Raw genomic sequence first — 71477 nt, 5'->3', positions numbered from 1 at the left:
ATGTTAGACTGGGGTCCTAAGAATTACATTGGGTCATCAGAAAGAGGGCACTGAAAATCACTCACGTTAATGTTCACATGAAAAAAAAGTTAAAGGGGGGTGCACGGGGAGTGCAGTGGTTAGAATGTCGGCCTTCCATGCGGGAGACCCGGGTCTGATTCCCGGACCATGCACCCCCCCAAAAAAATAATATATATATATATATGTTAAAGGGGAACTATGAGGTCAAGTTCAGAGAGGAGACCCCAGGAGACCCCAGGCGACCCCTGGGCAGACCTGCCTGAGAAAAGAAGCCTTAAGTTCCGCAAGGACCTGGAGGCGTAGAGTAGCTCCTCGGGGGGTCCGGGTTGTAGGTGGGCGCCCCGACTGGGTGACATCATTCCGCGAAGTTAAATCAGAGAAAATTGGTTTCGCAACCTCAGAGAGGTGGGCTTGGGGTGGCTTCCCCTGAATAAAAGTCAAACTACTTACCAAAAAAGTCACATCACTCAAACTTGTGAGCCAAAAGAAGAAGACAGAATTTCCTCCAATCGCGAGGAGCCAAGGAAAATATTACATTTCCTGGCTGCCCACTCGCTTTACCACACTCCCCTCCCCCAGCTCCCCTTTAGCAACAGAAAAAGAAATCACAGTAGTGAATTAATAACACCGTGAGACAGACTTTCCTTCCCTTCCCCCGGGGGTGATTCAGCCTGGCAGCCGGAGGAGGGGGAGGTAACGAGTTCTTAAACTTCTGAGCCCTCCGGACTGGCTTTCAATATTAGACATCGGAGTTTTTGAAAATTAACACTGGAACAAAAGTGACTATCACACTTCGTGTCCCCTTCACCCGCCCTCGGTCCAAACTTTATTTTAGGTTTCTTGGGGGCCACTACTTTAAAAAAAGGGGGGAAAAAAAAGCGAATAGTTCTCACCCTCCAGAAATTTCGAGATCAAAGCTACACCGAAGCTTGTTGCCGTGACCCGGCCTGTGATGGCATTTACTACAAACTGAGGAAAAATGTTTTACCATAAAACACCGCTGTGTAAAGTCTGTTATCAGCCCCCTCCCTGACTTTCCAGCCTATCTAGTAAAGCAAGCATGAGCGCAGCAGGGTGATGTAATAGTTTCAGTGTGACAGCCTCATCTAGGCTTAGAATGAGAAACCGGGGTGAGTGGTTTGCTATGGACCCTGATGGCATCCCCGCGGGTATAGGATCAGTGGTGAGATTTTCCACTGTGGCATGTAGGGGCATCAGAGGCCTCTGACCCACCCCCCGGGAAGTGCCCCCTCAACAGTCCACAGACCAGACGGGAACTCCCAGGGCACGAGGCTGACTTCCCTGCCTGCGCATTCCTGAGACAAGGGCCTGATAATAAATTCAATTTCCAGCTTCCTCTTCTGCCTGATGGGTTTTCAAAATGTGCAAGACTCAGCAGAATAACCAGCATGCCCAGGGGGAAGGCTGTGCCCCCTCATTGATGGCGGCTCAGCGGAGCCTGGGAAACTTCACTTGCCACCCCCACACCGGCACCCCACTTTTGTCCAGGCTAGGGTGTGGGCTTCACACCCCCAGGCAAGGCGAGCTCCCCCAGACCATGCCAAGTAACCTCATGGGCTCCCTCAGTCAGCAAGGGCCAACTGTGCTTCCCAACCGTATCTACACAGCCTGGGATTCTGGTCTACCCTCACAGAGAAGGCGTAGATCCTCCGAGCTCTCGAAATCATGCTATTCTCCAAAATGTGAACAGAACATTGTAGAAAGTTCCAGAAGGAGGCTCACTGAGAAAAGAATAATGAACTCTAGATAGCAGGGGGTGCTGACAGGTGTGCGGCCAGGCAGCTGCCCAGCTCCCATGAAGAGAGCTTCCAGCTTAGTGCCGGGAGCATGGGGGCCCGTCCCTCACTCTCACCCAACTTCCTACCTTCTTTGGGAAACTCTGGATCATATTTCGATATTATAAATTGATACATCCTATCCATTAAAGGTGCTTCCTAGAAGCACTGTGTGAAATACTTGAATACCCTCTGCTTTCCAGTCACCGTTCCCATTGTTAAAAAATGGAAATTGGCCCCCAACTTTTCTTAACAATGTTTCTTCAAGAAGAAAACTAGGAAGTTTAATCCTGTGCATTTGATTCTCTCACACAGCCCTCCCAGGAATTGGGGTAAATGGATAAATAACTCACAGGGTTTAATACTGTGTTTGGAAATAAATACTCTACTGGATTTTTTTGTTGTTGTTTATAACGTCATCTCCATCATCTTTTAAGGAGGGTGTGTGTTGATAACAGAAGATACTTTTAGTTTGCTGGACAACATGTTGGGGTCTGGGTTGGGGGTTCAGAGGTAAGAGCTGAAGCCCAGTGGAATTGCTCTCCAGCTCAGAGGGCAGGAAACGTAAAGGTGAGGTGGGAGACAGCCAGAAGGAGAAGGGGAGTTACTATGAATAAGAGGAGCCAGACAAATTAGCAATGTTTTAGTTGCTCCACCTTTCCCAGAAACTTTGATAAGAGCATCAGAAAGGGTCAGAACTGGAAGGACCTGCCAGGTGATTTTAACCAACTCTCTTCACTTCACAGATAAGGAAACAGGTTCAGAGAGATTTGCCAACTAGCTCAAGGTCATGCTACTAATTAATAAGAGGTGAGGTGGGAACAAGAGTCCAGGAATGCTAATGCCCGGTCCATTGCTTTGCCCGGAGTGCTTTGCCCGGAGATTCTGATAATCTGTAAAGTCCCTCGATTCATCTGCTAACCCCCATGGCTTCCAGATATTTCTAATTCAGGCCTCAAGAACATTTTATTCCCTGAAAGAATACGAGGTAGAGAAGAAAATAACTCTTAGCTTAGCTTTCAATCTACTCAATTTATTTTAACTTTTGTTCCCCCTATTATTTGTTTATTTTTATCCACATTTTTTACTCTTCTGTCCATACCGTAGATAAGAGGAGCATCAGGCACAAGATTTTCACAATCACACAGTTACATTGCAAAAGCTCTATCATTATATAAGCATCTTTAAGAAACACAGCTACTGGAACATAGCTCTACAGTTTCAGGTGCTTCTCTCCAGTCACTCTAATGAACCATAAACTATATAACGTGTAAGCATAACCTTGAGGATAACCTCTCAATTCTATTGAAATCTCTCAGCCACCTCCTGATCAAAATTTTTATAGATAAATAACAAGGAAGCAATATCTTAAATGTGGGATTTAGTATGTAGGTTATTCTGTTCCTCTTCTTCTTTTACTGAATTTATTTGTTAATTTATGAATTAAGTATTGTAAAAAATCTCATGAACCCAGCATCCAAAGCAAGCACCAAATATTACCATCCACCCATATATGCCTCCCCATCCCTTTCCCTTCCTCCAGAGGAAACCACTATTCTGAAATTGATGCTTATAGTCCCCTTTGTTTGTATGTGTGTGTTCATATGCATTCATATGTGCTTATATTCAAAGGCATCTACATATGCACATACATAGTTTCATATTGTATCTACCTATCTCTATCTACCTTTTTAGTCATACATAGGTTATGACTAAAGAGTATATATTTATTTTGTTTGGTTTTTAACTTAAAACGAGAGTACCATACTATATGTAGCATTTTGAGACTTATTTTATTCACCCAACATTTCATTTATAAGGTGTATCCATGTAATTGGGTGTAGCGCATTTATTTTAAATACTGTATAGTATTCCATTTTATAAATATGCTTCATTTATCTACTCTTTCTTTGAAGAGTATTTGGTTGTTCCAGTTTGGAGCTATTTTGGGCAGTGATAATAGGAACATTGTTACACGTATCTCCATGTGGATATACATAGGAGTCATTTTTGTGTATGTACCAAGAAATGAAATTCCTGGATTATGAATGAAAATTTTCCATTTTAAAAGTTAATTCTAAAGTGTTCTACAGAGTGGCTGTTTGGAGTTACACCCTCACCAGTAACCTATCCATATGAAATCCACATCCTCTATAATACATAGTCTTGCCAATTAAGTTTTGACAATTTAGTGGGTGTGAAATGGTATCTCAATAGTCCTGATTTTTATTTCTTTGATTAACAATGGACTGAATGGTGCTTAATGTTTATGGATTATTCATATCTCCTGTCCCCTGAAATGTTCTCAGTTTTACCTTTTTTTTTTTTTTTATTTTTTAGTGTGTGTCTTTTTTTTACTTAATGATTAGTAGGTGTTCTTTATACATTGTAGATTCTAATCCTTTTACAGTTTTTATGTCTATATGTTTTGCTACTTTATGGCTTGATTTTCACTTTTTTTAAAGATATAGTGTGTTGAACAGAACTGCCCAATGCTTTTTTTTTTTGGCGTTTAAAAAGGGAATTTATTAAGTTACAAGTTTACAGTTCTAAGGCCATAGCAATGTCCAGCAAAGGCATCTAGAGAAAGATACCTTGACTCAAGAAAGGCTGATCTGGGAAGGTATGTAGCTGGTGTCTGCTGGTCCTTTGGCTTCTGGTTTCAAGATAGCTTCCCTGGGCACATTTTCTTTCTGCATCTCCAAAGGTCTGTGTGTTAGTTCTGAGCTTTTTTTCTAAAATGGTTCCCTCTTTTTAAGAAAAAAAAAATTTATAGAGATATCTTCAAACCTCACACAGTTCATCCAAAGTAAACAATCAATATCTCACAATATCATCACATAATTATGTATACATCACCATGATCATATTTAGAACACTTGCTTCACTCCAGAAAAATACATTCCATACCCCTTACTCCTCCTTCTCATTGACCACTCGTATTGTGATCTACCCAATTTTTTTACCCCTTATCCCTCCCCCTCATTATTTATTTATTTTTGTCCTTATTTTTTTACTCATCTGTCCATAGCCTGGATAAAGGGAGTATCAGCCATAAGTTTTTCACAATCACACAGTCACATTGTAAAAGCTATACAGTCATACAATCTCTTCAAGAATCAAGTTATACAGTCCTCTTCAAGAGCTGTTGAACACAGCTCAGCAGTTTCAGGTACTTCCATCTAGTCGCTCCAATACACAGAAACTAAAAAAGGTATATCATATAATGCATAAGAATAACCTCCAGGATAATCTCTTCACTCTGTTTGAATTCTCTCAGCCACTGACAGAACCTCCCAGTTTTAAAATGGTCAAATTTTTCTTCTAGGATAGCGTATTTCATCTGCTTTAAGAAATTAATTTTTATTTTCATTTCATGACAAAACATTCCCCTATATTTCTTTCTCAAAGATTTAAAGTTTTACTTTTAACATAAAAATTCTTCCTCTATCTAGAAATGACTTGCAGTATGATGTGAGACAGGACTCTAGCTTCATTTTTGTCCATACTTAAAATCAGTTCTCCAAGTCCATTTGTTAGAATCTTCCCTTTCCCTTACAAATTTCAGGTACGTATCAGTCATTTTAGGCCTCTCTATATTGTTCCATGGTAAATTTTCCTGTGCCTGTGCCGAAATCAGACTGTAAATTGCTCTTCTAGGATAAATCCAGCTCAGTCAAGGTGTATCATCTTTCCATTAAGAGTAGATTTAGTTTTCTAATAGTTTGCTTCATATTTATGTACCTATATCAATGTCTGAATTGAGCTTACAATTTTTTGTTTTCATTCTATTCTTGTCTAATTTTTGGTAACAAGACCATACTGACTCAATAGAATGAGCTGCTGAATATTTTTTTTGTTTATGTATTGTAAGGCTAATAAGAGAATAACTTTTAAGAAAAAGTTAGATTCCATTGTTAGGTAGCTATTTAAAGGACATGAAAGCAAGAACACAAATGGACATTTGCACACCAATGTTTATAGCAGGATTATTTACAATTGTCAAGAGATGGAAACAGCCCAAATGTCCATCAACAGACAAATGGCTAAACAGGCTGTGGTATATACATACGATGGAATATTACGCAGCCGTAAGACAGAATAAAGTCATGAAGCCTGCAACAACATGGATGGACCTTGAGGACATTATGCTGAGTGAGGTTAGCCAGAAACAAAAGGAAAAATACTGTATGGTCTCACTGATACGAACTAACATTAATGAAAGAACTTGGAGAATTTTGGTTAAGAACAGAGGTCACCAGGAGATAGAAATAGGGTGTATATTGGCTCATTGTAGCTAAAGGGATACAGATTGTACAACAGGACTGATTGTAAAAATTCAGAAATGGATAGCGTAACACTACGCAATTGTAGCACAATAATGGAAAGGTAGCACCCTTCATCTCTGGGAGACGACATGTGTGGACACGAAGCCTTGACTTCCTGCAACCACCTTCTACCATTCTGAGGCTGAAGTCAACAGCCAAGATGGCAGATCACAGAGAGACTGGAAACAACCAGGGTTCTTGACATCGTGAGCTGCTGCTAAACCGACCATACCTGATGCTTGCCCATCACTGGACTTCGTTTTAAATTATTACATTACCTGCAATATTTCCTTCTTCTTTAAACTAGTTTGAATTGAGGCTTCTATTACTCATAGTTAAAAGCATTCTTACTAATAAAAAGGTGAATTCTCAAAATGAAAAAAAGGAGAGAATGTTTCTTTAAAGGATTATAAAAGTAATATATGTCCATTACCAAAAATTGGAAAAATACAAAAATTTATAAAGAAAAAATCATTTGTTTAGAAAGATTTATTTATTCAGAAAGAAACACTGGTAAGTATTTTCTTCTGTAACTATTTTTCAGTTTCTACAGGATATATCCAATGGTCTCTGCATCTACCTGTTTATCAATCCCTACACATCCACACAAAGTCCCCTGCTTATAACAGCGTAGACTATTCTAGCCGTTCCACTTAACACACTGTCGTTAATATCTCCCCCTGCCATTAAAGAGCCTTCAAAAACAGGATCTTTAGTAGCTGTATATTAAGCTGATTATTGAAATGAATCTATATTAATCTTCCTCTGGGCCCCATATCAAAGTTTTTGTTTGTTTTTAGGTGAACAGTTAATGCTTCAGTGCTCAGTACAATAATATATTAATGCATTTTGTCCCTCCTGACTAAGTTTCAGCACCTGCCACCTTCATTCTTAGCTCCATTCTAGTGACCCAGCTGGTCTGACCTGAAGTGGAGGTACATCAGGAGCCCCCAGCCCTGCCTTTCGGGGGTTCTTTTTTTTTTAAAAAAATATATTTTTATTGAGAAATAGTCACACACATACAGTCCAACAACATTATACAATCAATGACTCACAATATCATCATATAGTTGTGTACTCTTCACCAGGATCATTTTTAGAACATTTGCATCACTCCAAAAAATGAAAAAAAAAGTGTTCATACATCCCATACCCCTTACCTGTCCCTCTCATTTTTTTTTTATTTTTGCATGGGCAGGCACTGGGAATTGCAACCGGGTCTCTGGCATGGCAGGTGAGAACTCTGCCACTGAGCTGCCATTGCCTGCTCAGTCCCTCTCTTTTTAATCTACCCATTTTTTACCCTTTCCCTCCTCCTATTGTTCATTTGTTATTTATTTATTTTTTTATTATCCTTATGTATATTTTTTATTCATCTGTCCATACCATGGATAAAGGAGCATCAGACACAAGTCTGATCACATAGTCAAATTGTAAATTTTCACAATCACATAGTCAAATTGTAAAAGCTATATAGTTATACAATCATCTTCAAGAATCAAGGCTACTGGAGCACAGTTCAACAGTTTCAGGAACTTCCCTCTAGCCATGCCAATGCACCATAAACTAAAAAGGGATAGCTACGTAATGCTTAAGAATAACCTCTGGGATAATCTTCTAACTCTGTTTGAAATCTCTCAGCCACTAAGACTTTATTTCGTCTCATTTCTCTCTTGCCCCTTTTGGTCAGGAAGTCTTTCTCATTCCTATAATGCTGGATCCTGGCTCATTCCTGGGCGTCAGGTCCCACGTTGCCAGGGAGATTTACACGCTGGGGAGTCATGTCCCACATAGTTCATCTGCCAAGTTGTCTTAGACAGAGGGGCCACATCTGAGCAACAAAAGAGGCTCTCTGGGGGTTACTCTTAGGCGTAATTATGAACAGGCTTAGCGTCGCCTTTGCAGGAATTGAGGACTCAGCCTATTGAATTGGTTGTCCCCACTGTTTGTGAGAATATCAGGAATTCCCCAGATGAGGAAGTTTAATATCTCCTCTGTCTTCCCAAGTCCCCCAAGGGGACTTTGCAAATACTTTTTTATTCTCAGCCCAAATTACTCTGAGGTATACTGGGGAATCACACTAATCTGTACAAACCAACAAGATCTCATGCCTTATCCAAGATTCCATGTAATTATGCTGTTAAGTAAACTGACCATGCAAGTTAAATTAGATAATATGCTACCCCCAAAATATATTTTGCACCAAATAAACATCTCTTTGGGGTTCTTGAATTTGTAATAGCACCAAAATCATTAAGCCTGGGGTGGGATCCAACATCTTCAAGCCTGCTGAACCACACTCTTCCTCCTCCTTCTGGCTTTCACTGAGCTTGCTCAGTCCACGTCACTGGGCAATATGTTCTGATTAACCCTTGTAAAGCCACCTATGGATCTGGAACCAGGTACAGACTGCACTCAGCTTTTGTCCACCTTCACAATATGTTTTGTTCTTATTTATCCAGTTAGTTAGTCAGTTGGTCAAGTTCAATTAAAATCATTATATTGATGCCTAACTACTGCGTGGGGAATGCTACTGCTGGTACCTTGATCATCACCTGTTGAGAGATTGTTCCAAAATAGGCCCCAACCAAATAACTGAGTCTCCACTGCCTGGAGAATCCCATTATATTATTCTCCTTGTCTCGTCCCAAATGGGACCTTTTGGACATTGATACCAACACAAGTTTCTATATCTCTTTGGCCACCATAACTTGGAAATCTAGCTACTTACCTTTGAACCCACTTCTATGGTGGGGTCAGGCCCCCCATTAATTCTCCCTTTCTCTCCTATGTTCAGGTCCCCTTTGCCAACAGCCTAGTCAACTTCAGGGAAGCCTTTTTGAGTTCTGACCTTTATAACACATAGAGTTTACAAAATATTTTCAGATGTATTTTCCCATTCTGTTTTTGAATCTTAAAATAAATCTGTGAAATAGGAGGGTAGGCTTTATAAACTTGTTTCACTGAAGAGGTCATTGACTTCAAAAGGAAATTGGTTTTGAGAGGGCAAAAGACCTTTTTATGTTTGTGTAGTTAATGAATGGCAGCTTTCGAACTTGAACCCAGACCTTTCATCTATAGTTTCACTGCTCTTTCCAGCTGACGGAACTTAGATGACAAACATCCACTTTGAATGGACCTTGTGACTCATCTGAGGAGGCGGCCCACTTTCAGGTGCAGGGGATTAATATGTTAGGTCCCCCAGGACAACACCTTAACCCCAAATAATTACTTAGAACATAAATGTCAGATACTGCATAGCTAGAAGGGTACAAATCTGTGGGCCCATCATCTGAAGAACCTTTGAACAACATCCCTTAAATTTCTCGCGTACATTGGTCAAGTCCCTCATGTGAGAATATGGTTCTTAGCTAGGCACAAAGCTATCAGGGGAAAAATCTCTGCACAGCATTTCCGAGGACCCAAGTTGACATGGTTCTTTCAGAGTAGAGAAGTTATTTCAATATGTGTTGTGAGTGGGCTGTGTTAGTTGCTGCCACCTTGGTGAGCGCTAACCTCTCTGAAGGGCTAGAAGCCTGGAAACTACATTTAGAATTCCTTTATAAGAAGAACTCACCAGAAGTTTGAAAGGCAAACAAGAAGGAGAAGCCATAAACCTCTGGCAGCAGTGGCTCTAAGAGTGAAAGAAAAAGAAATTCCTGGATCTTCAGAACTTTAGAAAGTCAGAAGCAGCAGTGTGTCCTAACCTTCTCCTGGCAATATTAACAGTTTGGGTAGAATCACATTTCCTACACTGAATCCCACCCTGCTTAAAATTCCTAGATGGCTGGTTTTTCTCCTGACCTGACTGGTTATAGCACTCTCCCCATGATATTGCAGGTTCCATATTCTCGCTTGTTTCTTTATGGAAAAGGAATTCAATATAGACTGTTAAAAATGTGTAAGTAAAGAATAAATGTAGGAGGCGGGCGTGGGGGTGAGATATTTTGGAGCAAGCCATGAAGCAGACATCCTGCATAAGGGAAAAGGGAAATCTTCAGTGCTGCTCTTGAACTCCTGTGTGTGGACCTGCAAGTTGATTCACCTTCATTAAGAAATCCTATAAAAATAAGCCTCTTAAAAAAATAAGCCTCTTTGTAACAAAGTTGGACCTCTTAGATCACAAAAATATGTGTCCACCATGCAAATTAGCACTGACATGCTTTGTTAAGGTTCAGTTCAATAGGGACATTTCTCTTAATTAAGGCCTATTACTGGTGATCACAACAAGAAAAACTACACAGGTGTTTTTCATTTTTCAGCTCACATTTGGAAACAGGGAAGGCTGATCCTGGACAAGACAAAATTGTGATTTCACTTTCTCAGCCTCTCTCTTGTAGCTTTTATGCTCAATTGCACCCCTCTCCAAGGTGGTCAGAAAGGATTCTGTGGTAAACTCTAGCTCCACCAGACCATAAATTCTAAGAGAGTAGAGACCATGTTAGTTTTCATTTACTCTTATATTCCAGGAACTTAGCACCGTATTTTTATATACTTGGAATTCTCATAATTTGTGGCAGTTATGGTCTATAAAGTTTCTGCAAACACGAAGACTTAGTTAATCCTGAACCATTGCTCCTTGGGAAAATGTAGGTCACAATATTTTCATCAATAGATAACCTTGTTTTACGTGTGTTGCTCTTTAAAGACATCTTACTTAATATATATCGTTGACTCATTAGCAGTGAATTCAAAACCAACAGAACTGTAACTCATTTCTGATTGAAACATATCTAACACGTATGTTCTCCATAAAGCTCATCGCGGCCTTCTGGCACTTAGGGACACCAAATGGCACTTCAGTCCTCTACTGGGGGACCACTTTAAACAGTGGAATCACTAACCAAAAGCACAAAAATGCAAAAAGCATGGTAAAGGACGCTTAGTTCATGAAAAACTCCAAGAAGGCAGTGCATTGCCTTGCTCAGCCTCAGCACATGGACGCTGGGTGACTCAAGTTTGTCACCGATGTGTATGTCTGAGAATGACCACAAAAGCACCAAAAGTGCTGATTCTGGAGTGACAAATAACATCAGGTAGGAGAATTTGCAAATATGGAATCCATGAAGAGTGAGGATGAGCTGGATTGGCCTTTCAAAAATAGTTTTGGATTGAACAAAATAATTGATTACCTGACATTAATCACTTATATTGATTGACTGATTGGTTGCCTACACTTGAGTGAATTTTAGTCAATTAGTTACTTCAACCAGGCATTGCCATTGAAACATTTCTATCTCTTACAATAAAGTATTGACTTCTTCAATAGCATTTTAAACACTCAGAGCAGAGGAGTGTTTTGGTTTGAGGGCTGGGTGAGGCAATGAGTTGGAGTCCAGTATTTGGGAGAGTGCAACCAACGTTCCAAACCAGAGCTTTCTTGCAGCTAAGAACTCTACGAATAATAACTCCAGAGTTCACAGGTGTGTACAAATAGCGACGATCAGAAGGCACCACCCATCCATCTTGAAAAATGACCAAGACCAAGCGAGAGTAGACCCCAGAGGAAGGAGGGTTAGGGTTCAGGCCTGAGGGAATAATGCATCATCTGTGTGACCCCGGGATTTTGTTTCACCTCCCTGAGCCTCGATTTTCTTTTGTTTCAAATGAGAATACTGAATGGACTGACTCTTTCTATTCTTGATTTCCATAAATCTACAGGGTACTTAGCACAAACATATGGGATTATCTGACATCATATTAGGATCCTCATGAGTCAAGTTTGTTCTGAAGTCAAATCAGATAGAGGTTGGTTATGAATTGAATTGTGCCCCCGAATAGATATGTACAAACTCTAAGTCCTGAATGTAATTCTGTTTGGAAGTAGGAGCTTTGAAAATTTGATTATTTAGGATAATAATCCTAAATTATCTTGGCCAAACTGGATGAGGGTGAGCCCTAATCTAACATGACTTGTGTCCTTATAAGACCAGGAGGACAGACAGAGAGAGGAAGGTCATACGAAGATGGAAGCAGGGGGTGAAATAAAGCTCGAAGGAACACCAAGGATTGTGGTGACCACCGGGAGCCAGGAGAGGCAAGGACTCTCCTCTCCTCTAAAGGTTTCAAAGAGAGCCTGGCCCTGCCAGCACACACTTTAATTTCAGACTTCCAGCCACCAGGACTCTGAGATGATACATTTCTGTTGTTTTAAGCCACCTGGTTTGTGGTACTTTGGAACCGCAGCTCCAGGAATCCAGGGAAATGTTCTTTGGGGGTGTTTTGTAGGGGAAATGAGAAGGAACAATTCTTCCTCTTTTCCCTTCTAAACTGAGGCCACTCCTCAGATAGTGGCTGCTCCTATGTCCTCAGCCTTTTCAGATGCAGGAGCCCACATGTCTCAGTCAGGCCCTTGTACTTTGTACAATTACCTCATGATTTTTCCACTTGAGTGTAGTTTAGGCAACAATGCAACCAATATTTGTTAAATATCTGCTAAGGTAGAGATGAAGGCGCGTGACTCAAATTCCCCTCCAAGGAGGGACTTGTCACCCCCTGTAGGAGTGCAGCAGACATCCTGCACTCACCACCTCCTTCAGGGGTGACCTTCGGCTTCAGAGACCCTTTTGCCTGAATGTTTATTCTTCCTGGGGGCAGCCTGCCTCTGAGGACCCAGCTAGACAGGGGAATAAAAAGCCAGGTATTTTGGCTCGAGGTGGAATGGAGCTCCTCGCTAGATTGGCCAAGGTGTTGTTGGGTCTGCCTTGCAGTCCGATGTCTGCTTCTGCCCGATCCCACTTTTCCCTCTTTCCTCCATGAGTGTGATCCGTAGGAACATCTGCCTCCCACACCTGTCTCGGCCTTTGCTTACAGAGAAATGTGCCTGTCGCAGTAGGTGCCACACATGGAGTTGTCTGAGAAAGCAGCTGATGAGACTGGGCTGAGAACCAGCCCCGCACTGCCCGCCTGGTGGTGAGGCACCCCTGCTGGAAAAGCTGAGAACAATAGGCCCTGGCACAACAGGGCAGCTCTGTTCTTTAAGTTTTCACTAGTGGGGACTTGAGAAGGTGGCTGGTGGGAGGGAATGACCTGGGGGTGAACTGCAGGGTTGGGGGAGGAAATGGTGGACATAAGGCCAACGGGACTGGATAGCGATTGGCAGGTACCACTGATGATAATGGGCAACCAGGAGTGAACAATGAAAGACTGTGAACCCCAGAGGGCCCCTCTGGCTGCATCCAAAGAAGCTAGCATATCCTGCAACAACAGGGCAGAAAAAAATCACATGCCAAGTCCAGGACCCAATGGCCTTGTAGATGAATTTAAAGGTTCAGTGTCCCACTGGCAAGTGTGTTACAGGAAGGTCAGAGTTTCCCGAGACCTGGAGTAGATACAGCCGAGCAGATAATCCTGAAGACTGTGGCTACTCAGCCTCCTTCGAATGTTCTGAGCCTGAAGAGGTGGCCCGTTTCTCCCTTGTAAGAGTTCTCATAATGCCAAGGACAAGGGGAATCCTCTGAGCCTCCCCTTACCCCACTGCCCCTGCCTCAGATTGTTAAATCAAAAGCAAATCCCATTAAAAAACAAAGCAATATCCCATCAAGGGAGCATGCGGTGATCAGCACCAGCCTGAAGGGTCTAGAGGGTGACCCTAATATCTCCATTTAACCACCTGTCTGGCGCCAGACCCCCAGAAACCACCTCTGTAGTCTAGAGCGCCTCACTCAGCTCACAGCTGTGGCTGCAGAGGGCCCTGTGCACGCAGGTGGAGGAGAAGGGGGAGTCCCAAGCTTGGGTAACAAATAGGTCAGTTCCATGTAGATGTAGCTGAAATGATGGCAAGTTCCCCACTCAGGGGTGTTCTTGAAAGACAGTGGTGACAGAGAATCCCACTGTGGACAGAGGTCCAGCTGGGGCACACACGTGGTCAGGAGATAGGCAGGCCTGGGGATAGTAGACAAGGCCTGGCCAAGTGATGACCAGAAGACCAGACACTGGGAAGTCTGGGGGCGACGCAGGTGGATGGAGACAGGGTAGCTGGCAGACAAGGTGACCGTCTGTTTCCCAATTAACGCCCACCAGAAAGTACCCACCAAGGGAGGAAGCATTCATCACTCAACAAGGAGAAAGGGCTCGGCCAGCAGCATTCAGCTACCCCAGCTCTGGCATGGAGCACCCAGAAGGTGGCAGAGGTAGAGGCCATGCCTGGGTGCACAGTGTGGCCTCCCATTTAACCATGTCTGATCTGGCCCTGGCCACGTATGTCCGGCCTACTGGCACAAGAGGCCGTGCTTGAGCCCCTGACATAGCCTCAGTCCTTGCTGAAAGCCCCAACCGCCCATACAGGGTTGGTCCTTTCTGAAAAGCCCTGGTGTGCTCCAGGAGGAAGAGCTGAGCCTTCCGCAGCTTCTACCCGCAGGGCGTCGGCCAGCACCAGCCTCCTGGGCTCACATAGGGTTGGGTCCCGAGCATGGGGTCCTCGTGGCATGGGCCTGTGTGGTGGGAGTTGAGGGCCACAGGCACAGCTGAGGCCACAGCGGCCGGCTTGGGGATGAGTGAATGGCCCTGATGGTGTCAGCCTGGGCACCGTCCCCTGGGTGCCATCCCCTGGGCGCCGTCCCCTGAGACCTTCCTATGGGAAGGACATGCGGGTCTGAGAGAAAGGCGCCAAGCAGGACAGCTTCCTCCACTGCCCTCCTGCAGGGACCCCCCACCCCCAGGGGACTTCTGCTCTCTGTCCCCAACTCTGCAGGGTTGAAGGCCTTGGTCGTCCTCAGAGGGACACATGCCCATCCCCCTCATGCTGGGGATGGCAGGAGAAAGCACCATTGTAGAGGGGACTCTAGGCTGGAGTCCCTCTTCCACAATTCCCTCTGGAAGGAAGGGCTCTCCCGAGCCCTGGGTGAGGCGTCCCTGGATGTATTTGGAGATGGGGGTCTGAGAGGTGCAAGGCGGTGAGCGACCTCCTCAAGGAGGGATTGCTGAGTGCTGTGAGAAGGGTCTGCACCAAGCCTTCGCCCGCTCACAGCCTCCCTAAGCTGCCTGCACCTCTGTCTATGCACGGAGGGTCCAGGTGCCCACGTGCCGCCCAGCGAGGGCCACTGACCGCTGAGGGCATCTCGCTGCGGGGCTGCCCCTGTCTCGCCTCCTTTCCTCCCCAGGTCGCTCCCTCCCCAGGACGCCCTCCATAATAAACAGCTTATGACTCAAATATGGTCTGGACATCGGTTTCCAGAGAAACCAAACCACAACCCCTAACTCTGAGTCAGACACTGGGCTAAGCATCTGGGATATAGGAAAATGCAGTTTCTCTATTTTAATAAGCAGGTTGAGCAACAATTATAGAGTGGAGGCAGCGTGTGCTCGAGTCGGAATGTGCGCAGTGACCAACCGGAGTGCCTGGGCCAGGTGTTGGCGATGAGGGACCCTGGAGGCAAGTTCGTAGGGTGGGCGTCGGTGGGCGTGAGTGGACGAGGGAAGAGGGAGCAGGGCTGGGGGAGGGGGTGGGAGGAGCAGGGGCGCGCGCCTGCGCTCTGGAGGTGTGCACGCAAAGGGCCTGGGGCCACACGCAGCGGCCTGGACTAAGAGGGTTAGAGGAGCATTTAAAAAGATGCCTCGGGCTGCCCTGTAGAGAATGGCTGGGAGGGGCGAGGCCTGAAAGCCGGAGGAAACATCCTGGACTAAGAGACAGGAAAGAAGAAAAGCTGGAGGTTGAGCCTGGATCCCAGGAAAGCTGACAGATTCTAACCCTCCTCTTCTTTGTGCCCTGGGATACGTTTATTTTTTTTATTTTCTGGTTCATTTTATTTCATTTTAATTTGGATTAAATATTTTATAGCCTAGTCCCCTAACTTACTTAGCTGATGGTTTTGAAGGTGTGTGTACTATGCTATTACACCTGCCCAATCCCCTGCCCATCAGCTTTGGGTGGTTTTTGGTTTCACGTGGTTTTTGCTTGGCAGAGCCGTGAGTGTATTGACTCTGGGGTGAGAATGAAGCTTCTCTTTCCTTAAAAATACAAAATCCTACAGATAGGCCAGAAGGAGCACGAAGTCAGTCTCAGCAGCAGCTTTTAAACTCTGTGGTTAGATTACTGTGCTATGTCTTCCACAGACCCACTAAATACTTGCTGTGGCTGAGGCCACCAAGGGGCCAGTGCGCCTCCATTTCTTAGCCCCTCTTGGAAACTATTCCCGCTCTTTTTTTTTTTCCACTGAGAAAAAGACCATTCCCTTGTGATACCATTTATTAAATCCATTTTTTTTTTACTAGCAATAATTTTGCCTGCTTTACTTTCTGGTCCATTTATGGCTTTGAAAAATTCTACATCTCAGACTCAGAATATGTTAGTTGTCTGTTTAGAAAACATTTCTCTGTTTTGAACGAGGTGTTTTTAGTAAAATGTGACTTCAGAAATGAGTTTGAAAACATATACTACTTTGAAAACTGAGGTACAGGTGGTGTTTAAAGTGGCAAATATTTCTACTTTAAAGCGCTTGCTTTACAAACCACAAACTTACCCAAATGAGTTGAAAACTTCTGTCCACACCCAAACCTGCACATGCATGTCGACAGCATCCTTTCTCATAATTGCCCAAAATTGGAAGCAAACAAATGTTCTCCAATAGGTGGCACATCCATACATGGAATATGGCTCAGCGATAAAAGAACTGAGCTACGGAGCCATGAAAAGGCATGCAACAACCTTAAGTGCATCTTGCGAAGTAAAAGAAGCCAGAGTGAAAAGGCTCGCACTGTGAGATTCCAACTATGTGACGTCCTGGAAAAGGCAAAACTGCAGAGACAGAAAAGGATCAGTGGTTGCCAGGGGTTCAGGGGGAGGAGGGTAGAAGGACAAAAAGGTGGAGCCCAGGACAGTTTTAGGGCAGTGAAACTATTCCATATGCTACTGTATTGGTGCATATGTGGCAATACACATTTGTCAAAAACCCACAGAACTTTATGATGCAAAGTGAACCCTAATTTAAACTTTGAACAATAATTAATAATATAATTATAATGATATTGTTTTATCAGTTGCAAAAAGGTACCACGATAATGCAAAGGGTTAATAACTGTGTGTGTGCAGGGTACATGGAAGCTACAGTTTCTGTAAACCTACAACTTCTCTAATAAAAAAATTCAAAAGAATTTTTAAAAATTAAAACCCGTAGAACTGTACAACACAGAATGAACTCTGATGTAAGCAACGCCCTTTAATTACTAATATATCAATAATGATTCATCATTTGTAACAAATGTACCACACATGGAAGAGGTCAATAAAGGGCATGTGTGTGTGTGTGTGTGTGTGTGTGTGTGTGTGTGTACTGAGTGTGATATATGGGGAACTCTAGTTTTCTATAAAGTTAAAAGTGCTCTAAAAATAAAATCTATTTTTAAAAAACAACGACAACCCACAACCCCGATGATGTCTTTAAATCCTCAAGAAGGGATGAAATCACAATCAGGTTTCTAGTCACTTAAAGTTTTCAAAAGATGATTGTGAAAATTAAGTGTCAGCCACTTCCTAGTTTCCAACTCGTTCTACTGGAAAGTTTGACGATGAAGCTGCAATTCACAGAAAAGCATTGATGCCCGTGAAATCGGTTCCACATTCAACCAGCACGTCTGCTGAACTTGCCTTCATTAAACTCCTGGTGAAGGAGTGGGACGCGCCAGACCTGGAGGATTCCAGGAGCAGGGGCTCCGAGGAAGTCTGGGTTTGTAAGCCCTGGGCAGAATTTCCCAGAATCAAAGGCCTGTTAGATTGAGAGGGGTGTTAGAGAGAGAGATGCCTACAGAGAGGGGGGCGGGAGAGGGAAAGGGATGGACCAGGGACTGGTGGGGGGGGGAGGCAGAGGGGGGAAAGGGAGGGGGAGGGAGAGATGAAGGCAGAGGAAGGGAGTGAGGGTGAGAGCACGAGAGAGATTCCTTCCCTTCCTTCCTTTTGTCAGTCATTTCAGGACTCCAAATTTCTTAATCCTAGGAAATCCTCGCTTGTGTTTGGAACCTCTCCTCACGCTATGAATTAAGAATTTTTCCTTTTGTTTGGATTCCTGTGTAGCCAATGCCATTCTCAATAAAATAAAGTGTTATAATCGTGTTTGAAAATGTACAGGTGCAAGTCAGAGGCCATAGTCAGAGTCTCTCAAATAATTGCTTTCTAAGTCACGATATTTTAGGTGCTGGAGGGGGCCGTAACTTGAAAATGAGATTTTCCTCCGAGAGGTAAAAATGTGCCAGCTCATGGTGCCCTCAATCTGGGGATTTGTTCATATGAAACTTAACTCTGCAAAGGATAGCCTAAGCCTATTTAAAATGAGGTCTGAGAGTCACCCCCAGAGAACCTCTTTTGTTGCTCAGATGTGGCCTCTCTCTCTCTCTCAGCCAACACAACAAGCAAGCTCATTGCCCTCCCCCTCTCTATGTGGGACATGAGTCCCAGGGGTGTGGACCTTCCTGGTAATGTGGGACAGAAATCCTAGAATAAGCTGGGACTCAGCATCAAGGGATTGAGAAAACCTTCTCAAAGGGGGAAGAGTGAAATGAGACAAAAGAAAGTGTCAGTGGCTGAGAGATTCCAAACAGAGTCTAGAGGTTATCCTGGAGATTATTCTTATGCATTATATAGATATCACCTTTTTAGTTAAGGAGGGAACTGCCTGAAAATGTAGAGCTGTGTTCCAATAGCCATGTTTCTTGAAGTGATTGTGTAATGGTATAGCTTTCGCAATGTGACTGTGTGATTGTGAAAACCTTGTGTCTGATGCTCCTTTTATCTACCTTATTGACAGATGAATAAAACAGAATAAAACATATGGATTAAAAATAAATAAATAATAAGGGGAACAAATATTAAAATGAATTTAGTAGATTGAAATGCTAGTGATCAATGAAAGGGAGGGGTAAGGGGTATGGTATGTATGAATTTTTTTCTGTTTTCTTTTGTTTCTTTTTCTGAATTGATGCAAATGTTCTAAGAAACGATCATGATGATGATATACAACTATGTGATGACACTGTGAGTTATTGATTATATATCAAGGATGGAATGATCATATACAATGTTTGTGCATTGTTATGTTGAATAATAATAATAATAAAAGTACCAGCTCAGAAATGTAAAAGCGGCCCTAAGGGAGGCTGTGGCCTGAGGAGTGAGGTGAGGGGGAGAGGAGAGTGGGCTGTGGGGAGGTGGCAGGGGGCAGTCCGCAGTGGAGTCAACAAGTAGGGGTGGGAGGGCCTGGAGGCCTGGCTGTGGGAGACAGGACCCCCGAGGGCCTTCCCAGACTTAGGGGGACCTGGGGATGGGGGTGTCCCAATACCCAGGAGGAGGTGGCTGCCGCATGCAGCCAGCTGTGGCTCTCCTGGGTGTGAGTCCAGCTTGCAGGGTCCTTCCCAGGGGATGTGCTTTGGTGGGGGCAGGGATGTGCCGTGCAGTGGATGAGAGTCTGGTTGGGGCCTCTTTGGTAAACCATCCGCGTGGGCTTCTCTCAGTCCTTGGTTGATGTGACTTGGCTGCTGGGAGATGAAGCAACTTTTATTTGCCAGGTTGGTGAACGCCCCTGGTGGGGCTGACGAACCATCTTCTGCTCACCTGTCTTCTAAATGCCGTGAGCCGGCACAGTGGCTGCGTCCCTTCTGCTTACACAACTCTGTGAAAGGAGCGCTATTTTGGCTACTGGTGACCACAGCCCCTGGCTGCATGTTAGATTCACCTGTGCTTTAAAAAAAAAATCCAATACCTGGGCCCCTCCCCAGGCTCCTTAAGGATCAAAATCTCTGGGCTCACTTCTGCCTAAAAGCCCTCGGTTCAGTCTGTCTAACCTGTGCCCAGGGCTGAGAGCCATAAGCCTGACGGTTGATAGGAAAAGGCTTTTTCTGGTAGGTTGAGGGGACCAGTTTCCGAATATTGAAAACAAACAAAAAAACATTAAAACCAAGTGAATGGGTATTTCCTGCTTGAGGAGCCAGAGACTCAGAGGCACAAGACAACTTGCTCAAGGCTGGATAATGTCCAGCAATGGGGCTCATCTGTGGACCTCAGTATTCTTTGGCAAAATGGCAAATTGTTTTCAGGACATCTGGGAGGATACAGAACAGAAGCCAGTAGCTCCTCCAGACTCTGGTGAAGAGGGAGTAGGGGATGTGGGAGGCGGAAAGGGCGCCCAGAAAGCCTTCCCCAGAAGGGTAGAGAGGAAGAAGAAAGCACAGGCTTTTCTAGCAGTAGCCTCCAGAGCAGCTGGATGCAGGGGCCTCAGACATGGCAGGAAAACAGCAGAGCTTCTATTATTTAGCTTTTATCTCATGTTTTACTCCATATTTCGTAATGTGCCTGTGGTAGTTAGATTCAGTTGTCAACTTAGTCAGGTGAAGGTGCCTAGTTCTGTTGCTGTGGCCATGAGCCAGTGGTACGTGAACTTCATCTGTTGCTCATTACATCTGCAGTCGGCTAGGAGGTGTGCCTGCTGCAGTGAATGATGTTTGACTTAATTGGCTGGTGCTTAAATGAGAGATCGCAACGTAGCACAGCCTAAGCAGCTGGGCATTCCTCACTCAGCACTCGCAGCTCAGCCCAGGCCTTTGGAGATGCAGAAAGAAATCACTCCAGGGAAAGTTGTTGGAACCCAGAGGCCTGGAGAGAAGGCCAGCAGAGACCACCCTGTGCCTTCCCACGTAAGAAAGAACCTCAGTTGAAAGTTGGCTGCCTTTCCTCTGAAGAACTAACAAAATAAATCCCCTTTTATTAAAAGCCAATCCATCTCTGGTGTGTTGCATTCTGGCAGCTAGCAAACTAAAACAGTGCCAGATACACTTATAGAGTAAAATATATATAATCTATAATGAAATAAATGAACATACAATGGGAGGGAAGTGTAAAAAATTATATTGCTGGGGAAGCATGGTCACAGATGCCTAGAGAATATGGTTTGGAGAGATTCTTCTCAAGCAGCACTTGGGGAAGACCTGCCTGCCCAGGTACACTGGATACCTGCCTGAGGCAGGCATGGTGTGGGGATTTTCAAAACATCCTGCTGGTGCTTCTGATGTGAAGAGGCGAATCTGAGCAGAGGTCCTCCAAGTATGGCCTGGAGACCCCTGAGGCACCCTGAGACTGTTTCTGGGGCTCCACAAGACACAAACTCTTTTCATAACAATACTGTTTTCACATTCTGTCTCTTACAAGCATATGCTGGAACATTCCAGAGGCTCCATAACATGTGTTGATGTCTAATGGAGTGTTTGCTTGTGTAGTCTGTGCTTCCAACTTCTCCGTTTTAGTTTCTAAGATGGTACCGAGATGTAACACATGCACAAACAAAAGTTCTTTGGGATCCTAAATAATTTTTTATTTTTAACAAAGGAGGTGTGTTTTTTGTGGGGGTGGGGGGGCGGTGGCAAGCACAGACAGGGTCTGGGAATTGAACCTGGGTCTCCCACATGGCAGGCAAGAATTCTACCACTGAGTTATCCTTGCACAGCCCCTAAATAATTTTTAACACTGTAAAAAGTTCCTGTTCTAGAAAATTTTGGAAGCCATGGTATATATTTATAGTGGCAGAACAGACAAATGAATCTGCAAGTTGGTTCAAACAGTAAAGAGTATTGCATAACATGTTGGAAATTGAATGCCAAATGTTTTTGCTTTCACGTCATTTGCAAATACATTTTTAACCAGACATTCACAATATATGTATATTTTTAAAATCAATTTAAATGTATTATTGGTATAAAATAACAATATATAATTGCTATATGTATAATTGTTACGTTATATAAAACCTTAAAATTATAAGGTATTGGGATTTTAAAACAAGATACAGAGAAGGAATAAATTTACTTTATTTGATTGTTGGCACTGAAAAAGACACCTTGAGAAGACAGAAAAAAAATAGAAGATGGATAGGAAAATAACACTAACTATGCCTCCTAATTCAGGGCTAAATATGTTTTATTTACGTCTATCAATCACACAAAGATTTTTATGGAAAGTTAGCTAGTAAATCACTTTCTTCTTTGACGTCAATTCGTTGGGAAGGTGTGACGATATGTTAGTATTTCCAACAAATGCATTTAAAACCCACTGAAACTCTATTTTGGATGATTTATGAACAGATTGGAAAATTTGGCTATCAAGTTTGAGTGTTCAGATAAGAGAGTTTATAGACGGCACACCTACATCGTTTTTGGCAATGAAATCACATGCATGACAAGAGATAAGGAGAATGTAATTTGTCTCATTACGAGGAAAGCGAATGAGTAAATGCAGACTGCTGCAACCCCCGTCCCAGGTCTGGGCTGCTCAGGGAACACGTGCCCCCTCACCTCTTCCAATCCACATACCACACCTTAGTGAAATGTGATCTAAAGTATGTTGGAGTTCTCTGCATTGGTTTTGTATTATTTTTGCAAGTGTTCTGTAAGAATGAAGTTATTTCAATATAAGAAGTTTTAAAAATGTGATTTATATTGTTTTTCTTTAAAGTTAAAAACTAAATACACTCGGAGGCCTCCTGTGCTGCCTGGTTGCATACACTCCATGTTGGGTGCAACTAGTGAGTTTTCATTAGAAGAGAAGAATGAACAGGTCCGTGACTCACAAGCACAGGAACTAGTAGAGCTAGGAAACTAGTTGAAAAGGGGAGGCTAGGGCCAAAAGATGAGGAGGAGGCCAGGGTTCAAGGACGAGGAGGAGGCTAGAGGTCCAATGAGGGGGAGGAGGCTGGAGGCCAAAGGACAAGGAAGTGGGGAAGGCCTAAAACTAGAGCAGCAGCAGGAAGAGAGGACAGAATGGGTTTGTGAGACATTCTGGAGAGATACTTGGAAGTTCAGATGTGGACGGTGGGGAAAACCTAGAGGGGGCTGTGAAGGTTATAGCGTTCTTCCTCGAGCATGGAAAGAAGACATGGATAAAATATTATGAGTTCTGTGTTGGATAACCTGAGTGTGCAGCCCTAAAGGGCAGGGAGGTGACACTGACAATCTGCAGATGGGAAGCGAAGACAAGGGCAAATCAAAGACCAGTTCCATCTAAGACTTCTTTTTCAGCCCTCTTGGCCTTTTTTGGAAAGTTATCAAATTCTTGGAGAATCTGAAGAAAGCTTGGCTCCCTAGGGAAAGATGAAAGCACACATACAGTGGTGGGAGTCAGAGCCCTCCAGTCCTTGGGGATCCATCCTTCATGAGGGTGTTTGGGTTGCCGGAGGAGGGGGCTGGGGGTATCTCAGACGACTTCCCAGCATGGCGAGCCTGCGAGGCCAGAAGCCCTCCAAGCCTTGGGCCCCCTCTGGGTCATCTGAGCCCAGGAAACTGTCATCCTGCCAGCCTCCCTCCCTTCCTACTCTTTCTCTTCCCTCCCCTTCTCTGTCCTCCCCCGTCTCAGTCTCTTTCCCGGTCCCCAAAGCAGGATCCTATATAAGGACCTCACCTCTGCTGGGCCTCCGTGGGCCTCAGCGTTCTCGCCCTGAGTCCAGAGGCCACGTCCGAGCGTCCGGCGTGCCCCACGCCAGCTGTTATTTCCAACAAGCGCCTCGCACCACGCATGGCTGAGAGCTGTACCCGTGGCCCAGGCGTACATCAAAATAAATTCGTTTGGGGCGCATGTTCTTAAAAATATCATTCACAACTGACAAGCACCAAGATTTGTTCTGAAATAATTTATTTTTTAATACCAACTCTTGTGAAAAGTTACATTATTTAGAAAAACTTGAGGAAATCCAATAAAGAGTAAAGAGCATTCTATTCGGGCTAATTAAATGTGCAAATTTCAAATACTTCCTACAAAAAGTATAAATAATTCCATTGTTTTCACATTAAGAATGAAAATATCGATAAACGCAAAATATTAAAACACTACCTTTTCAAGAACTAGGTGGAAACATTGAAGTTTATGTGCTATCTTTAGAAAGAATTGGGAAAGATCTGTCAGGGGAAAAGACTGATGTGAGCTGCAAGTGGAAAACAACTGTCAATCAGTAGAGGCTCCATAGTCATGGACCCTGGTTTGCATCCAGGCCAGAAACCAGCAGACTTTACTTCTGGGGGAAACGTGTTTCCCCTCTTTTTCTTACAGCAAGTAAGACAGTAAGAAAGCACATGGGGAAATGCAGGCCAAGGACAGGGAGCTCCTCCTGGCTCTCCTGGTCACTAGGCTTTGCCGTCCCCGTGCGCTGTCACTGCACACAGGACGCTGCCCAGCACCAGAGGACCCAGCATCGTGGAGGTGCGTTTCCCCGTGACCTCTCCTAACCTCTCCCCGCTCCTTCCCCATCTCATCTCCAAGGAGGTAGGCAAGTGGGGTACAGACAGAGCACCAAGAACAGTTTCTTATCGTGCTGGAAAGTGACTCTGGCCAAAGTTTTGTAAGAAGAACAGGAATATAGTAACGAATTCCCTCTTGACGCAATTCCTTCTTTCCCAGGGAAGGTCACCAAAGCGTATGTAAGAGGCCAACTCCCTACTGAGGTCAGGCACGCACCTGCTTCTGAAACAGGGCCCAAAGCAAAAGGGACATCTCGAGAAGACAAAACAGACTCTTCCCCAGAACAGAGGAAATATCTTCATTTAAATAATCTTGACACTTGTCATAAAATAAATAAAGTGAATCACACAGACACAATTTGGAAGCTTCCTTTAAAAAGGCAGCTGGTCAAGTCCATGCAAGCTTTGCATACAGGTGGTGCCCCAATGACAACCAGAAAATAGGTTATTCTGAGTCTTTCTACAATCTCTAGGGCAGCACCTCAACGTCATCAGAAAGTCCCCTCACACAGAAGATAAGGGTTTATTTTATATGCATACACTTTCACCTGCACGTCAGGGCAAGCTCACCTCTTCAGAAGTGAAGACAGTGAGAATCAACAGGTACACAGCTTCCATCTCCGATATCCTGCTTTTTTGAAAGGTATGTATTATCAAGAGCAGCTCATTTTCTTTTCAGTGTGAACTTCTTCTTCAGTCTCAGCAGCCTCAGAACCACAGTCCAGGGCCGTTCCGGTTTGGATAAGTCATAGGAAAGGAAGCAGGCAGGGAGGGAGGCTCCAGAAACCGTGACACTCTCTGGACACCTCTGATTTTCCCTGAGCTTCTGCTACAGGCCCGTGAGCCAGGGGTCCAGGGTTTCAGCTCCACTGTGTCCGGGCCCGCCTGATGGGCCCCCATTTTCCCTGGCCTGCAAGATGACGGAGCTGTGCTGATGGGCAGGATGCAGGGGTCTGGCCCCTCCGGGGACCACTCCACAGCCATCAAAGTTCCTGGCCTTCCTCTTGGTGGGAGAGGGAGCCCCGGGCTGCCCCTTGCCACCATCCCCTGCCAGCCACAAGCTCTGCTCTCGGGCCAGACAGGACCACTCCCAGGCCGCCCGGCCTGAGGTCACGGCCCCAAACATGAGCTTATCTTTCCTTCCTGTGCGCAGAGGGACTGGCCTACGGTGCCACGCCCTGGGGTGTAGCGCCACGCTGGCCACTGGCTCTCGGCCCTCCAAGCAGGGTCAGCCCCCGGGCACCCCTAGCCGTACATCTGCTTGAACTGGAAGCACTCGTTGCAGTAGCCGTTGCACTTGGTGTTGCCGAAGTGGTCACAGGCGGGGGCTCGGCAGCGCTGCTTCGGGGGCTCTTCAGGCAGGGGCTCAGCCCGGCAGGTGCCTGGAACCCCTCGCTGGCCGAGGTGCTGGCACTCCATGCACAGCTCTTCTCCGCGACAGGCCAGAATGTTCTTGCAGGAGGAGCGAGCACACTTGGGTCTGGAGGTGCTGGCAGGGGCGCGAGGCGCATCTCTGAGCTGGCTGGACCTCTGCTGGGAGAGACACAGAGAGCTCAGGGGATGCACAGCAAGGTTCGAACAAGAGCTTTCGGGGAGGACAGCACCTGCCTGGCCCTGGTGACCAGAGACCATGGACGCCTAGGAACGGGGGCTTAGCAAGGACATCCCTCCGAACTCGAGGGGTACACCCAGCCTCAGGAAGGCTAAGCAGCACCTGCAGAAGCTGGGCCTGTGTGCTGCTTCTATGACATCTAAATAAGCTGACAAAGTCTGCTTTCTGATGTGCCACCAAGTGGAAGCCCTGGGACATCTCGCCTTCTCCTTTCCCCCCCTGGCAAAGGATCAGGGATGTAAGGAAGCCCCGACTTGCTCAGAAGTCTGTGTTCTCTGCTATAGACCAGAGGAGCCCCTGACTGCACGCTGGCATTTGGGGGACTCTAGGAGGCTTTCTTTTAGGGCTGACTTTATCTGCTTTTTGAAATGAATTCCCAAGCCTACGGGGGCCCTGGAAAGCCACAGTGGCTGTGGCACTGCAACCCCAGGCCACGGCAATGTGGACTCATTTCCCAAGTTCTTCCCCAGACCTCGGCAGTCTGCTCGGCTGTCAGAGCAGAAGGACAGCGACCATCTGGCGAGGGGGCCCAGCTGGGCAAGGGGGGACCCGCCAAAGGTCTCACCAGCTGCTCCTCAGTCCGTTTGGCCTCGTGAAATCGCTTGCTCTGAGCTTCAATGAAACACTTCTGACAGTAGCCTTCAAACATGGTGCTCCCCAGGGTACCGCACTCTCTGCCCAGGCAGGGAACAGCGTTCTGGAACCTGGAGGCTGTGGAACTGGCTTTCCCAGAGGCAGCAAGGAGATCTAGAACAGAGAGGACACTGATCAGTACCATGCACGGGCCACTGCATAGACACGGAGAGGCGAGTCAGGGCCCAAAGCCGACGAGGCCAGCTTTAACCACACACACGAGACCAGCCTAGCATCAATGCCACCCAGTGAAAGTGAAGCCCTGCTAGGGTCCAAGCATCTTTGGCTGTGGGATGTGCAGCCCACAGATCACACTATGGAATGAATAACAGATGCTAATGCCATTCTCCTTTGGAGTTACAACTTTCTAAAACCGTGAACGGTGGTCATCTCAGCATCAACCCACCCCACCACCAGCTACTGCTCTTTATTCTATCAAGCTCTCAGAAGAAGTCTAATCTTGTAACTGCCCAAACATCCAATGACCTTTTACAGACAAATTCCATTAGCTCTGTCTTGGGGCATTTTTGATTTTGCGAACATGGCATTCTGAGAGCCGAGGCATCCCCTGTGCCTCTCCTCCAGCCCCGTGGGTGGGAAATCCAGGCAGCTCTAACCGCTCCACCCAGGGGCCCAAATGGCCCCTCTCCCTGATGTTCAGAACAGAGTCCCTTCTGTGCAGACACTGCTGCACAGGGAGATCAACGTCTGTTTCACTCACGTTTGTTTTCTCTGTACTCGATGAAACACAGCGTGCAGAAGCCCTTATTTTCCGGAGTCCCAAAATACATGCAGCCGGCCTTCCTGCACTTGCTCGTGCCCGCCCTGTCTTCGGGAGTCCGTGCGGCCTGCGCGAGGCAGCCAGGAGGGACGAGGCTCTGGACGGGCAGCTGGGAGGGGTCCGACTTGGATCGCTGGTGGCAGGAAGAGGGGATGCCTGAGCTGGGGTTGGGGGCGAGCTCTGTCGTAGTCCTTTTGAAGCAAGCGCTGCAGATCCCATTAAACGTCCTGGTAGCGTCTTGGAGGCACGCGCGGCACTTGCCAGGATCAAGGTGCAGGGCGGGGTCCGTGTGGTGGCCGGTGCCCAGCTGCCGGGCATGGTGGCAGCGCTCGCAGAAGCCGTTGTGCTGGACGTTGAGCGTGAAGGGGCAGCCGGGGCTCTTGCACTTCATGGCGGTCGTCTCACTGAACAGGAAGAGGCTGGGTGCGGTTGGGGGCGCCGAGCGGGGCCCCCCAGCCAGCTCCTCCGAGCCCCAGCCGAAGGGCTCACGTCCCTCCTCCCAGGAGGCCTCGGGTGCCAGGACGGGCAGTGCCTCCGGGCCCGGCTGCGAGTGCTGCTCGCGGGGCTTGCTTTGGCGCTTCTGCCATCTCTCGGCGCACTCGTGGCACAGAGGCTGTGTGTTCACCGACATGAAGAAAGGACAGTTTGGCGTCTCGCATTTCACATCCATGAGAGAGAGCTGGGGGACGGGAGGTTCTAGGGAGCTCTGGGTGTGCGCCTCTCTCCGTCCCCGCTCACCGTTTTCCTGCCACTTTTTGTACTCGTGCTGAACAAGTTCAAAGTAATCGTCCACCAGATTTATTTCTTTGGGTAGGTTAGCTTCGTCCAACCTAAAGATCAAGAGGAAAAAGATGAGAACACATAAACACACCACGCCTAATCTTCATCCTTAACACACACAGGAGACTGAGAATGTGGATTCTGCCAGTTAACCCACTTTCCATTATTGTAACCATTCACTGAAATGCAGGACAAAATACAGACGACACCATCCAATACACCCAATTCCAGGCTCTACAGTCAAATACATAGTCTGCCGAGAGGGTTTTCCTATTTGTAAGACCCAGGTCTCATTTACTCAACGATGTTCCACCCCAATCTGCAGATAATCCTGGAGAAAGTTCTACCCTAAGCTGACTCCATGACTTATTGGTTCACTGTTACTTTAAGAAGTCCCTTTTATTTTTCTAACTTCTCAGAAATAAAATTCTGAGAAAAAAATAAAGCTTTTATTTTATAGGACATACTGCCTTGGAACTTGGCATCCTGTTGATATACTCAGGAATCTCTGTCATTCATTAATCCCTGCTTTGAGAAGTGGATTCTCAAATCCCCTCATTGTCATTCCTTACGCTAAGAAACAGGCTGCTTTTGAACATAAATCCAGAGTTTAAATATCAAGCATCTGTACCGTATGCACTCTGGGTCTTGTGTCCCATTTCCATGTGGCAAAAATCAAATGGTCCTACATCAACCCATCCTACAACAGGCTGTGTCTGCTGCCTCTTACCAAGGAGCCAAGGAAATAATTTTTGTTTTCAACAGTTTTTCACTTCCCAGATGTTTTATTATGCATTAGGGCAACTTTATTAAACGTTACTCTTGATATAAACACTTTTAAAACATACAACTCTGACTCTAAGCATCCTAATATCCAGAAAATTCACAATGGATCAGTTACTCGTTCCCATATGAAACTAGTGCTGCCTAAAGTATCCTCTGAATCACACACTGGACTCTGAATTTGCTTAACGTTGGAGGGAACTGGTTTCAGATAACTTCACTACTGAGCTCTGGGGTAGCCACAGCTTAGGTGGCTGAAGTTGTAGAAAGAGTAAAAGATAAAAAAAAAAAAGAACACAATGGAGAAGAAATTGCTTACTTTGCAGCGTTAATCAAGTGAGTTGTGCCATGATCCCAGCCTTGGACCGGGATTCCTAGAACCATCAAGTATTCTTTTAATAGCTTTTCCTTCATCTCATTTTCAGGATCGGTCAAAAAGTGAACTTTGAAGTCTTCAAATCTTCCTCGGTCTCTGTTAACAAGTGGAACAGCTCGGATTTCTGAGGGGAAACATAACATGCAAATGAGCATATAATGGTTAAAACCTGTAAATACAGAAAGGGTGCAATTAAAGAATGGAAAAGTATTGGCAAGCCACAGCTGGACCCAAATGGGAAAGTAAGAGGCACTAGACGCGAATATAAAATGCACTGTGCTTCTAAGAATCCCACGGTGTATCAACTGGTTGGCAGTCATAGCAGCTTTCACTGGTAAAGTTTCCAGGCTTCCTGAATGGGGCTGACCCGAGGCTGAATCTGGGCTTTGCCACTACAACACTATGTGACATCAGACTGGTCATTTAACCTCTCTGAGCTACAGCTGCCTCACCAGTGAAAGGACCATGACAACCATATCTCACAGGGATGCAGAGGGGCACAAGTGGAGTAAAGAGTGTTGGTGGAGTACTTAGCATAAGGCCAACTCCACATGAGGCTACCTACTACGAAAATAGCGAATGTGGCCAGCATGCACCTGCTCCATGCCAAGAGCTGTTATAGGTGTTGGATGCCTGCATTTATCAGATGTATAATATATCTCCCACCTGCTACAAACCTGCCACCTGAATGTGCATCCCAAGCCCTGACACTCAACAGCAAAAGGGGGTATTATGAGCACTGCTTTGTCATTATTGTCATAGTAAGTAAACAGCAGAGTGATCTAGTTAAATAAAAATAATATATTTAAGTAAAGCTACTTAAGTAAGGAGCAAAAGAGGAAATGCTGATGTCCGGTGGGAAGAGGGCATCCCCGTGTCTAAGGGAAGCCAGCCGCAGCGCCGCCTCACCTGGCCCACTGTCCCTCAGCGTCACCAGGGGGACGAAGTGCTGGTTGTGGTAGCCGAGAACGATGGGGTACCGGTAGCAATCCTGTGCCGGCCAGTGGAGGGGCAGGTAGATCCCGCCCACCTTCACGGGCGCAAAATTTGAACCCGACTCCAAACTTCGCAGCATTTTGTCTGCTTGAAGAGAGAGAAAAGAAAAATCAGGCCCTGGACCGGCTCTCGCCAAAGCGCATCTGGCCACTGGAGCACGCGGCTTCCTGGACAAGCACAGCGTGGAGGCGGGAAGGCCCCTGAGCACAAACAACCTGCTTGGTGGGCTTCTCACCTGAAAGGACAATGATGGGCCGCCTAAGGATGTTGGAAAGGACGAATATGTGTATTTCTTCCAGGGAGTTATACTGCAGCCCGCCGCGCGCAGCTGGCCGGTCCGCAGAGGCCATTTTGACGAGGTTGTCCCACTCCTCGCTCCAGTTCTGCAGGGGGCGACATGGATGCAATTTTTCATGTGAAAAAATAAATCACTCTACTGTTCTTCATTTTGATAACTTAGCTTTTTCCCTCCCCGTTTCTTGAAATAACCATTCAAACGTTCACACTTTTTCCCCCATTCTATTTTTCTTCCTTCACTCTCTTCCCACTACAAGGCAGTGGAGGAGGATGGGGACAGAACCTGCTTACATAAAACAAAACCCCTGATGAGGCATCAAATTAAAGTCCCTCATCCAAATGTTCACAATTCCAAGCCTGTGACCAAGCCTGGTGAGCTGCGTGGCTGGATTTGATTCTCTGGCTCAGCAAAGCCTCTGCAGGGCAATCAAACCAAAACCCAACAGAAACTCAACCCAGAAAAGTCACGGCACAAGTCCTTCTGCTAAAATGACAGCACCCACCACGGCGACTGCTCCCGGGTCCCCCCCTCGGGAGATGTTCCCGTGCTTTCCCCCCAGTGGCCTGTTAGCTACAGCCCCCAGAGTGGACCACGCACCCTGGGCCCCGTGGCGGCTGGCTCTGGGTCTTGGGGGCCCTTTCCCCACTGTGGTGCCCTGTGGGAAGATGCCTCATCGGGGGACAGAACATACCCGGGTGTCATAGCAGAGCCCCGTCTCCACGAATTCCTGGGATTTCAGCGACTCCAGCTGCCAGCGGAATTTAAAGTTGCGCGTGTCGGTCTCCTTGAGGGTGTGGAAGAGAGCCTTCCTGAGCACCAGGTCCGCGTCCTGGACGCCCCACAGGTACTGAGAGACCGCATGCATGAGGCAGTTCCCATCACCTGAGCACGGGAGAGAAGAGGAGGAGGGGGTCAGGGAGGCCCACGCCAAGCCTCCCTCCACGGGTCAAAAGCCCACCCGTGACCCTTCACAAGCAGAAGGCCATGTTACAGAACAAAATCCTTCTTTCCCTCTACCTTTTAATGGGTGACACTAACAACTAAGCCAAGGGGCCACGGCTGGCTACTTGTGAGGGGATCTTGGGGGAAATCCCTTCACTTTCCTGGGTATTTTGCTTCTGGCCATGATAACTGCTGAACTCCCATGCCTTTCCAACATCCTCTGACTTTCCCGGCTGTGGCCCTGTCCCAGCCCAGCTGCTCTCTGGTTCTGACGCTGCACAGCGCCACATGCACGAAGCAGGAAGCAGTCGGCTTGGGTCACCAGACGGGGTCCCGTCTGGCTATGACTCATTGGCCGGGACTTGACCATCCCCCTGGCTTTACGCTGGGAGTTTCCTCTCCTGGTTTGTGAAGTGGGGCTCACAACACCAGATTACCTACTGCCCACACCCCGGAACCCCAGGAATGCTCAATGTGAGTGCAGCGTTAGCAACGAAAACCTCCCTTCTCAAAGTTAAAGGGAGCCTGGATGCCTACTAATTTGAAAATAATTCAGTGTTCAGGGTTGCCGTTTTGGAAAAAAAAAAAAAACCTATTTTTAATGCCATTAATTTGTGACTTTTCCAGGCTAAAACATACAATTCAATACTGACAGCATTCTTCTCAGTCCCCGAACAATCAGCACTTTCAGGGAAATGTTTAAGATGATCATCTTAAAAGTTCTAACATCTTAATCTCCTTTGGTAATTGCAAAATTGATGCTATAAATAAATGCTACACTGTTTTCTCATACTACTCTGTAACTAGGACAATAGAGACACGTGTAATTTTATCCAATTTAAGTCATAGTAAGACTATTATTACTCTTTTTTCTCTTACTATATAATAATATATTACTGTATTGTATTATTTATTATAATATGTAATAATATATTATTATATAGTAAGAGAAAAAGGAAAACAAATAGCTATATCCAGAACCAGTATGCCCTCAATTTCCACACTTGGAAAGATGAGCTACACAAGTATTCAAACAAACAACAACAACAAAAGATCCCTAAGCACTGTACCCTGGCAGAAGTGTGGCAACTATTTATTGCATTCTGTTGAAATTTCCCCTTTGCAAAATCTAGAGCAAAGATAAGGCTTTTTTTCTTCTTCTGGTGCTTACTTTCAGTTCTTTATTGAGATGCACCAGTATGAAATTCCCTAAGTAACATCTGGAATTCCCCAGTGCTCAGTTATTTGACTAGCAATTGAGCAACAGCTATTGTACTTTTTGTTCTGGTTGTGTAGACATTTAAACTGCGAAGTGCACCCTGGACTTTCCAAGTGGGTGTGGCCGGGTGAGCTGGAAGAGGGCTACTCATTAGACAAGTGAAATCTCTTTAGCCAATAAACGCTGGAATTTTTCACATGAAGTTTCAATTTTATGCCACCAACTCCCTTCCTCATTCACCGCAGTCTCATATCCTCAAATGCATGCTTGTTAATCACCCCCTCCCCAAACAGCCCATTGATTTTGTAGAACCCCTTATGGGGGTGAGGGAGGGGTATAGGAAAAAGGGTGCTAATAAAAATCAAAGAAGAGTCATTCGTTTTCCTTCCTCCCAGAAATAGCTTTTCTCCTCCACCCGCCCTCCCTACCCCCCTTTTTAAAGAATTTTAAGGAATTTTCTTGGGAGTAGGGAAAAAGATTCTGAATCTAAAAAATCTCTATTTCCCAGAAAGTGTTATCAAAATGCACTTGCTTCTGTAGTTTTATTTGTAGCATGAATCCCGGTTGATTTAAACAATATAGCTGCAAAATAAGGGTTTTGCTATTTAGAGTCCATTGTTTTTCTTAAGGAAAGAGCAGGTCCCATCTAAAAATGCCAGTTAGAACTTTTAATGATGATGATAAGGGGACCCCTTTCTTCTGTCATATTTCTAATTCTCCAGAGTTCCTTTCTTTCCAACTCTACCCAAGTTGAATCCATCTCTTTTTGTGACAAAATGGGAGAGAGTTAAATCACAAACTGGCAACCTATGAGCCCCTTTGATGATAATTCCACGTCATCACCTGTTTCTGTGCCTCTTGATTTCAGCCAGGGCCAGGCAGACTCCAGGTGCCCAGTTCTCTCTACCTGTGCCTCTAAAACTCTATCTATGCTTCGCCAATAGAAGCAAGAGGTTGAGTGAATGCCCAAGACACCCAGGACCAAAGCAAGAGAACCACGTCCACCAATCACTCCAAATCACCCAAATCAAGAAAGACCAAAGTGAAGGTACCAATTAAGTTAATTAACTTAATGTTCTTATCATAATCATGGTCAACAAAGAGTATCTGCTCCTTGGTTGGGATGGTTTGGGATATCACTGATGTAAGAACACTTGCAACAAATATCAACATCCACAAAGTAGAATTTTGTGTCTGCATAAAGCACAATGCTTGGATGTTTCTTCAACCAGTACATGCTCTGGTTCAATGGAAATAATTAAAAAGCAAAACGGTGAGGCTTAAAGCCGCAAACAGCTGCTAGTGGTAAAGGACCACTAGGCAGTAGGAATGGACGGGAAGAAAAGCAGTGACTAGGAATTGCCAAAAACAGTGGCGGAGAGATCTAAAATCTGGGCTACAAATCTCCAGTATTTTCCTATTTCAGTTTCTGGGACCACAGGCAATAGAACTGAGGTTAGAGGGAGGGGCCAAAAGAAGCCCTGCTGTCCACAACAGCTATTCACTGGTTAAAATGCTTTGCATGCCATCAATTCTAGAAGTTAGGGCCAGCACAGGCATATTCTAATTATAATGGGGAAAAGTGGTAACAGCCAATTTTCACACCATGCTTTTCGTTTGAACTGAAAACCTTTTAATATTTCCATTACTGGGCAGAGAAGGGTATTTTACAGATGATTAAAGAGTCACAAGAATGAGACACACGTCAACTGCTTTACTGTGTATCTAAAGGTTTAGAAATGCATCCTTCAGTCCCCAGGCTCTCTGCTCTCTACTACACACAATTAGAGAAGATCCCCAGGAAAAGTATTCCCAGGAAATTTACCACGAGTCCCTCGCAGAGTTGCCTTGCTATAGCCTCAGCAGATGGGAGTCTTGCGTTAATGCTAGTGAAATTTAATTAATGGAGACCCTCTCCCAGACAGAAGAAGTGACAGCACATCTTACCGTTCGTTTTCAGCGCCACCAGCTTCCTGACTTCTCGACACCAGTTGAGCTTCCTCTGGCTTTCCAGGGCACCTTGGAAGTTTCTGTCGATGAGAGCTTTGTGGATCATCTCTCGAAACTGGGGACAAAACTGGCCCATCCTGAACATTTCCAGGGTGTATCGGTGCATGGACTTAAAATGGTGAATTATCCCATTGGTAGGTTTTAAAATATCCTCTGGAGTCCTCTCTCTTATCTTCACAGCTTTCCGCATATTGCTCAAATACAAAGCCTGAGGAAGAACTGGTTCAGCCATCGTGCCCCAGCACACCTGAAGAGAAGGGGGGAAAAACCACCCCGTTAGCCCAGCTTTGCCATCACTCCTACATATCTGCCTGCAGGACACCCCAGGGTTTGAGCCTGCCATTACCCTAACCGGTGGGCAAAAGATCTGTCACCTCTATTTCCAGGACACTCGCCAGCCCTAAAGATGAACTCACACTAGACTGTTTTAAAGATTAGTCTAAACAAGAGCAGGGAGGTGGGGAGTGGGCACCGAGGAGGAGGAGGAAGAGAAGGAGGAGGAGGAGGGGAATAACCCGGGTTTTCAGTCATGTCTCTCAGGTACTGGGCCGCCTCCTCCATCTCAGCTCCCATTTCATTCTGACGCCCTCCTGGACTGCCCCTGGGTGACAGGTGACAGGCATGGTGTGGCCAGCAAGCCTGGAGGCCCTCCCCCCACCCACCCTCCCAGCCTACCCTGCAATCCTTGTTCTGACACAGAGTCTTCGTTTCTTTCTTTTAAGCACTCTCTTCCTGTCCTAGGACACTAAACATTTGGGGGAAAAGCCTACGGTTTTTCTGCTGTCACCTTGGCTGCTGATCCACGTTTTCTCCTTGCACCAAAGACTGACAGAATTAAAACAGGCTGTTTTATAATCAACCAAGAAGCCTATTTCCAGCAAGCTGCCTTGCAATTAGTCAGCACCAGCAGTCGGCTGTCCTTCAGAACCTCTCCGCCGAGCCCCACAACGTCAGAATAATACGTAGGACAGAAAATAACAGAATAATGAGCTATGCGCTTCTGAGAGCAGGCACTGGAGTGCAGTGATTTCAACTCGACTGCCAAGCAAATGTCATCATCGTTCTCCAGGTGACCACACGGATGCATTTCCCACCTGGCCTTTCACCCCCAAATCTACAAACATCACCAACCGGTGGGAAGAAATGAAGGGTGGGAAGCAGGAAGAAAGGTCCAGCCAGGACTTATGAAAGACAGCCCACGCCAGCCGAGTGGGATGATGTGAAGCAGCGGGACGTGGGAGCTTTCCAGCCTGTAGCTGAGGAGACCCAGCTCCTCCTCACCGGCCCTTCTAGGCTGCCTCGTCACATATCCTAATTTCAGGAAGAAGACGTAGGTGATTTCAGGGCACAGGATGTTGCATATCCCATCCCTGTATGGCACTCTTTGTGCAGGCAAGTCAAGCTTCCATTGAGGAGGACACTGACCCCACAAAGCATGGAAGAGAAGCAGCCCAGGTTTTAGGGAGGCCACTCTGGGGTGGGTTCAGGATCTCTTCAAGTCATTGAAAAAGTGTTTTAACCTCTCATGGCCCACTCAAAGGAGAGAGTTTGCTTCTGAAGAGCAGGGAATAATTTTGGATTGAGATTCTTAATCTGATGGCCGAGTGGGACCTGGGACAAGTCATTCTCTTGGGAAGATGGTGACTGTCCTTTGAGGTTAGTCATTTGCTGCAGATGAAAGTGGGCAAAATAATAACAAAGGGACAAACACTGACGGGACAAAATACCATGCACACTTCTCCCAGTGGCAGAGCTAAAGTCCCTTTCACGATGTCATTCATTCATTCATCTGTCCATCCATCCCTCTAATGAGCACCATCTGTAGAAGTCAGGTGCATACTTGATGCTGACCTTACACCCCCTCCATGAAACCTCACAGCCCTTCAAGCCTGTACTTAAGGCAATGGAGGCCCAGAAGCAGGGGACCTGCTCAGGCCACTCGGCCATCCCTGGGGGGACAGCTTTGTCTAGAAGCCAGGTCTTCCTATGCCTGCCTGGAGCACCACACCTGAGGCCTCTCAGACAGACAGGCAGCCAAATGCTTTTAGACAAGCTAAGAATAGCCTCTTGTTTCTCTGTCTCTCTTCTCCTCAGAACCTAAAGATCTTTCTGCAAATATCTAAAACAGTGAGAGCCTCAGACCATAGGCAGGACATGCAAATGTTGGTATCACTGGCCAGAGTCATCTCACTCATAGATTAAACTCTCATAACAAACAATATTGCCTCCTTCAAAGGAATGCAATATGACTGGTAACTTTTTTTTTTAAACAGTTGTTGCCTCACTTTGACGTCAAGATAAATTCCCAATTTTTGTCACTAGGACCAAGGAGATGCTATAGAACTTATCACTCAAAGTCTCTGTCCCCCTGTTTTATTTTTCTACTTTGGGCACATATTCTTGTCCACAATGGGGATACTTATGAATTATTTATCAACAAATTCCTCACTAGATCCCCAAATTCAAAACTTGTGCAAAGAATCGCAAAAAAATCAAAGAAGCAATTCAGCCAATGAGATTGGGGCATGAGCCAGGCTGCTCTGTAATCTGGGACATCAGGGTCTCCAGCAAAACGCCGCCCAGTGCCGCTGGACGGCAGGCTTTCCAAGGACACATCAGTGGCAGGGAGAACTGAAAACCCAGCGGTCTGGGAGAGTGGTGCGCCTTCCTTTCCTAACACCGCGACTTTCCTGAGCGACCAGGTGGCAGGATGTGGGACGTCCCGGGCTGACAAAGACCGACTGCACAGCTTTCCTCGGCTGGATCCCCCAAAGGCAGGCCACGACCCACTTCTGCATGCAAACTTGCCTGACCCCACTGCAACCACAGAGCGTGAACACGCCCTCCCGCCCCCTGCACAGGGCACTGAGCGTCTGACCGCGGTCCCAGGACAGGTGAATGAACCGGAGCCCCCACACCCTGTGCCTGGCTGGGTGAGGACCTAAGCCCCCTCCCCGTCGAGGTCGCCGCCCTGAACGGGCCGGCGCCGCAAGGTCTGCGCAGAGGCCCGGGCTGTCGTGCAAGGCTACGTGGCGGCGGGCATGCAGCGCCCTAGTTCCCAAACAGACGCCTCCTGGAGCTCGGCGCCCGCGGCCCGCCGACCAGCCGGACGCTCCCCCCGCCAGCGGCGGCTCAGGTTCTCGGCGGTATGTGCAAGGAACAGACCGCCGGGGGGCGCCCAGGGCTGTCACCCCAACATCTGGCGCGGCATCTCTCAACCCGGACGGGCCCCTCCCGAGAGTCCCGCCAAGTACGCACCGGCAGCGCGTGGCCACGGCGCGGGGTCCCTTGTCGCGGCCCCCTGTCGCGATCCGAGGTCCTGGTCAGCGTGCTGGCCGGCTCGGGAGCCCCATGGACGCAGGGCCGGGTGCGCTCGCCGCTGGGCTCGCCGGGGAGGGTCGTGCCGCCGCCGCTGGTCTCCCGGCGCCCTCTGTCGCCGCTCCGCCCCCGCGGGCTCGCTGCGGGGCTGGCGCTCGGCGGGCCGCGAAGGCTGCAGACTGGGCAGTTCTCTATTCTCGCCTTTCTGTTTTAGGGCCCGCCGCCCGCCGGGGCTTTCCACTCGGGACTTTCCAGTCACGTGACGCCGCGGGGCCCGCGCTGCCCTCGCCGGCCACCAGGGGGCGCGGGGGGCCGCCCCGCCCCGCCCCGCCGAGAAAGCCCGCGGCCCGCCCGGGGGTCCCCGGTGAGTCACCTGGGCATTTCGGAAGCGGGCCCCACGTCACATCCATGTGGAAATCGCGGTGATGGGAACGGGAAACGAAATCGGGTCTTTTTCTCCGTTGCTTTTCTGCAGAAAATCAGCGGCTGTGGAGAAAAAGAAGGGAAATAAAAGAGAGAAACCCGAAAAACCACCCTGGTGTCCGGGAGCCGGGACGGCTTGCAGAACTCGGGGCTGAGCACGGGATGGGCTAGCCGGGGCCGGGCTGGCGGGGTGACCACCTAGTGACACCCCCGAGGCCAGGCTTCCTCCGAGGCCAGGCCGGGCTGAGCTGCAGTGAGCACCGGAGCAGCCCCCAGCCCTAGCCGGCTCCGGTGCCCCTCTCCATTTCTGCGGCCAGGTCCATTATCGTCCTTGCCTGTCCCCAAGGCCTCATGGGGTGTCCTTTTAGATGTTCTCACAACCAGCTCACCCCCAAGTACCTGTGACTGGTAACACCGTGCTAGCCCCCTCCCCAGGTGCTGCTTGCTGGCTAATCTTCCCCTGGGGGCTGAAGCAGTAGGGAAACCAGCGCACCTGGCCCTGAGGGCTGTGGGTTGGGGGCAGGGCACCAGGGCTCCTTTAACTGCCTCCGTGCCTTCTATGCCCAGGTGGCCCAGGCACCTGTTCCCCAGGTTGGGTGATCTAGAGCAGATGGAAACCTCTGGACCACTGCGCCCTTAAGTGCACTCGGGGTACTTGAAGATGCCCCCTCACCCCCCCCCCAACTGCTGGCATCTCTCCCCTTCCCTTTCACAAATGCTTTCTGCTGTCCACACTCAAGCATTGGCACCTCAGGCTGGTAGTATTACAATGGCGACATTTATCCAGAACTTACCAAATGCCAGACTCTTGACTAAATGTTTGCAATGTGGCCTGCCCTTTAAACTCCGCAACAACTCCACTTTGCAGCTGAAGCTATGGAAGCTGAAGAAGCCTATGCAAGCTGCCTAAGTCTACACCACCAGTCAGTGGCAGAACCGCGACCAGGACAGGGTCTGTCTTACCCCGGAGCCCAAACTGGCGGGTCTTAACTTCTAGGTCACCCCCCAGCGTCCAGAAGGGCCCTGCGCAGATTTAAAGTCTCAGGGCCCCCACGGCCCCCACCGCAGGCACTGAGCCCGCAGGAATCCTGACAGGAACAGCCTCCTGGGCTTGCTGGAGGCCAGAGGAAATTGGCTATTGAGCGTCCTGCCCAGAATCCCAGCCAGTGGACCCCTCTCACCTCATGCTTCTTTGTAGACAGACGTCGCCTGCTCTCTCTCACCTCCTACTGGTTCTGCCCTGACAAGTCCCCCGGATTCCTCCAGCAGCTTCCACGGTCCCTTCTCTGCCTTGTGTCTTTTCCCCCGGTTTGATGAGCTCTAGAAAGGGGGGGCTCAGATGACAGACCAAGGCTGAGAGGCCGTTTTAGGTCTCCTACTTCTCACTGCCCCGAAGTAGCTGCTTTGCCATTGTATCCGCTAGTACATATAATAAGGTGAGAGGTCTGGAGCCCTCAGCTTTGTTCCCTTCCTCTGTTTCCTGTGACTCTACCACTGAGCCATGGTCCCTGTGAAGAGGTGTCCTGAGACCTGCCTGCCCTTCCCTGGCTAGTTTCTGCTGTTCTTTCCACCTCCGGGGTCAGGCTGCCTGTGGCTGTAAACTTAGCTCTCCTTTCCGAGTACTTAGCACTTGGCAAGACCAAGGGAGTATTTTCTTAGTGGTGAATCAGAAAGAATGGGTAGAAGAGGGAAGAGAGATCCCTGATGGCAGAGGGGATATAAAATTTAGGGAAATTTGTGGGAAGAAGTGAAACCAAGGAGATAGTGCCCAACAGCCTTGCAAAGGGCTTCAATTTCTGCTGTGGACCTTATCAAAGTGGACAGAGTGCTGCAAAGCGGAAGGAACGTTCTTTAACACCTGGTGGACACAGAAGGAAACCGCATCTCCCTGTTGGAGGACAGTGGCTTTGGAGCACGCCGAGGGTTGGGGAGTGTTCCTGGGAGATGTCAGTTTCTACCCGGGGCCAGCGTTCACATGGCATGAGTTGTGGCAGTGAGCATGCGTGGCCTCTGGGATGGGACAGTCTGTGGATTGTTCCTGCAGCCTGCAGCTTATGCCGCATAATTCCCAGGAGGGGCCTCCCAGGATACTGGGGAGGGGGGCGGGGAAGCAGTAGCCACCTGACTGAAGAGAGGCCAATAGGTGATAAGGGGAAGGGGACCCAAATCTGGCTCTTTTCAAGCCGCAGCTCACGAGCCTCTCTTAAGAGACAGTGACAAGGCCTTCCAGAAATTATGGGGAACCCCAGGTCTTGGGATCCGTGGTCAAACTGAAATCAAACCCATTGTGCCCCTTGTCCGCACTGCCCCTGACCCCTCCTTCCTGGGATTGTGCTTTATCAAAAGGAAGATTCACAATAAACATATTTTGGAAACAACCTTATGTAAGTATAGCACTTTAGTGATTGAGGAGGGCTTTGAATCCTGCTTCAAACCTCAGGATCTCTTGGCTGAGCTCAGAGAGGGCTGAAGTGTTAAGGTTGGCCTTTACTTAGGGCAGCTGCAAGCGCTAGTTCTGAGAACACACTAGATGCTGTGGGCCGTAAGGACAACGAGAACTGGGAAATAAGGCTGTAAATTTCATCATCACATGAATACCCAATTCTTTGGAGATCCTGCTTCTTATCGGGGAACCTCAGACCCCTGACAGGCTTTGCTGGGGTGGACGGGGAGCTAACCCAACGGGAACCAAGACCCTCCCCCGGGAGGGAAGCAGTTGGCTTCCAGCCTAGGACAGCTCCTCTTATTCCACTTTGCCTAAAACACAGTGTGCTGAAATCCAAAACTTGTCAGAAAATCCGATCCCTCTATGAATTCTGGCTTAGTTTCCTGTCAACACTTGGCTGAAACACTTGGCAAGGAATCTTGTTTTACATCATGAATATAAAGATCCAGTTTTTGGTTTCATTTCAGTTCTTGCGGTGGTGCCTACGAATGCCCAGGTATGAACCTGACAGGAAAGCCCTGAAACAGGGTTCCAGGAACAGACTGGTCAGTGCTGGCTTTGGAGGTAAGCCGGATGCTCCCCAGGGGAACGTCCGGAACAGGGCAGGCCACCGGGATCTTCCCTTTGACGTGCCCCGTTCTCTCCTTCTGTCCATCAGTCCCTTCAGTCCAGTTTGGGGTCCTGTAGTCCTGCTCTGCTTGCCACCCCCACCCTTCATCTCCATGAAAAGGGACCCTTTCGTTTTCCTTCTCCCAGTGCCCAGCTTTCTGCAACTGACTCATCTAATAAGATCAGTCATGTCCATTTGTTTCGAGCAGATTACCATGTGTTATTGCATTACGTTTCTTGGGAAAGAACTCCTTAGGCTTAATGGTGGGAATCTCAAGCACCTGAGTAGGCTGCAGAAGGCGCTACTATAAATCCAGGATTCTGAGAGTCCATGGTTGTAAGACATGCCAGGAATTTAACATCATGGCGGGTGGGGGGGGCAACTCCATTACATGAAATGTTCCCACCTCCCTTCCTTTACTCCCTGGCACGCATGGAATCCACATGATTCCACTCCTACTTCCTCTCACTGTAGCCATCCCTGTTTGGTTTTAAGGCGTCTTGGAGGTGTGTAAGTCTCTTGAGCTGATTTTGGCCTAGATCGCTGTACATTGCATTCTGTGATAGGCTATTTTCAGTAGTTGGCTCTTCTGGTCTGTTTTAGAACTTTAAGATTAACCAAAACATAGCATAACCCTTCAAGCTATTCTTGAGAGTCAGCTAGAAACTCAGAGATCATCCTTCAAGATAATGGGCTCAAGGACACATACTTGTTCTGGCTATCGAAAGGAATTTGCCATTACCTAAGCATGTCCTTTATCTCCATGGCACATTTAAGTACCTTTATCTCTACATGGGGACAAGGTCCAAAAAGGCCCTTGGTCCTTGCCTGACCAGAAACCATGGAAGAGCAGCCATCCTCCGATGATGAATACTTGCTTCCTTTAGAACATTTCCATGCACGCTTGTGCCATGATTTTCTTTTTAGCTTCAGTAGAACATCATAAAGTATCTTTTGGTAGATATTTTATTCAACAAATAGGAATCCAAATTTAAATTAAATTGAAGTTCTTTTCGAGCTGCAAATGCAAATAACTCAGCAGGGGTGAGTCTTGAGGTTCCCTCATCTTGCTGAGCTCAGGTTGGTCTGCCACAGGACCTCTGCACTTACTGTTCTCTCTGTAGGGACTGCTCTCCCATCCGCTTGGCATTCAGCTTTCTGCTCACATGTCATTAATCAGAGAAGTCTTTCCCAACACCTCCTTCCTGTTCAGTTTCATTCTCTTTGCAGCATTTATCCAATTGGAAAGTCTTTGTTTATTGGTCTGTTTTTTTTAATCTATCTTTTCCACACTAGAATGAAATGCCGTGAGAACTGGATATGTATCTGTCATCGTCCATCCCTGTATCCCTTGTGCCCAGAAGTGTGCCTGGGACATTGTAGTACTCAATAAATAAGGTCTTATGAAATGAATGCAATGATTGAGTGAATGTCCTCTTCTATGAACATTTCTAAACTCACAGAAGTACAGGCAGTGACATCACTTCACTTCCTGGTGTTTGGCAAGATTCTCCTTATGCGAATTTTCAGACTAATTCCTATGTCAGAAATTTTTTAATTTTTTAAAAGTTTGTCATAAAATTAAGGAAATCTAATATTTTGCATGTCCAAACACATCCATGCAGTTTACTGATCCTAAGAGGGGGGGTTAATCCTATGAAGTGATCTCTCTTTTTATGTAAGTTAGGGGGAAATAGAGAAGATGGGAAAGAAGAGGGGCCTCTTTTTTTTCCGATTTTGTTTTGCAGATTTTTGTGAGATATATTTGCATATCATATATTCCATCCAAAGGGTTCTCTCTCTCTCTCTCTTTTTATATATATATTTTATTGTGAGCAACAAACAAACATACAGACATTCTTGACATGGCTACAATCAGTGGCTCATGATATCATCACTTAGTTGTGTATTCATCACCATGATAATTTTTTTAAACATTTATATCTCTCTAGCAAAAGAAATAAAAGAGAAAAAAGAAAAAAACTCATACATGCCATACCCCTTACCCTTCCCTCTCATTGACCACTAGTATTTCAATCTACCCAATTTATTTTAACCTTTGTTCCCCCTATTGTTTATTTCTTAGCCACATTTTTTACTCATCTGTCCATACCCTGGATAAAAGGAGCATCAGACACAAGGTTTACACAATCACACAGTTACATTGGGAAAGCTATATCATTATACAATCATCTTCAAGAAACATGGCTACTGGGACACAGGTCTACAGTTCCAGGTACTTCCCTCTAGCCACTCTAATACACCATGAACTAAAAAGGGAATATCTATATAATGCATAAGAATAACCTCTAGGACAACCTCTCAACTCTGTTTGAAATCTCTCAGCCACTGACGCTTTATTTTATCTCATTTCTCTCTTCCCCTTTTTGGTCAAGAAGGTTTTTTTCAATCCCTTGATGCTGAGTCCCAGCTCATTTTAGGATTTCTGTCCCACATTGCCAGGGAGGTTTACACCTTTGGGAGTCATGTCCCACGTAGAGGTGGGGAGGGCAGTGAGTTCGCTTGCTGTGTCAGCTGAGAGAGTGAGAGGCCACATCTGAGCAACAAATGAGGTGCTTTGGGGGTGACTTTTAGGTCTAATTTTAAGTAGGCTTAGCCTGTCCTTTGTGGAGATAAGTTTCATAGGGGTGAACCCCAAGACTGAGGGCTCAGACTATTAATTTGGTTGTCCCCACCGCTTGTGAGAATCAGGAATTCTCCAAATGAGGAAGTTGAATTTTTCTCCCTTTCTCCCAAAGGGGTCTTTTTTAAATTTGAAGTCCTCAACCATGCTACTTAGTGTCTCTATTCAGTTTTACTCATTGAAGAAGAAATAGTCTGCCTCTAAATATGGCAGTGTCTAAGATGAGCCAGACCACCGTTTTCTTCTTTCTCCTTTGAATGGATGCAATCAGCAAAGGCAGAGAGGCCCCCTACCATCTCCTAGGCGTGATGTTTATAACTCTATTGATTGCAGTGAAGTTGAAGTGAAATATGAGAGTTGTAAAATGTTTGTTCACATGCTTTAGTTTGTTTTTTCTTATCCATTTGTAAGTGAATTTATATACAGCATTTTGTTTGTTTCATTTGTTACTAAAAAAAAAAAGAATTTTCTTAACTGGTTCTGTTTTCATAAAGTCCTAAGAATTTAGCCATGTTGATTTCTGGTTTCATTCGAGTGCGTGTAAAAACTTAGAAGAAAATGTTGCAAATGCCATATTATCAGTATATGCTTTGGGATGCCCCGGTCTTTCATATTTGCAATAAATCTGCCTGAATCTGACTTGTGACATGTTCAACTCACTATAGAAAATGAGGTGGGAATTATGCTTTTTCTGTAGAATGAATGTCTTTTCCTCTCTGAAATAAATGATCTTTGAGGTATCTTAAAACCACCCAGAAAATCTCAACTTGTCACATTTCAGCACTGAAACTGATTTCTAGAAAGGAAAAACTTGATTCTTTAACTTTTAAGGCTGATTCCTGGGTTCTTTGGTTCTGGATTCTTTGGTCATTCTCTCGTTGTTTCCCAGTGATGTCAAGCGTCCAAACTTTAGCAAATGTAAGATTTGAGAGTTTTTGAAATTTTTTTCATGAAACAACTTAATTTGCATAGACATTTCTGGCTTTGAATTTCAGGGAAATTATCATACTTCTTGGGCGGCTGAAAGATTCTTGGCCTTGGGCATTTTAACTATAATCCCTTAGAAATACACAGCCTGTTATGTCTTACTCTCTAAATGCAGTAGTTTTCTTTACGATAACTCAACTGCTAGTGCAGAGTTCTCCATGCTGCTGGGTCTTCAAAGTACCTTTTTAGAGCTAGATTGGATGATTTGAATGAAAAACTGACCACCACAAAACATAAATAACTGTCTAAGCTCATGATCATTGCCTGCAAGCTTTAGAGCTCTGTCTGATGTTTTCTGAGTTGAAACTTGTTTAATTTTTTTTTAAATTTATGTTCTTTAAGTTACATATTCCTATAGATGTCACTCTGAGAAACTTTGTGAGATTTGGTGAAACATTCAACTATGCCAAAATTATTTATTTGTTTCTTTGGCTTCTTAAGTTGGTCTCATTTTGCTCATTTGTAAAGTTAAAGATCTGCATGCACTCATGTTTAAAAAGTTCATTCCATGAGCTGAGACTCAGCATCAAGAGACTGAGAAAAACCCTAGAATGAGCTGAGAATTAACATCAAGGGATTAAGAGAAACTTCTGGACCAAAAGGGGGAAGAGTAAAATGAGACAAAGTGTCAGTGGCTGAGAGATTCCAGAGTCAGAGGTTATCCTGGAGGTTATTCTTACGCATTAAGTAGATATCACCTTGTTGTTCAAGATGTAGTGGAGAGGCTGGAGGGAATTGCCTGAAAATGTAGTGCTGTGTTCCAGTAGCCATGTTTCTTGATGATGATTGAACAATGATATAGCTTTCACAATGAGACTCTGTGATTGTGAAAACCTTATGTCTGATGCTCCTTTTAGCTACTATATCAACAGAAGAGTAGAACATATGGAATAAAAATAAATAATAGGGGGAACAAATGTTAAAATAAATTCAGTTTGAAATAGTGGTAAATGAAAGCGAAGGGTAAGGGGTATGGTATGTATAGTCTTTTTTTTCTCTATTATCATTTTATTTCTTTTTCTGTTGTCTTTTTATTTCTTTTTCTAAATCGATGCAAATGTACTAAGAAATGATGAATATGCAACTATGTGATGATATTAAGAATTACTGATTGTATATGTAGAATGGAATGATATCTAAATGTTTTGTTTGTTAATTTTTTTAATTAATAGAAAAAGTTAAAAAAAAAAAGTTCATTCCAGCACCAACATTTTGTCCTGTGATTCCATCAAGAAAACTGAATATGAGGTAATATCCCAGGATCTGACTGCTGGCTTTAAAGCTCGACCAGCTACTTACTAGTTAAGTGACCTCAGTCAAGTCTCTGCCTTTAGTTCTGCGTTTGAAAAACATGGGAAAGAGAGTTAGTGTTATTATGATGATTAAATTAATTGCGGCAGGACATGTGCTTAGAATAGTGGCCTGCACGTACCAAGCACCCGATAAATGTTAATTATTATTGTTTGCTCGCTTTATTGACAGGGAAAATCTTTTTATACCACGGTTTGCTTGGAATGAACATAAAAGCTACAATAAGGTATTTCATGGTTGGTGTCAGTTTTGGGAGGCAAGGGGAAAGGAAGTATTAGATTTGTATTGCAAGAGTTCAAGAATTCCTGTGGATTATTTTTACACCATTTTTCTAGAAATTGTTAGATAAACTACTTGTTTCACCAATTTTCCAGAAATTGTTAGATAAAGTTAAAAAATCAGAAAGGAAATAGAAGAATTAATGAGCTTAATCTGATGGACGTGTATGGAATATTTCATCCAATAACTGCAGATAAAGTTTTGGTATTATCTAACCCCATGGTTAGGAATCCATTTTTTTTTTTACTAACAGAGTTTGTAAAAGCAATGCTTATGATTTGCCATAATATTGCTAAAATAAACATGGACATTTTTTCTAGATAAAAAAAGTCCAATAATTCATTTATACATTTATTTATCTTTACAGATAGAATGTGATAGAAATACTGAATGGCAGAGCTTGTTGGGACCTAGAAACCATCAAGCCTGGTGATTTTCGAACTACATTCCATGTAGAACTCCCGGAGTTCCTGGAGGCTGTGAGAAAGGTCTTCCTAAAGGCAAAAGGTGAGGCCGGGAGAAACACCACTTCTCTTCTCTAATCCAACTAGAGCCAGAGCGGCTTTGCTTCCAGCGATTTTACATATTGCAGTTCTTGATAAGAGTTTAGCTGAGTTGATCTGCCCAGGGACCCAGAACAAGTTAATAGCAGACCAGAAACAGGACCCAGGTTCTCTGACAGCCCAGAGATCACTTTCTACACCAGGTTACCAGGGAAACCTGCAAAGAGAAGGAAGTAAAAACAAACAAACAAACAACCAAAGAAATAAAAAATCTCCGGGGTAAAATTTAGAGTCTATTCTAGGAAATACCAAGGTATTTTTTTGCCTGGCAGTTTTCTTCCACTTGATAAAGAGATCGAACGGAGGCAACTATCATTTAGAGGTTAAATGAGACCTCACAGATTGGGTCTATACATTGTTTTGTGAATTTTTCAGGTCTTTCCTCTCACTTAACTTCCTCATGTATAGAAAAATGAATAATCACCTTTTTAGAAAGCATTTCAAGGCCAAATAATTCATCTGAGCAAAAGGATTCGGGGATGAAAAATTCCCTACAGTTCTAAAGCAAGCATTATAATTTGAGGTTTCCTGGCAGTTTCTGCAAGAAAAGAAATACTAACCTTTCTTTTCTGGGCCAAATGCCAAGTTAGGTAATTACCCTTTGCCCATTTTCTTTCCCCAAGCTGTTTTAATTAGATAAGAACTCTGCCTTCATTTCCTTTCGTGAACCCAACTGTGAAGTTGCCACAACCCTTTCAGCAACGGTTCATGCTCCTGTTTGCCAAATGCTTTCCCCTTCAGAATGGAAAAGCTTTTGCCATAGTTAAGTACCTGGCTTTATTCAGTGTACAAAATGCTTTCCAAGGAGCAGAGGGCAGAGATGACAGATTTTCTGTGCTTTCCGATGCTAGGTCTTTCCGCTTCAAGGTTGCCCTCAAGCTCCAGAGAGGAGTCTGTAAGCCATTGCTTCCCTACTGCCTGGTTGTCTCTGAAAGCCGGTAGGGGCTAAGATTTAATCCATGGTTTGATAAACAATTATTAAATAGACTCAAGTTTTGCAGTCAGCCACTCCCTGCCCACCAGCCCCTGTCCCCACCTCCTTGAAAAGCATCCCAAAGACCAGTGGGTTCACAGAGTTGCAGGAGACATACCCACAATTGACCGTACAATTATTTAACCACTGATGGACATTTAGCCTGCTTCTAGGCTTTTGTAGTCAGAGACAATGCTACAATGGAAGCGAGCATTCTAGACTTGCAGCTATATCTCTATAAAATACCCTCTCACTGGGTTAAAAGGATCTTGGTTTCTGAAAGGTAGATACATATTGCCAAATTACCCCATACTAGGGTGACCCCCAATTACACCCCCGTCAGCCCCTTCCCTGCCTCCCACCCAAAGCAGTTGCCTGAGAGGGACTGTTTGCTCATTGCCTTGCCAAGTTGGAGTTAGAAAATGCTGGCATCTCTGCAAACTGTTCATCTTCTGTGAGTGAGACTGAGCATCCTTTCATATTTTAAAGAATCGTTATTTCCTTCTCTGTACCTGCTCGAGTCTTTTGTATATTATCTCTTGGGTAGAGGCCCTTATCTTAACAAATTATAAAAAAGGGTATATGGGAAGGGAAATTAGCCCTTAGTTGTATGAATTGCAAATAAGTGCAGATATGTTTGTCTTTTAACTTTGTGTATAGTTTCCCAAGTAGAATTAAAAGAAAAATTAAGGCTTCTAGGTTTCTACCAAATTTAGAAAGGCCTTTCTTACTCTGAAATTAAAAAGATAAAATGTTTTTAATTTTAATATCAGAATTTTCTTCAAATATTTTGTGACTTCATTTTTCACATGTAAATATTTGATCGCTCTAGAATTTAGTTTTCTTTTAGCTGTGAAGTCAGGATCTAATTTTATTTTATTTTTCCCCATGACTACTTGGTTGTTTCAGTACCATTTACTGAATAAAACATCAGTCTCTGGCTGATTTTCTCATATATTGAATGTCTGCATGTATCTTCATATGTTGTTGGACTTTTAGTCTGTTCTACTGATTTCTTTGTTCTTACGGCAAAGAAAACATTGTTTTAATCATTACAATGTTTAAAGATGCTTTAACTTCTGATGGGGTTGATTTCTTCTATTTTTTTTTCCCCAGAATTTTCCTGACTAATCATGCTTTCATTTATTTTTTTCATATGAACTTTAACATCCATTTACCTAGTTCCTCCACTCCCCCACCAAAAAAACATTGGCTAGTAGTTTTGGAGGAGGTACCTTAAATTTACAGATTAGTTTTGATACCAAACAAAAGCGGAGTTCTCTGCCCGATGTGCGTCACACTCAGTCTATGGCACCCGGTTTAAAAGGGAGAAAGAGTTTATTTCTACATTCAAAGCAGGAGATGAGATGGCTTCTAGGCCTAAAACTTTGTCTTTCCCAGTCTAAGAAATTTAGGATTTTTATGGATTCAAACAAGGGAAGATGGAACTGTTTCCCATACAATAGCAGATATAAAGGGGACTGAGACTAACTCAGTGAGTTTCAGTAATTTTATGTATTAACTTTCGGTTATTTTGCAATATACTAGAATTAAAAATGATTGTCATCATAATCATTTCTTAATTCTTAAGTCTCAGTTACAGCTCAAAAGAAGGATTTACATCATGTTAGCCTTTTTATTCAAGCATATATGTCTTTTCATTAAATTATTTTTGTGTCCCTTAGTTGTATTTTGAAGTTTCAAACATATAGATGTCATATAGTGGAGATCCCATCAAAAAGTAGTTAATAATGTCCTGTCCCACCTCAAAAGATTATTGCACAGATTAAATACAGATAATATATAGTATCAGGCTTTTACACACACTCAATAAATATGTAGGACAAATGCACACATTGCCATATCCTGGGTTATGTGTGACTAATCCGATATGATATGTCAGTTCCTCAATAATCCCAGATTTCCATATGGTGACTCACACTTGGCACTACCCTTGAAATAGGAAACTGCATTTTCCTACCTCTGGCCCTACTCACCTGTGCATGTGGTTTGAGGGGGTGACCAGAAGTCCAGTGGAGTGTTGGGGGGGTCTCTGTGTTGGGCAGAGTGAAAAGGTTATGATTGCCCTGCCTGGATTTGACCCACATATTAAGGGTGGGTGTTTCTTTGTAAATGTAGGACAGTTTTCTTTCCAAGATTTCACTCTCTCTTGACAAATGTGGATACAGTGATAGAAATAGTGCCAGATACATTGCAGTTTACAAAGCTATTTTATTTCCTTTTCAAAGCTAGAGGATCTCCTTTCCTAGGACAGCAGACTTGGTTAAGCTTGCTCAGTTGGCAGAGACCTGGAGCTGGATTGTCATCTCATGGCACTCAGTGCTTGGCATTCATGTATATTATGCCCCTCTCTGGCACACTCACTGTGGGCTCAATACGAAGGAACATGCTTACTTGTTTTACCACTTACTCTCTTGAAGTAGGTGTCTTCTCATTTTGCAGATCAAATAACCACGGGTCAAAGTCACAGAGCTAGAACCTGGCAAAACATCTATAATCTGTTGACTTTAAGTGGGTGGGCCTTATCCAATTAGCTGAAGAACAAAAATCTGTTTTCCAGGAGAAGAAGAAATTCTGCCTCATGACCATAGCATCAAGTCTTGTCTGAGCTGCCTGTCTGCACTACGAGTTCCAAATTTGCCAGCGCCCATAATCCTATGAGCTAATTCCTTGAAGTAAATCTCTTAAAACACACACACTCACACACACATGCACATACGGATAACCAGTTAGTTCTGTTTCACTGGAGAACCCTGATGGAGATTTGTTTGACTCCAAAGTCTGTGCTATTAACTATGTGATTAAATTAGCAGATTTTGAACAAGCTAAAATCAAGTGTAAAATCAATTGAAATACTATTTGGAGGCAAGTCAAAGCATATTCCTCTGGAACAGAAGCATTGTTGTGCAAGGTATTGTTAGTGCAAGTTTTATTTTTATTAATAAAATCACACTTGACTAAGGGCTACACCTCTTGGTCCTTCTTGAAACCCAGACCAAAAGAAGTCCTGGAGAATTTAATGATCCTTTCACTTGCATTTGCTTTCAGGGGGCAAGATTTACATTTCCGTGGTATCAAAGTGTCATAACAATAGGATCAGAAGTGTACTGTAACCCCATCATTTGCCTTAATGTTTTAATCCTTTGGTTTGATAGAGAAGTGCCACATCTCCACATGGCTGGTGACCCAGCCAGCCTCCTGTAAACTTACAAAGCTCCTCTGTAAGCTTTGTAAATATGAAAGGCAGTCCAGTGGGTTACTTACCCCAGAGGGAAACGTTGGCATGTGGCCAGTGAATCAGAGAAGTTGGTTTCCCAGGGAAGAGCACATTCAGGGTGTTTCAGCATGAATCAGAGGACATAAGCACTGCCACATGATCCAAAAAGGTGACTGCACAAAGCCAGGTTTCCTTTTATAGTTTCCATCGATGAGACTAGCGTGGGTTTGTTTCTGCACAAAGGCTGTGGAATGAGGGATTGCCACCAGAGCACCTGAAGTGGTACCCTGTCCTAAAGGACCCTCCAAACAGGGGCTGGGCCTGGGAGCCCATCTTGGGTGAGTGGGACCAACACTGAGATGCTCCAACAGGGAAGAAACCTGGAATCTGGGAGTAGCTGTAAGTGGAGACCCATGTAGTTAGAGAGCTGCGGGTGGTGCTCGCTGGACCAGATGTCAGAGGACCCCAATCCCAAAAGGACTGGGGAGAGCAAGTCTGGGGCTCCATCCCGGTTTTGGAGTGAGGCAGACACTCAGCTCGCTGGCTCTAAGGGAAGGACTTGCTTCCCAGAGCTGTGTGTCTGTCTGGTTCGTGGCTGGATGGCCTTCAGGAAACCCTCTGCTTAGCCCACAGGAGACACTCAAGTATTCAAGATTAATGAGGCATGAGGCCTGTGCTCTGTTTCTAGAAGAAGGACGCGTGGAGAGAGCAGCTCTCCGAGTCACAGATAATAACTGAGCATGTGGCTACCCCAGGAAGTGGGCTGGGCTGGGAGGGGGAAGGAGAGGTTGGGGGTGGCAGGCAGGCCTTCCTGGTTCTCTGACAGTCTTTCCTTCTTGCTGGGTGTGGTGGTCTCCATTTTGGATCCGACCCACTGGTGTTTTGCTGGTTTCCTCGGTTCCCAGGGTGATAGAGTCTTACGAGGGGAAGTCACAGCCCCAGATGTCCAGGGCTCCCCATCTCCGGAGTCACCGTTCAGTGTTGCTTTATCCAATGCATGCCACATGGCCGGCCCCTTGCCAGGTTTGTTACAGACAGGATCGCTTCCTTCTAGTCACACTTGGAGCCATGGAGCTGGAGCGTCCGGTCCAGACGGAGCCCCCCCTCACCTTCCACAGCTCCCATGACTCAGGCGCCTCCGAGGACAGAGCTGCGCTTTTGGAACCTCAGCGTGCACGTGGGGCACCCAGGAGCTTTTAAAGCACAGGTTTTAGTTCTGTGGGTCTGAGATAAGGCCTGAGACTGTGCTTCTAGAAATCTCCTTGATGATGCCGAAGTTGCTGGTCTCTGAACCACCCATAGAGTAGCAAGAGGTTAGAACAGGGTGGGCCAGAGAGCAAAGACTTTGGGTTCTGGGCACCGCACGTCTCTGTCACAGCTTCTCAGCTCTCCCCTTGCAGTGGCAGCAGCTACAGACAGTACGAAACAAAGGAGCGAGGCTGTGTCCCCGTAAAACTTTGTTTATGGACACGAAATTTGAATTTCTTGTTATATGCACGTGTCACAAAATATTAGTTTTCTTATGATTTGTTTCCAACCATTTGCAAATTATATTGTCCTCCCAGGCTGTACAAACAGTGATGGGCCAGATCTGGCCCACTGGGCTGAGTTTCATGACCCCAATCTGGAGAATTCAGGGACATCATGGGCAGGTGGGGTGTGAGATTTCGTGAGCCGCCCCCACTCCCGCGGTGGGGGGCAGACGGCTGCTGAGATGGGAGAGCACACACAGCCTTGCAGGCAGATCAGGCTTTGTCACTTTCAGCGGGGGACACGGGGACGCTGTTTGATCCCTTCGTGCAGGAGCTTCGGCACATGCAAAGCAGAGCTGAGCAGAGCACCTGCTCAGGGGCTTGGGGGCGGGTGGAAGGCCAAGTGCCTTGTGCCCCAGAGCCTCTGTGGTACCCGGCCAAGATGCCGGGCAGAGCTTGGGCATCGTGACTGCCGGGGCTGCTCCGTGGAGGAGTGAGCCTGGCTGCAAGGCGGGGTGGGGGACAAGGCTCTGAGGAACTGAAGAAGGTTGTGGCCCCACAGGGGAAGGCGAGGCTGGTGCAGGGTCGCGAGGAAGATGTATGCCTGGGACAGGCAATAGAAAGGCTCCCGGCAGGGCACAATGACACGATTGGTATTAATTTAATAATGACAATTACTAGCTGGCGCTTACGTAGCGCTTCCACGTGCTGGGCAGTTAACCTAGTTCATCCTCACTGTACCTTTGAGAAGTCGGTACTATTATTATCCCCATTTGATAGATGAGGAAACTGAGGCACGGGTTGGGCAGGAGACATGCCCAAGACTGCTCTTCCTCGACCAGGCAGCAGAGTCCGGCTCCCGGGTCCTTGTTCTTAGCCAGCATGCCAGGAGCTTTCACCCCATACTCTCTAGGTGCTGCTGGTAAAATTAGCTTAGTGGGGCATGGGGAAGGCAGGCAAGGGGTGCTTCTCCCCAGGAGCAGATGGGGTCCCGGGGACGGGCAGGGCTTTTGTGCCCCCAGAGTGTTATGACTGACAGCAGATGTGATTCATCTGGCTATGGAAATAGCTCTTTTTGTCTCTGTATTTCACATTTACTAACCACTTAAGCCAGAGCCCTGGCTGGATTCACAGCCCATGATCAGATCATATTCTGTATTTCGGTGGAGATTCATTTTCGGAAGCAGGTGGAGGGTGGGGGGCACACATCCTTCTGTCTTTTGTCAGTGGGGCGATAGCCAGGTCCTCATCTGTGGGCTGCGCCAGGCAACACGAAACAGAAAGATGCCCGTTATGGATCAGAAGGAAATGCCACTCGAATCGGGGCTCCCGAGATGAGTGTTCTCACTCATAGGCTCATCTCATAGGCTGGGAGCCTATGAGCTGGTAGGAAACTCTGGGTGTTTCCCAAATAGTGACTATTGTATTTCCCATCAGTCATCTTTTGACAATTAAACAGCTCTGTTTTTTTTTTTTTAATTGAATTTGGAGAAGGAATTCTTGGTAAGGGTATTCCCAACCATATTTACCTCAGAGGATTTGTGCTGGAAATTTGATCTCACTGTGCATTGCCATATTTGGTGGCTTCCTTATCAATGAGATCAGGTTTCCTGGATATTCCAGAATGCCTTCACCACTTTTTTCCTTGCAAGAGTAACATGCTACCTAGCACTGTTACGTTACTTTTTCTCAAGGGACAAAGAGTGATCCAGGAAGTGCATGTTGTTATGGTGTATGGAAACCTGGGTTTGAGAAAAAAGCAATAACCTGGATTTGGAAGCTTTGCCTATGATCCAGAGACAGCTTCGCTGGCCGAGAGAAATAATCTCAAATTCCCTGACGGCTCCAAGGACTCGTTCCTGCCGCTTAGTGGCTGCGTGTCTCTGCGTTTCCAAAAGACCAGTCTCAGATTCGAAGTCTGCACATGCTTAACGTGTTTATTCATATAAGAACAAGCGCACAGCTGCAACCATCATTAGTGCTTGTGATATGTAGATTTCCTTTTTTATTGATTTAGAGACTTTTTAATGGAACCTGTTAGAACTTTATAAGAAATATGCCTTCAGCTGCTTAGCAGAGCTTGCCTAATTTCTGTAGAATCTATGGGCAAGAAAATCACCGGCTCTAATTTAGTTAAAAGAGAGTCATAGAAAAGTTCCTGAATTGCTTTTAACATAATTTTCAGCGATTTCTTAATATGTTATGAGAGTGCAATCAATTAGGAAAAGACATGGAATACCAGGAATTCCTATCCTCAGTCCAGCCTCTCTCCTAAATACCATCTGACGGTTAGTAACCAACTTGGGGCAGAGGCTTATGGGTGGTAGAGTGTTGATTTTATGTTCTGGAGAAAGGATTGCTCCTAATTAAGCCCCGAATTACTCCCATTTACTGGTATTTGCTCAAATGAGACTGGAATGAGCAGAAAAGGGGTTGCTAAAATGATATTTTCTAAAAAAAAATTTAAATTCAAAAGGAAGTTCTTGAGGGAAAAGTGTTTAGAAATTTTCTGGATTAAATTTATAAAATTAAGACCCTGTAAGGGTACATTTTTAGAAAAATGCGAGTTTCAGTAACACACAGACCATCTGTGATTGAGCTTTCCACCCAGCTTCAGTTTTGTGCCAACATTCCATGTATTTGAATATGACTAAAAACTGATCCTCACTGAAGAAAAACAGATGCAATGTTCGTTTTATTTATTTTGAATCTCTACATTAAGAAATGAAATACTGAATTATCAGACCAGGAGGCACTGCTGTGAAAGATAATTTACTGTTTCACATTATCAATTTAAAATTAAGAACATAAAAAAAAATTAAGAGAAAAAAACACAAACAAAGCATATAACCCCACCAGCATCAGAGCCTGGGTAATTGTATCTCATGTACTCACATGTTTATATCATTTTATATTTTTATGCTGTTTCTTAATCTGGGCAATTAACTATTTGGCCATCGCCGAGCCGTTTATCTTCATATGCATTTAGACATTTACGTGCTATTTTAAATTCATTTAATGTAATATCATTTCAACATTTTATATGGAAATACTCCATACAGTTGCACTGTTTCACCTTTAACACTTTTGGACCCAGGGCAGATCAAAGGGAATAAGTGGATCCTCACTCAGGCCAGGCAGATGTGGACTCTGCCCTCAAAAAGCTTGTCCATCAAGAGAATGGGGAAGCAAGCAAACCATTGCAAAAATATGTAGTTGCCACCGTGGCTCGTGATGGCAAGCCCTAAAAGTAGGCAAATGTAATGGAGAGTAACAAGCCAGCTGAGGGCTTGAGGATTTGGGGGGCATCTTCCTGGGAAAGTGGCCTGCAAAGTGAGATCAATTGGATTGCAGGAGAGTGCAGAAGGAGGCAGAGAAGCTGAAGGAGTCACATTCGAAGAAGAGGAAACTGCACTTGTGAGGACCCCGGGGTGAAACAGATTCAGAGCATTCCAGGAACTGAAAGGCAGCCCAGCTGGGCGCAGGGCAGGGCCTCCACGACACTGCCCCATCCTTCTCAAAGCGTGTCCTCCAGCTTCCCTCCATGAGTCACAGTCATCTCAACATCCAGACTTGCTCTCCTCGGCCATCCAATGCTCACCTTACAGCACTTAAGGGCAAATGACCTGCATTTGTGAGCCTGGCCACACCTGGGAATTCAAGGTCCTCTGCAAATGCCCCACCTCCATTCTCCTAAAAACTGAACTTCTCCTCTCAGATCATGGCCACTAAGCTCCTCCCCACCCATGGAACCTGCTCCCACCCATGGAACCTGCTGTTAGCTTCTCTCCTGCCGACTCCTGCTTCTCCACCTCTTCCCCAGCTCCCCAGCACCTAAGCCCAGAGCTCCAGGTCTGGGGATCATTTCTGTCTGTGTGCTTGTCAGTATCTGCTTGGAGTCCTGACATTCTCACATTCCCATCCTTCTCTCAGGGGCAAGCTGAGCCTGTTTTTCTGCTGCACCCTTGGGCTTTGCTGGAAACTCAGCCCACCTCTAGTGACTTTACTACTGCTTCGTGCTGCCAGCCTCAACTTGACCTTTGTGCTGCTTGACAGCCATTGCAGTCATTTTCAGCTGATTGCTTATGTTGATTCGCCTAACCACTTTCAAACTTGCAAACATTCTCGTCCTGTCTTCCAAGACTGCCCCTGCCATGTTCACTTCTATCTCCAGGTGTGCACTCTAACTTAAATTACCCATGCCAGTGGCCCAGGGGTCCCAGAGACAACTCCTTTCTCACTCACACGTCTAGTCAGCAGTCGCGTCTGTTCATTGTGCAAATTTAGCCCCTCCCCTTTTACTTTCCTTCTCTTTATCCTCACAGCTGTTTCTCAAACTCAGACCATCATCTTTTTAAATTACCCTAATTGGCTTCCGCCTTTCTTTCAGGTTTCTCCCCATCCTTACACATGACAATTCACTTTGTCATTGCTTTGGTTTAAACCCTCTAGTCACGTGCCTATCTTATATGGAGACTGGGCCCTCTATGAGCTGACCTCTCCCCACCTCTCCGGCCTTTCTGTCCAGGCGAACTTCTCCCCCTCTGCCTTCTCCCCACTCTACCCTGAACCTTGTGTCCAGGTCACTCAAGCTTGCTCTGTCCCCTAACCAACCAGGGAGCCTGCCCCTGGACCTGTGGCTCCCTCTGTCTGTGTGTCTTCCCCACCACAGATCACTTCCCAGATACCTGATATCTTTGAGGACTCCGTTTACAAATTACAGGAAGCCTTTTCTGACTCTCCTTCTCTCCCTCCTCACCTTCCTCCAGGTCCCCACCCCACCTGCTGTATATTTAAACTTGAGCACTTAACACACTTCATTGCAATGATTTTTTTTTTCAGACCTCTCCATCAAAATGGTTGTAAGCTCTTGGAAGATTGTATGACTTGCCTTTGTGCACTGGGGGCCAGCACCATTTCTGTCTGGTCTGCTGTGGTGGATAGTGAAGTCCATGATTCCCCTTGGCTAGGGAAGGGTCTCCAGTTTTCTGGTTAATAAGCACTGGCCCGATTGTTACTGCACATGTATTTTGTAGATGAAAATCAGTCAGTTGATTGCCTCTATGACTAATTACATCTACAATCAGCCAAGGAGATTGCCTTCAGCAAAGAGAGAAGTTTCATCCAATCAACTGGAGGCCTTAAGAGAAGACTGAGGATTTCAACAGTCAGAAAGAAGAATTTCCATCTCTAATTCAGCCAGTCAGCTTCTCCTAGGGGATTCATCAAACCTTTTATTGGAGTTTCCGGTTTATGGCCAGCTCTATGGAATTCAGATTTGCAAATCCCATGGTTGCATGAGCTGATTCCTGTGATAAACCTCATAATATTTACATATGTATCCTGCCAGCTGTGTTTTCCTGCAGAGCTCTGACATGCAGCCACTCAGAGAAGGTCACCAGGCCCAAGGACATTCTCCTGCCTTGGTAAATAGTCTTACTGCCTCCCTTTCTGAGATTAACTCCTCATTGGACACTCCCAATCTCTTTCCTTTCCCACCTTTCCAGGTAAACACCACTATGCTTCCTTCCCTTCTTCAATCCTGCTTTGAGGAAGAAGTGTCTCGCCTCTTCCCGAGGTCCACGCAACCATGCCTAGGACCTAACCTGCTCCTGGGTTCTCCTGCCCTTTGCCTGGCAGTCACTGCTCCCCTTCTCCCTTGCTGCCTCATCTTCAACATGGACATTTCCTTTTGCCTGAAAATGGGTTCTGTTACCTTATTAATACAAAGCAAGCCCACCTCCATCAACTCTCCCCTGACCATCCCCACCCCGGCCTCTATTCTCTCATTGCTTGTTTTCTTAACTGCATTTATCATAACACTATTATTTTATTTTCTATTTCTGCCAACTCATTTTTTATTCCAACGAGAATGTAAGCTCCATGAGGACAGAGGCTATAGCCCCAATGTCTAGTGCCCTGTGCAGAGAGAAGGCACTCAGTAATTACCTACTAGATGAGTAAATGAACGAACTAGAGGAACTGCTGTCTCTTCACTGCCAAACCTGCTGGAATTCTGCACTCCCCAAACTCTGCGCATTCCATTCTGCTGCCTATTCCAATGTACTACTGAAATTGATCAAAGATCACCAAACTCAATAGCCTTGCTATGTTTGATAAAGTTTCCTTGAAATGTTCTTCATTACAGGCTTCTGAGAGAGCACCCTGACCTCACTCTTCTACATTGTTAGCCTCACCTTCTCCATCTCTCTCACCAGCTCATCGTTCTCCACTCAACTTCTAAACTGTTTTGGGGAAAGTGCTTTTTTCTGTCTCTATCCCACCCATTATATCTCACCTATCCCAGAAATTTCCACTGTGCTGGCCAAGTGAGGGAGCCACAAACTTGTACCTCTCTGGTCACATCTTCCTGAGCTCCAGGTTGGCTGGATGTTATGACTTCAACTTTCTAATATATGCATTTTTACATATAATATAAAAACATTATCAATAAAAAATGAACAAATAAAAAATGCATATAAATAAAGCACATATTGTATATATATTATGTATGTTATGTATACATAGATGTCACTATGGACAAAGGCTGGGTGGGAACGTGGGAACAGGAAAGGTATTAACGTGCAGAGTGGCAAAAGTGTTCTCTTTAATCATGTTATATTATCCATACAGTTTTAAAAATAGTCTTAGCAATAGATGACTACAAAACAATAGTCATCTCCTCTTTATAGATGCTCCATTCCCATACCCATGAGAAATTTTTCTCTGTTCTCATAGCATCTTATATCTACTTCCTAGGATAATATTCACATTGTAGCCTAATGCATAATTATTTGCTCTCATGTCTATTTTTCCAATTATCTGTGAGTGCCATAAGGGTGGAGATCCTCTCTGTTCATCTTTGTATTTGCTCCAAGAATAGAGTAGGTGCTTAGTAAATTGTTATCGACCAAATGAAATTTAATGAAGAGGAGTAATGCATTCACACACCTAGCCAGTTGTGATCAAAATACATGAGTATCAAATCTGCAGCATCCGAAAACTTTGAAAGCTGAAATTTACCACCTCTGAAGAAAGGATGTGCAAATACCTTGTGAGTCTGGAGGAAGTGAGTACAAGAGATCTGGGGGGCTGTTCCTTTAGTATATTTTTCCCCCAACTTCAGGTCTCAGGCATTTTCAGTTCCTCAAGTTTTGTTTTGTTTTTCAATTTTTCCTGAAGCCCATTAAAAATGATGAAATCATTTCTTCTCTCCAAGGTTTTATGACTTCCTGACATGAGGATGTATCACTCTGAATTCCAGTGGAAGGACTATCCATGAGGGCTGTCTGATGGGGGTGGCCTGGAGATGCAGGCTGGGGATACCAAAGGGGCTGCAGTTACCTTGTCTTCATCTCAAGGTGCAGAGGAGGCTCGGGGAGAGGAAAAGCCAGGGGACGCCCATGATAAAAAGACATAACTAAACAAATGAAATATGATAAGCACAGCAGTCAATCAATCAGTACTGCCTGAAACTGCTCAATCATGAGACTCTTCAGGAGCTACCTGCTAAAATTAGACTTTTCCAGGCTCCTCCCAAATCAGAATCTTTGGATAGAGGCCTAGAAATCTGTATTTCAAATACATGGCGCTGGTGATTATTATAAGCCGACAGGTTTATAAAACTTTGAATTGACCCACTGGAATTTCCTGGTGTCACCTTTACAGGGCACAGATCTCAGATATGGCCCCAGGTCTCTATACACACCTGTGCTGGCACAGGTCCTGATCATTTCAGAGGCATCGAGTGAATGTTGGCGGTCAGAAGAAGACTCTGCCCACCACTGTGAAGGGAGAGGAGGAAATATAAATCTCACTCCTAGCCTCGACATACCACTACTTGGTATAATTTACACATTTACAAATGTTGATGGCTGATTTGAATACATTATCTGTTGGGGATTTTTGAACCACGTCCCTCACAAAGACACATATAACTCCTAACAATGGGTCCCGGTCCCATGGGTGTAATCACACGCATAGGACCTTGGAAGATGTCATTATTAGCTCAGGGGTGGACTTATCTGTGAATAGGATTTTCAAAGGTTCTACCCAGATGAGGCTAAATTGAATTGGAGGGCCTTAATCCAATATGGTTGAATTTCATGTAAGTAAAGGAAATTGGACATGGAAGTAGAAAACAGTAGAAGCCAGAAGTCGGTGGAAATCAGAGGAGTACACACCAGGAGAGCGAGCTACGTGCAGGAGGAAGCCCAAGATTGCAGCTGGAATGCTGTTGATTCCAGGAGAAATCGTGGTAAGTCAAGACCCTGATGTTGGATTTCTAGTTTCCAAAACCTTGAGACTATAAATTCCTATTTAAGCCAACCAGTGTGTGTTGTGTTTGTCATAGCAGCCTCTACAAACTAAGACGTTACTTAACTACATAACCAGGCAGGTTTTGTGTATTGGTTGGCTTTTTAAACACTTACTGAATGAAGTTGTATAGCCTAACTGGTCTTTGAATCCTTTGAAAATTCCCTTAATTTCTTTCCCACTTGGAAATTTTGAATTTGGAAAGTTCAAATAGTTCATCTAGAATATGTTTTTCCTAAAAAATGACTCGTAAAACAACAGAAAAAGGTATAGAATGTTAATATAGAGAAAAAAATAAAAATAATAATAATAGTAAAAAAAGAAAAGGAAAAAAAAAAAGACAAACAAACAAACAGACAAAAAAAAAATGACTCATATACTGTTTTCATTCTGAAGTCAATAGGCTGACCCTGAGATAGAGTTTGAGATGTCTTAGCTGTGTCTTCAGCCCTCTATTGATTTTCTGGCCAACACCCTTTCAATTTTTAGAAAGACCTCTTTTTTATAAAAGAGAAAGAAAATTATTGTGGTAACAGACATACAATATCGAATTTCTATTTTAAACACTATCAAGTATACAATTCAGTGGTGCTATTATATTCATGATGTTATGCCACCATTACCACAATCCATTACCAAAACTTTTCCATGAATACAGAAACTCATGGAAAACATTAATTCCCCTTTTTCTATCCCATCCCATTCCCTGGTACCCTGCAGTCTTCTGTCTCTATGAATTTTCACATTCGAGTTACTTTATATCAATAAGAGCACACCATATTTGTCCTTTTCTGCCTGACTTAAGTCACTCAATGTGATATTGTCGAAGTTCCTCCATGTTGTAGCATGTATCAGAACCCATTCCTTTGTAGGGCTGGATAATATTCCATTGTAGGATGTTTACCACAATTTATATATCCATTCATCCACTGATGGACACTTGAGTTGCTTCCATCTTTTGGCTACGGTGAATAATGCTGCTGTGAGCATTGTTGTGCTCTATTTGCTGAGCCCCTGATTTCAATTCTTTTGGGGATGTACCTAGCAGTAGAATTGCCAGATCACATGGTAGTTCTATTCTTACCCAGAAAGACCTCTTTTCTTATCCCAGTCAGTCTCCTACATTTTGTGAGTTAAGTTTCTGGGATTGAAAAGGACTATGTTCTCTTTTCCACACTGCATACCTTATACTGGGAGTATTTTAAATAAATGAATATATGCCTCTACTTGAAAAGACTGGAAGAAAATAAATAAGCGTGAAACCACAAGTGGAAGTTGAGAGGAAAGATGCTGAACTCAGGTTATGGGAGACCTATACTGTCACTGGGCCCTCTCATCCTGAGGACCGACCAAGGCACTTGGCAGGTGGCCTGAACGTAATTACTCTAACAGTAAGTATTAAAAGGGTTATCAATGTAACCTCCACTGGAGAGTGGGATTCCCAAAGGGAAAGACTTTGCCTTACTAATTACTGAGCTCTGCCATGCCTGTTGACACCAAGTGGCACATAGTAGGTGTCCATAAATGCTTATCAGACTTGAGTTTGATTAAAAAATACCTAGCAATGATTGCTTTCTCTGTGTATGATCAAAAAACAGTGGGACCACCTGTCTTCATAAGGTTAAAATGTATCCTTTTTTCTTCTCCTCCAGTATATTTTAATGGTAAAAAGTAATGAAGAAACCTTTGGTTAACAAGTTTTTCAGAAAATTAATCCAGTTTACTTCTTCTGGAGCTTGGGTTTATTTCCCATGGATCTTTTCCAAATATGGTAATGGATTTCAGAGAGAGTTTACTTGACCTGGTTTTACTATTAGTTAATACTTCTAAAATGTCCCATTTTCACTATTAAAAGTTGCTAATTTCTTGTTGGGAGCCGTGGTTTATTGAGGAAGGGGAGTTCCTTTAAGGCTACTAATACTTTGGAATCCCCAGGGATGGTCAATGACAAAAGAGATTAGAATTCTGAAGTGACACCCTTCAAACCACAACCAGTCACTTTATCATCTGAGTCACAGTCATCAACCAGGTCAGCCTGAACATAAAAAAGAAAAAAATTCTCACAAAAGTACAGTGTACTCAGTAGAAGATTATTCAGTCATGCTTTAGAAAGTTGAGATCCAAACGATTTGAAGTATTTTCATGCTTAAAATTCCAAAGAGGCTGCCGTATCAAGTTCTGCCATAAGCTTCCCTTTACTATATTAAATCTTTTTATTTTTATTTACTTTGTTGAACACATACTCTTCAAATGGGTTTGTAACGTCTTCCTCAGTGCTTTTCTTCTGATGAGACTTTTCCTGACATCCTGAGCTTCAAAGCACAGCACTCAGTAAGGATGTCTCTACATGTCCAATGTCAAGCAAAAAACTGAACTGATCTGAAAAACCTGTCAGAAATCCCTTGTTGGAGGCTGGCTGTGTAACACATTCATGGGACACCTTAATCAGTTTCTAGACAGGTCTCTGTTGCTGACATCGTGAACATTAAATCATGTTCCTTTTGTAAATAACTTTGTGATGTGTTCATTAAAATAGTTGAGTATTTGGAATCCCCCCAGCAGGGTCTAGTCTCATCCCTTGGGGCCTGTGCTCCAGTCCTGCTGGCAGACAAGTGGCTTCAACCATACCGTAGGGGCCCTTTGCAGCTCCAGTCACTTCCACATAGTAGGTGTGCATAAATGCTTATCAGACTTGAGTGTGATTAAAGAATGTCTGGCGATGATTGCTTTCTCTGTGGATGATCAAAATCAATGGACCACCAGTCTTTATAAGGTTGTAATTTATCCTTTTTTCTTCCCCTCCAGGATCTTTTAATCGTAAAAAGCAATTAAACAGAAGCTTTTAGTTAGCACGCTTTTCATAAAATTAATTCAGTTTACTTCCAAAGTAGCTTCACTTTTTGGTATCATCTTTTGCTCTCATAAGCGAAAGCCCTTCACTTGTGAGGGACACTGTGTCTTACGTGTAATTGAGTGCTGTGAGCCCTGCCTTTACATGCTCACTGGGCAGCTTCCTGGCCATGGGATTTGGCAGATTACTTGAATAGGTTTCCCCCGACCCCCGCCCTGCCTCCCAAAGTCAGCCTCCTTTCCAAAGATAGGTGATGGCACTTACCCTCCAGATTTGCTGCAATGAGAAAACATGTTCAATTCCCAGCATAAAATTGGCACACAGCGATCCAACAACGCAGATGCCCTCCGCAGACGGGCAGAAAGAAAAGGTGGGAAGGGCCCCTAGAACCCCAGTTGAGGCCTTGGCTCCATCACTTCTTAGGGGCACACCCTTGGGAATGTCCCACAACAGCATCAGCCTCAGTTTTCTCATTTGTGAAATAGGCAGAATATTCCCTAACTGACCCTACTAGGTTAAGTAGCTTAAAGGAAATAACTTACATGAAACTACTTTATAAAAACTGGGAGATTAAAATGTTATTCATGTGATTACAGAGTTTCAGGGAGTCCACTTTCCTCCCATTAGCAATAGTACTTTCTTTTCAACCGGGATGCAGTCATTTCCCTCCTCTGATGTCCATAGCATTTTTCTTTGTGTGTTTTTTAAGCGGCACATTTGGCCCTTGCTACGGGAGCTAGCTTGTAGGGTTTGTTATCATTATCTTCTCTGTCACTTCAACTCTGTGCAGTGTCTTCAAGAGCAGGGACCCAACTTTAACCTTTGCGGGGCTGCGGCACCTGGAGCTCACGACAGAGGCTGGAGCGGGTTGGGGCAGCCCAGGGTTGGGGAGGGCAGGAGACATGGAGTGGGGCAGGGATAATCGTCTGAGAGAAGAGGACGCACCTTGGGGATAGGGAGAAGTACTGAGATAAGGAGGGACCTGGAAGGGCCTCTCCTCGTGGACTCGACCCCAGGAAGGAGAGAGAAGGAGGCCGTGAGAAGAGGCAGAGATGGGAGGGTAGGTGTCCAGGTTTGTGCCAAGTCCAAAGCCATGCACGCCTTCCTTTCTCTCAGGACCCACCACAATAACCGGGCATAGACTCAGAAAAAAAAAAACTTTCTTGACCCTGAGATGAAGGGAAAATAATTTTAAAATATATATTTTGTTATTTTATTATGTGTAATTATATAATCGTGGCATCATTTATAATAATAATAATAATGTATATGTCTGGGATATATAATAACAGCATTTACTAGGTACTTAGGATGTCACACATTTAGAGCATCTTGTCCATTATTTCATTTAATCCTCAGAACAGCCTTACCAGGAAGAGGCTGTGATTATCCCATTTTGGAGGCAGGAAAACTGAAGCTTTGGAAGGAGGTTCTGAAACGCTGCTTTAGGGCATAGGGTAGTGAGTTAAGTAAGAAAAAACAAACAAAAAAAACCACTGATGGGGAGAATGGAAGGTCTGGGGTGGGGGGCAGAGAGTTCAACTGGGGGTGGACCCCAGGATGAAACTCAGCAAAATGACTGTTGACCTCTGCCACACCCTGGAGCAGTTGGTTGAGTTTGCCTAGACTTAGAATCAAATGGTTATTTAATTAATATCCTCGTCTTTGTGTTCTTAATGTGCTCTCATGAAACAAAGAGGGGCAGATTTTCCAAGGGAGATATGCACCACTGAGATACTGAGATATGTTCTTCAGCCCAGAGGAGCCAGGCAATTGCCATCAGCTGGTGAGCTTCTGAGATACTTCAAGGCATCATCTGTTTATGCTCACCCCACCCTCTAACCGAGCCTCTTGGCTCCTGGCCTATGCAATCTTAACTTTATTCAGGAAATTCTGGTTAGGAGGTTTGGGGAGGGGTCATTTGGAGGCTAGTGAATTTGACAACCTATGAACTTACATTTTGTATGGCCCAGTTATTTGCTGACTGAAGGGGACAGGGGGTAGAGGAGAGAGCAATCCCTGCCAAGCAATCCGGTGGACCATTTGGATGGAGTTGCATGGAGTGTTCATCAAAAATGGTCATACCATCTAACCTGTCTACAATCAGGACAGATATATACCAGCTTGGGGAGCAGAGGCTGCTCTCTCTTGCCAAGCCAGGTCTGTTCAGAGGAAGGTAGAGGGAGTTGAACAATCTTTTCAAAGCAAGGAAGGGGAATAGTTGGGTAAGAGTTAAATAGTTGAGTCATGAAGCAATGGATACCTTCTATTTTCATTGGAAGAGGACGAATTAATCATTATACCAACTGAGCACTTAGAGTTTTACACGGTCTATAATGGCATTTGTAAAAGTTGTGCATGATGACTTATGTTTGGAACCAAACAATAAAGCATTCTCAGAAGAAAGCAGACAGAATGGTGATACATCTCCAAACAGCATCACCTGCGGAGAGCTAAAATAGGTGGCCTTCTCTCCAAGCCTAGGCTACACAAAGTCCCCATACCTGGACCCATGTGTAGAGATATGGATTGAACTGGGTTGTGATGCAATTTGGACATCAGGATATTTAAAAGCTCCTTAGGTAATTCTTATACACACACAAGGTAAAACCCACTGTGTAGGGGGCAGGGTGTCCGAGTTAAGTAAAAAGAGAAGAGTCTTTTTGTGGGAGAATGGCTAAATCTAGTCTCTTGACTACACCCACCTTGTAGGGGAGGTGAGAGGGAGGCAGATTTGGGCTCAGAGTAAAGAGGAATGTTTTAAAGGGTTGAGCTGTACTGAAAATGGAAGTGGCTTCGTGGGTAGAGAGGCCCCTAACACTGGAGGTGATCAAGGAGAAGGTAGAAATCTTGAACTAGACCAATAATTGCCAACTAGTTAGAGGAGAAGAAAAGCAGCCCTGAGCCCTGAGCCCTTGCTCAGAGCAATGCTGCTTTCTTCTCTTTTCTTTATTGGGTTTCCCACATGATTTCCTTGGAAAGAAGAATTCTGCACACACATACAACACACACAAAGAAAAGAAAAGTTTTAAAACCACTTAACCAGTTGACCTTTATGGCTATTACCAACTCTGAAATTCTAGAGTATTATATCTTATTTGATGTTTTCAAAGAAGTCAGGCCAGGCTACTGATTGATCTAGTCTTTCAAAGTCTGAGGGGGAAAGGAAGGAGAGCTTGAGAAACCATGAAAGTGTTAGCAGAAGAGGGGGGACTCCTCTTTGCTGAGGGCCACGAGTGGTGTTGACTCTGTCTAGGCTTGGAATCCCCTGGGAGTTTGTAATAAAGTCCCTCCCAAACCAGTTAAATCAGCCTCTGGGGGTGGTGCCCAGGCATCAGTGTTAAAATGCAGTAGGGGATTGGCGGGCCATGGTAGCTCAGTGGCCGAGTTCTCGCCTGCCATGATGGAGACTCAGGTTCGATTCCTGGTGCCTGCCCATGCGAAAAAAAAGAAAGAAAGAAAAAATGCAGTGGAGGGTTGAAAACCCCTGCCCTGATGGGTGGACAGTAAGAAGTGCTTTTCCATCTACATTGAGGCCAAATGTGTTTAGATCATCTGCAATGCAGTGGTTCTTAAACTGCAGGGGCACTGGAAGACTCCTTCCAAACCAGATTGCTGGGTCCCACCCCTAGAGCTTCTGATTCAACGGGTCTGCCCAGGGCCCAGAATTTGCATTTCTAACCAGTTTCCAGGTGAAGCTGCCACTGCTGAACCGAGGACCACACTTTGCGAACTGTTCCTCCAACAGAAAGAGACATTAGAAAGACCCTCCCGTTAGAAAGACCTCCCAGTCTGACCATGAGAAAACAAATCCCTCAAATCCCCACTGAGGCGGGCCCGCAAACTACCTGAACAGGAAGTCCTCCTCAGAGCTATCATGGTCATGCAAACAAGGAAAGTCTGAGAAACTGTCACAGCCAAGAGGGACCCGAGGAGACATGGCCACTAAAGTTATGCGGGAGCCTGGATGGGATCCTGGGATGGGAAGAGGACTTTGGGGAAAAACCGGGGAAATAATGTTTCACTGTTGGTTCATGAGTGATGAGCAATGCACCATCCTTCTGCGCTCTGTTCACCAGGGGAACCTGGGCGTGGGGAGACAGGAACTCTCTGTACTGCCTTTGCAATAATTCTGTAAACCTAAAACTGCTCTAAGATAAACAGTTTATTTAAAAGAAAAAGAGAGAAAAGAGCCTCCTTGACGGTTGCAACGCAAACTGCTCCCGCTGGCGGTTGTAGAGCAGTAGAGTCTTTGACTCCTTCCAGTGGGGAAACTACCCAGGCCCAGAAAGGCACATGTTGCAGGGATTGAAACTCTTAGGAGGAGATTTCCAACGTTTTGCTTACATCTGCCTTACATCATCTGTCAGTCATTCTCTCCCTCCCACTCCTTTCGCTCTCTTTCTTTCATCTTTGATTCACTTCCAAGAGACGCTGCTTGTGTTACCCTGGATCAGGAGACTCAGAGGTCTTTGCCTGGACAATACTTTATTGCTGCTCTGTGGCTGTGGATTCCTGTGAACTGCATCAAATTCCCCACGGAGTCCCTTACAGCTTTACCATGTCATTTGCGCTCTGTGTCCTCACAGTGGCGGAAACACAACCCAGCGGTTCTCCGCACTTGCCTGGGAGCTAATCTGCCCACACTGATGTCGTTCTCTGAGGGAACTGGCTTTAGGTCCTCCAGCCTTTTGGGTGTTGGTGACTTCTGGCTCCTGCCAGGTTGCCTGGTAAGGGCCACAGACATGAGTAGCACACATGGTAAAGAAATAATTCAAGGGCAAAAACCCCACCAAACTCCCCACACTCAGTTGCAGTGGATTGGTTTGGACCACTTGTCTTTTCTTTTGAAGTGACTTAACTGTACATTTGGAGGGGATAAGTGAGGAAGTCAGTAGCACTCTTGGGATGAGCAGTGGTTTTCACACTGGCCTTAAGGGGAAAGCTTGGATCTGTGACTCATCTCCCAGCCAGCCAGGGGCTCCAGGGCTGCAAGGTTCAATGTGAAACTCAGACATTGAAGTAGAAGCTCTCATCACCTGGACTTTCCCTAAACTGAGCAGTGCCACCAGGAAAGTAGCAATTGAACTTCAGAGGGCTCCTCTGGGGTGGTGGGCACTGTTTCAATGAGCTCATATCTTCCGCACTGAGGCACAGAGAAGATAAGTAACTTGCCCAAGATCACAGAGCCTGGAGCAGAGCCAGAATCCTAATCTGGGTTATCTGGATGCTGAGACCGTGCTCCAAACTACAAGGAGCTCCTTCCCTTTTGGGGCAAGACACTAGGAGGAAGTCCCAGAGCCTTGAGGAACCTGGCCAAAGGGTCTCCTCTACTTCACTTCTCTCCATCCAACACATCCACCGCCAACCTTGCCGTTAACCCCCTGCAGAGAGTGGGGGGGGGCTTCTGCTCCATGCCAGCTACCACGGTTAGAGAGACAGAAAAGCCACTGTGATCCTGCCTTAGGGACCTGTGGGAGAGATAGATACCCAAGTGAATGAGCCAATCAAGGTCTAAACAGGCCCTAGTCAGGGCCCAAAAGAGGATCTGTGGGAGCTGGGACAGGTGGGCCCCACTTGCCTTGAGGATGGACTCCCAGTGGTGGTCACTGTGATTTATCCCATTGACAACAGACTAGCCTACATGGCAGAGATTTGAAGTTCTCTTAACATGGCATTGAGAGTTTATCCAATAAATAAGTAAGAATTATGGGTGCTCCCACCCAGCAGAAGCCTAATCTGCTCTTTCTTCCTAAGGATAGATCTTCTGGTTCAGAAGAAGATTCTCCAGCAGCCCTGCCCTTCCTTCATGTGCCTGTCAACTGCAAGACAAGCAACTGTGGCTTTGGCGTCGCTGTGGCCGTGCTACATCTGAAAGCACCCTCTTGCACAGGACAGGCCTCTTCCAGATGGGGGATGTTATCGTCCAGCCCCACCAGCGGCCCTGTTGCCATGGAGACACAACGGGATCTGGTGACTTTCCCACCTGCATCATTGCAGCAGGCGAGCACTCGTGCGGGATGTGACAGGGACAGCATGTACGTCACGCGTGGCTGTGCTGTGGCAGACCATGGCCGGGCTTTTCCTGTGGGTAAAACTTAAATCGACTGATCAGCAGCGGATAATATCAAGACCTGTGTCTGATATGCTGATGGTGACAGAGCACGCTTCCACCATTAACAGCACCGGGGAAAACACTCAGGGCACCAGGCCTGAGCTAAGGGGGTGTGTTCCGACACAAACACAATCTCACGTCACTGCGTGTCACCGCAAACTGTCTTGTTGTCTCAGACTGTCTTTGTACTCCATCTGTGATCTTGATTTCCTACATAACAACTTTCTTGGTTTATGAGCCCTTCAGCAAGTGCAGCAAGCGCTGCTTCCTGTTTCTAAACTTGTAGACAGCCATCCGTACCGCTCACAGCGGCCAGTCTTAGCCAGATCACAGCAGCGTCTTGTTGCTGCCTTTTCACATTTAGCTCAGGCGAAGGGCATCTGGTTTATGATGGGATACTCCTCATTAATTTGGTGACATTTCCCCATGGCTAGTAATCTAGAAAAGATGTGGAAATGCACATCTTTAAAACTGCCTTCCTATAGCCTAAACCATCAGTGGTGACAACGCGAAAGAAATGAAGACTTTAAAGAAATAAATGCCCACCCTTTCCTTTTTTTCTGTTCTTTTTGGCCTGTTGTGTTTGCTGAGAGAGATGGAGGGAAGGAACCATCGGGAGCTCCAACTAGGAAGGCACTGCAGAAGTCCCTTAAATAGGGAAATAAAAATAAGGTAGCAAGCACCTTGGTGAGAATGCATGGGACTTATTTATGCACAAGTTGCCCATCAAAAACATCATAATAGCCCTAATATTCTCTCTCCACTCTCGGAATGGAGCCGATTAACTGCGGTCATTGGTTGACCGTCATTTAGGCCATTCTCGGTGTATCAGACACTGGACTAGGCTTATTGTTCTCTTAAGATCTTAAAATTCTAAGGCTGTCAAAATGTATTATAAGCATTTAGAGAAGTAAAAATGCTTACCTGACAATTTAAAAAACACATCAAAGTATAAGGAAACAGAGAAAATGATCTTCTCAAATGTCCCCAGAGACAGACCTCATTAACTGGGGGAGTCACTTCTTGCTCTCTGTTGACTATGTGTGTTCGTGTGTGTATTTGTGTGCATGCGCATATGTAGTGTGTGTGTGTGTGTGTGTGTGTGTGAGCACGTGTATATGCAGTGCATGTATGTGTGTGTATGCGGTACGT

The 71477-nt window shown here is 45.4% G+C and overlaps 1 protein-coding gene and 1 long non-coding RNA gene across 4 annotated transcripts; one reads left to right on the top strand and one right to left on the bottom strand.

Annotated features, from left to right (window-relative positions):
• Positions 1 to 23000: 23000 nt before the first annotated feature.
• On the bottom strand, positions 23001 to 38175 carry TNFAIP3 (TNF alpha induced protein 3). Of its 3 annotated transcripts, XM_077143273.1 has the most exons (9): positions 38038 to 38175; positions 34717 to 35026; positions 31300 to 31490; positions 30546 to 30693; positions 30224 to 30397; positions 29258 to 29438; positions 27316 to 28205; positions 26527 to 26708; positions 23001 to 25879 (listed from the first exon to the last, which is right to left on the bottom strand). In XM_077143273.1, the coding sequence occupies exons 2-9, from the start codon at positions 35009 to 35011 to the stop codon at positions 25595 to 25597; spliced, it is 2346 nt and encodes a 781-aa protein (XP_076999388.1). In that variant the 5' UTR covers positions 35012 to 35026; positions 38038 to 38175; the 3' UTR covers positions 23001 to 25594. The 3 variants fall into 3 exon arrangements, with proteins under 3 accessions (XP_076999388.1, XP_076999385.1, XP_076999386.1); XM_077143270.1 differs by lacking the exon at positions 38038 to 38175 and having other exon boundaries at positions 34717 to 38023; XM_077143271.1 differs by lacking the exon at positions 38038 to 38175 and having other exon boundaries at positions 23002 to 25879; positions 30224 to 30394; positions 34717 to 38023.
• Positions 38176 to 46398: 8223 nt separating this feature from the next.
• On the top strand, positions 46399 to 51530 carry LOC143669110 (uncharacterized). The gene is made up of 3 exons (XR_013168712.1): positions 46399 to 46744; positions 47165 to 47304; positions 50915 to 51530. It is a non-coding gene; the product is annotated as an uncharacterized LOC143669110 (long non-coding RNA).
• The last annotated feature ends 19947 nt before the right edge of the window (positions 51531 to 71477 follow it).

Source organism: Tamandua tetradactyla, chromosome 25 (genome assembly GCF_023851605.1).
Source record: "Tamandua tetradactyla isolate mTamTet1 chromosome 25, mTamTet1.pri, whole genome shotgun sequence".
NCBI classification, from domain to species: domain Eukaryota; kingdom Metazoa; phylum Chordata; class Mammalia; order Pilosa; family Myrmecophagidae; genus Tamandua; species Tamandua tetradactyla.
Note: the sequence above shows the minus strand (reverse complement) of the source record. Positions and strands in the feature narration are given on the sequence as shown.

Bases quoted from the DNA above. Each gene is read 5' to 3' on its own strand.
- TNFAIP3 (XM_077143270.1), bottom strand. From the start codon at position 35,122: ATGGCAGGCTCAAACCCTGGGGTGTCCTGCAGGCAGATATGTAGGAGT. The intron at 31,491-34,716 runs GTAAGATGTGCT...TCCCGTGCTCAG, and splicing joins GGTGGCGCTGAAAACGAACG to GTGATGGGAACTGCCTCATG. The intron at 30,398-30,545 runs GTGAGAAGCCCA...TCTCTCTTCAAG, and splicing joins GCCCATCATTGTCCTTTCAG to CAGACAAAATGCTGCGAAGT.